This window comes from Salmo salar, chromosome 10, assembly GCF_965601325.2.
Source record: "Salmo salar chromosome 10, fSalSal1, whole genome shotgun sequence".
In the NCBI taxonomy this organism is placed as follows: domain Eukaryota; kingdom Metazoa; phylum Chordata; class Actinopteri; order Salmoniformes; family Salmonidae; genus Salmo; species Salmo salar.
This window is the reverse complement of record NC_138300.1, coordinates 91,423,791-91,495,879: the sequence shown is the minus strand read 5'-3', so window position 1 is coordinate 91,495,879 and position 72,089 is coordinate 91,423,791. Positions and strand designations below refer to the sequence as shown.

General features: G+C 39.6%; 1 protein-coding gene and 1 long non-coding RNA gene across 4 annotated transcripts; one reads left to right on the top strand and one right to left on the bottom strand.

Moving 5' to 3' along the window:
* Positions 1–24,673: 24,673 nt before the first annotated feature.
* On the bottom strand, positions 24,674–36,038 carry LOC106560802 (uncharacterized). The gene is made up of 3 exons (XR_001318674.3): positions 35,541–36,038; positions 30,248–30,344; positions 24,674–28,337 (listed from the first exon to the last, which is right to left on the bottom strand). It is a non-coding gene; the product is annotated as an uncharacterized LOC106560802 (long non-coding RNA).
* Positions 34,990–45,142, top strand: LOC106560801 (COUP transcription factor 2). Of its 3 annotated transcripts, none has more exons than XM_014124108.3 (3): positions 34,990–35,169; positions 39,900–40,427; positions 42,464–45,142. In XM_014124108.3, exons 1-3 carry the CDS (start codon positions 35,133–35,135, stop codon positions 42,736–42,738), a joined length of 840 nt encoding a protein of 279 aa, XP_013979583.1. In that variant the 5' UTR covers positions 34,990–35,132; the 3' UTR covers positions 42,739–45,142. The 3 variants fall into 3 exon arrangements, with proteins under 3 accessions (XP_013979583.1, XP_013979581.1, XP_013979582.1); XM_014124106.3 differs by lacking the exon at positions 34,990–35,169 and adding an exon at positions 37,656–38,893 and having other exon boundaries at positions 39,882–40,427; XM_014124107.3 differs by lacking the exon at positions 34,990–35,169 and adding an exon at positions 37,660–38,893.
* Positions 45,143–72,089: the final 26,947 nt, after the last annotated feature.

Sequence of the window (72,089 nt, the reverse complement as noted above, 5' to 3'; positions counted from 1 at the left end):
GCACAGGATAGACCGGGCTGTGGGGGAGCACTGGAGATCTGGTGCGTAGGCTTGACACCACTCTTCCAGGCTGAATGCCCACTTTCGCCCGGAACGGGCGGAGCGCAGGCACAGGACAAACTGAGCCCTCCCAGCGCCCCGGAGACACAGTACGCAGAGCCGACGCAGGATACCCTGGGCCGAAACGGCGCACTGGAGACCAGACACGCTGAGCTGGCACAATCCTCCCTGGCTGGATGCCCACTCTCGCATGGCACTTGCGGGGGGCTGGCATATAGCGCACCGGGCTATGAGCGCGTACTGGAGACACTGTGCGCTTCACCGCATAACACGGTGCCTGACCAGTACCACGCTGCTTCCGGTAAGCACGGGGAGTTCGCCTGACTCCGCCAATCTCCCCGTGTGCCCCCCCCAAAAAAAAATATTGAGGGGGGCTGCCTCTCGGGCTTCCTTGCCAGCCGTGTTCCCGCATAACGTTCGCTCCCCTCTCCTGCTGCCTCCGCTCTCCTGGCTGCCTCCACCTGTTCCCTTGGGAGGCGATCCCTTCAAGCCAGGATCTCCTCCCATGTGTAGGATCCCTTGCCATCCAGGATATCCTCCCATGTCCAGGAGTCCTTCTTACCATGCTGCTTGGTCCGTCGGTGGTGGGTAGTTCTGTAACGGTCGTCTGTGGAAGAAGGAGTAGACCAAAGCGCAGCGTGGTACGTGTTCATGATGTTTATTATAACTTGAACACTGAAACAAAAAAACAAATTGGAACTAAATGCAACAGCTCTGTCAGGTGAACACACCAAACAGAAAACAACTACCCACACCTACCCTGTGGGAAAAGGCTACCTAAGTATGGTTCCCAATCAGAGACAACGATAGACAGCTGTCCCTGATTGAGAACCATACCCGGCCAAAACAAAGAAATACCAAAACATAGAAAAAGGAACATAGAATGCCCACCCTAGTCACCCTAGTCACACCCTGTCCTAACCAAAATAGAGAATTAAACCCTCTCTATGGCCAGGGCGTGACAATCGGACACAGTTACAGTTGGAGGATGTCTATAGGTGGATCCCTGGAGGCTCCAGTCCAAGTAACAGCCACCCCTAGCAAGGTCACATTCTGTCACCAGGTGCTCAATTAAAAGGGGCATTAAACTTGTTTATACAATATAACAGCAATATGGAATGAGGCAGTACATTTATTGTCGATAAACAGTGGGAGGACACTTACTCCTGGCAGCCTGCCCACAAGTCACATGAACTGGACTGGCACAAACAGCCTCTAAGATAATACAAGAGACACATTTGGGACATGCTAGTGATAGCTGCAGCCAAACAGAGAACAAATGTTTGTGCTGTACCCTACCCTTCCTCTACATGCCTTGCAGAGGACTAAACGCGTTCTTGAGAGGTGTCAGCTACAATGGAAACTGTCTGCACAGCTTTATGACGTGGGACCCATGGACACTGACCAAGTTCACAGCAGTATGAAAAATACAAATAAAACAATGACGCCATTAATGTGGTGGTGCCCCTTTGATTATGATTGTGCCAGGGACTTCAGCCTGCCACTCACTTCCTTCACTTACCACCAGCTCCACCCGCTTACCTGCCAAGAAAGTCTCATAATAAAAGCCCCAGCCAGATGAAATAAAATATTTTACTCTGTCTTTATTTTTACGGTATAGTTTAGTTGGAATTTGACTTGGACAAGCAACTTGCGCTGCCTTTGGAAAGCTCACTGTTTGAAATCGTGAAATTTGGATGGCGTAAACATATAATGTGGAGTGTAGGTTGTTAAAGAATCTCATTTTGAGACTACTGACACATGCACTTTAACTGCTTGGTCAATCCCCCAAATGTCATTACTTTAACCTGCTGAACAAGTAACTTCACCTCAGATGACCTCATACAAAATTAGAAGATTATGCTTAGGTTAGTTTGTATTGAACTTTACAGCCTCTCTCCCTCTCGCTCTTTTGCACTCTCGCTTCCCCTATCTTTCTCTCTCGCTCTCTCTGTCTCTCAAAACGCTACACCACATGTTCGAACACAATAATACTCTATAATGTGTACAAATGTTCGGAATGTCACATATTCCTTCAAGCTTGACATTGGCATTCACATATTTTGAAGGGTTTGAAGTTCATCCTGGTCAATATGCTGTATCTTAACCTGTGACAAGGGTTAAAATATCAACTGTGCAAGGAACAGATCCACAACTTTACACAGAATACATTTGTTCTATTAACATGTCAGCCAATATTAAGTATTCTTATACTGTGTTCACTAAAAGTTAAATATTGTAAATCTGCTATGCAGTTATAGACAATGAGTAGTATTGGTAAAACAAAGTGGTACAGGAGAGCCTGTTTTCTATCTGTCTTTAAAGGCCATTTTCAGCTCCGGCTTTGCAATCCACAATAAACAAGATGCTATTTCACAAACGGAGGCTGTGTTTATCCCCAAAACACACAAGGAATGCATAAAAGCTCTCTCCTTGCATCTATGATTTAAAGTGTATTATAGCCTATTATAAAGAGCTATTATGAATGGTTATAGCATGTTTTAGAATACCTATTACTGGCCTTGTGTACTGTATTATGAAGGCATCTGTAGCTTTTAGGCAATTAAAGACTAAAAGTAGTATTGAGCTGTTATGAATGTGCCTTAAAATGCACTCTGGGGTGGTTATTGGTTCTGTATGTGCAGTCAAAGTGCATAAATATAAGAGTTTATTTCCAAAATGCTATATCCACCCATTTTTCATGTGTTTTTCATCAGAAATGATTGCATATGGGTTCCTTCATGTGTGTGTAAAATATTACTGTTATCAGATTTTTAATTCAGAGATTTTAGATGTGCATGAAAATCTTCTTTTTTTTTGCAAAACGCTATATATCCATTGGTTAGCTGGAATGGAATGTTCGTATCCTGTATATATATGAATGCACTTACTGTAAGTCGCTCTGGATAAGAACATCTTCTAAATTGCTAAAGTGTACATACATACAGATCTCATAAATCTTTAATTTAATATTTTTTAAATATTGATGTCACCAATGTACAGTTCTTTATTAAAAATGTATTTATTTGTTACATTTGACTGTGTAAAACCTAGCAGTACAACTTATTTCTCTGCGTGTAAGGTGGATGTATAGCAGTTTGAAAAAAAAACATGATTATTTGTCTCAGAAATTAAACCATAAACAAATACCTGTCTGTCATTGAACAACCCTATGCCTCGATTATATGGTGAAAAAACACACCAATCTCTTTCATTTCTTTAAACATTAAAAGCTAATTTAACATTTCTGAAAATGGATATATAGCAATTTAGAATGAAATCCTTCATGTACAGTATATGTTACCAAAGTATTCACACACTGTTTTTAATCCATAACTCCATCTGCCAAAAAAGGTTATCCTCTTTGCATGCCCTCTGATCTACAAATAAAATCTAAATGAGTGATACTATTTGTGTGTTTATTCTGAGATGTGTCTTGCTTATGTTCTATTACAGGTGTGTTCCTACATAAGTATTGCAACTGTCACTGTTATTCTTAGAGGAGTGGCATGTAGCTAAACTAAAATCAAAGCCAGTAATTTGTGGTTGATGGCACACTTTGAGATCAGTTCAATCTCAGTGCCTGAGGCGTCTACGCACAGGACTTGATTAGAGCAAATGACATGAGGGAGCTACTTCTGTAACCACAGCTCAGGGTGAATGTCATCGTGGTATTTCTGAATGAGACCATGTGGGAGGATCTTACAATGTACAGTATTCAAACAAAAACCATTGTCAAGAATAGTAGATCTGACTACAAAAGTCTGACATTTTAAAATGTTTTGTTTTTCAAGTATTGTGATGATTTAATCTGTTAAAAAATATACTTTTAAGTTTGCATAGAGGCTTCTAAATTCGTAATCTGAATGAAGGAATTGTCTGGATGCAAACTTGAAACGTCACTAATCAGAAACAACAGATCAACTGTTTTCAAAGCTCTCTGCACTCAACCTGTGGTTTTCTACAAACCCACTCCAAACATTGTGGTGAAGGAACAACTGTTTTGAATCATAAGAACTTCATTGGTTCCTGCTTTATCTGTATAACAAGTGGCTTGTGAGCTTCAGGGTAAGACAACAGATCTTATCAAGGCTATAGGACAGTAAGGGAAAGGGGGCTTAAGGCTTGGACCCAGGCCTTGTGGGACATTGTTTTACAATGTAATCATTGCAAATAATATGCAATAAATGACATACACACTTAGATGCACTCAAGCAGGTAAACATTTACAAACATTTAAATGAAATGTTCATTTTATTCCAAAAATGTTTGTTTACTTCATTATCTTCTACTTTATTGATTTTGAGCCCTTGGGATAGATACTGTGTAATCCCCCTAAACCACACACACTCACACACACCTTTCACATCACATCTCCTCTTGAGGAATTAGAGGAGAGACAAAGGCAGAACATTCTTTAAGCTTCCCTCTGTTCTGAATGGGAGTGTGTATATCATGTCAGAGGAGTGGAGCTTCCTATGGATTCATAAGCCTCTTTGGGTTCCCCCCTCTTCAGTCCCTTGGCCTCTTTTACTTTATGTCAGTTCTCTCTCCTCTATTTTTCTCTCTCTCTGCCCCTCTCTCTCACTCTCTCTCTGCCTTCTCTCCCCCTTTCTTTATTTCTCTCTTTCTCTCTCTTTTTGTTTGCTGTCTTTAAGAGGTTTTTAAGCCCAGCCAGTGTTTGTAATTAGCTCCCTCATTGATTTGTATTGGGTTCCCAGGTGCCTGTGGGTGATAATGAGACGACCAGGCCCTCTTTCTCACAGCAGGCTGAGAGCAGAAACAGAAACCGGGCTTTGTTCCCTGGACAGGAAAAAGACAAAACGCTACTAGAACGTGTGTAGAAGGTCCCCTGGAAAATATGAACAGGCATTCACAGTAAAAAAGAAAGCTCAAATTAAGTGAAACAGAAGGCCGTTATAATGACGGTCACCTCTAAAGTGTGAAGTTGGAAACCCTTTAGCAACCTGATATTTGCAATTTCAGGGCTATTTTGGAAATTATGCAGAACCCATTTCCATGAAATATCCAACTCAATGTAGTGGTGTAGTTTCTCATTATTTTTTATTATCGTGGAATTTGGGTTTTATGAATGTTAGGTGTCAGCATTATGCTATTACAGTACTGTTGATCCCTAAAAACACAACCATTGTGGTTAAGACCAGGCACCACAGACTGAAATTACATTTTTGTATCCACTTATCAATTTTGAGATCTGTTGGTATTTTGGTCCATTAATATTAGTATTTTCAAAAAGTAAACATAAAAATGTAAAAATCTTGATGAAAATGTATATTTTCTTTAGTTTACCATACTACCATCATCAAAACTTTATGAATTTTAACCACTTTAAAATGTACATACAGCCATACATTTCAAAGCTCACTACATTGAATTGCACATAATTTAAAAGCCCATTACATAGAGAATGTAACAAACTGGACATTATGTATTAACTTACTTTGAAGATATGGGGATTGGGTCTAAATAAGTGTTTGGCGTTTAGTAGTCTACATTCAGTGTACTTGCCTTTATTAACTGCCATTTCCGGAAAGTCAGACACTTCCCACACGCCAGAGTCATTTTCCTCAGCTTCAGAAGCATCTACATTCACCAACTTTTGTGTGGTTATCCTTCGATATATTCTCGAGACTTGCTCAGATGGAATTGTTGATTTGTTGTACATTTTGTATTGATAAAAATTTGCCAAAAATGCATTTTACGTATGTCTTTAATATTTGACAGATAGAAAGATGAAAAAAATATTCATCCACCGTCTATTCTGAGTAAGTCCAATCCTGGAGTGTCTTCACAAAATTATATAAAAATATGTAGGCTTTGTGGGATTTGCAAATATGTGCATATTTAAAGCGATATAGCCTCATTTCTATATTTGTATACAATATTTCAGAAAACAATTAATACAAAAAAGTATTATATTTGTATCTACATTCAACTGGAGATATGATTAAGGGAAAACAATCACTATTAGGGTGTGGTGCCTGGCCTTAAATTGTCACGTGTTTTCCTTTACTGGAATCACAAAGTGTAGTACATATTGACAAACAAAAATGTATTGCAATGTGTTGTACACTGATATCTGGAGGGAATAACAAAGATCTAGATTTAAACGCTTTGTCTTCCAGGTCAGAGTTCAAACTCCCTGGGAAAGCTGTGGGCGTTATTCCCAAACCTTTTAAGATCCATCCTTTTTTCACAAGCCCCACATTTAACTGCACTGCTGCCGGAGCAATCCATTATTGTGTCAAAGTTCTTGTTCTGCTCCGGCCTGGAAGCATGGCACAACAGCTTGTTTTCATTTCAGTAGGAGAAAGCCAGGACTATGTTTCAAGTCCCTTGCTCCTCCAGATGTGCCTTGATCAAGGGAAGTTGACTAAGCGCTTTGTGTCCTTTAAGACACTAATGTGATTATGTTGCATATTTTCAGCTGATTCCCATTGCTATTAGTCATTGTGTGGGGTCTCTGACTCAATGGTCTCTATCAGGATGGAAAGCAGGGAGATTTTTCTTTCAGCTGTGTCTGGTTCCTAGCCAACCAGAATAAAACTTTTTGTTGTGTGTGTGTGTGTGTGTGTGTGTGTGTGTGTGTGTGTGTGTGTGTGTGTGTGTGTGTGTGTGTGTGTGTGTGTGTGTGTGTGTGTGTGTGTGTGTGTGTGTGTGTGTGTGTGTGTGTGTGTGTGTGTGTTTGCATGGTGGGGGTAGGGTACCTCAATAGGGAAGCTAAGGGAGTATACAGTACTTGGAGATAGAAGCCTGTCTTTGAAGGTTATATGGTAAACTGGAAACTTTGTTAGCTTGCAAAACAATCCATAAGATCTTTCCATCCTCTTAAGTTATTTCAGTTTGAATCGTTAAGGATACTTTCTTTTGTATTTTTTTATGTGAATGTGCAATCAGGTGTGAATGTTAAGGATACTGATTTTGGTCACACTGGACATGAATAGTTACATGGAGAGAAAATCCTGTTGATTTCCTGGTCCACATCTGAACAAAGGCAGATAAAAATATGTCAGAAAAAGCCTTTGGCACCTGGCAGGATGCATAACTGTATTCTGACCTTTCCACACTCACTTAGCCTTCCACACTGAAATTAAATGGCGGAAAGCAATACTGAGACCAATGCAACGTATTCAGAAAACAAATGCTGACAATATTTTTGTTGTTGTTGTGTTTAATCAACAAAATGTAAAGTTCAATTTAAAATAAAATAATTCACATGCAAATTTTACTTTCTTTTATTATTTTTGTTAATATACCTCAATCAACAATGGGTAAACAGCTTACCAACCAATCACACAGGTATACAGAGACCTCCTTACATCCTTGAATATATCATTCTTCACTATTTGAGAATTTTTGCAAAGCTTACCACAAATTGGATAGAACATTAATGTGTAATTCAATGGTTCTATAATTTTTTCTGAGAAGCGTATTAATAAGTACCATTGAATTTGGCGGTGGCAGAGTGCGGCCTCAAAACGTTCAAGGTTTTTACTAGGTCTGCACTTTCACATTTGTAAGGAAACATTTTGAACGCAACAGAACACTTCAGTCTTTGCAGGTCTGACCTTGATAATTTATATGACAGCAGACTTCCCCAGGTATCCCAAAGCTTAAAAATCTAACTGAATGTTTCTTCACCTACACATTTTCTTATTCTGGCAACTGGAACATTTAGAAATGTGAATCATATTGCTATAAACAAATGCATTGGTGAATTGGTGAATTGGTGAATTGCTCTTGTAAAGAACCACCCCATAAACAGTTGAAGTCGGAAGTTTACATACACCTTAGCCAAATACATTTAAACTCAGTTTTTTACAATTCCTGACATTTAGCCCTAGTAAATATTCCCTTTCTTAGGTCAGTTAGGATCACCAATTTATTTTAAGAATGTGAAATGTCACAATAATAGTAGAAAGAATGATTTACTTCAGCTATTATTTCTTTCATCACATTCCCAGTGGGTCAGAAGTCTACATACACTCAATTAGTATTTGGTAGCATTGCCTTTAAATTGTTTAACTTAGGTCAAATGTTTCTGGAATTCTTCCACCAGCTTCCCACAATAAGTTGAGTTCATTTTGGCCCATTCCTCCTGACAGAGCTGGTGTAACTGAGTCCGGTTTTTAGGCCTCCTTGCTCGCACATGCTTTTTCGGTTCTGCCCACAAATTGTATATAGAATTGAGGTCAGGGCTTTGTGATGGCCACTCGAATACCTTGACTTTGTTGTCCTTAATCCATTTTGCCACCACTTTGGAAGTATGCTTGGGGTCATTGTCCATTTGGAAGACCCATTTGCGACCAAGCTTTAACTTCCTGAATGTTGTCTTGAGATGTTGCTTCAATATATGCACATAATTGTCCGTCCTCATGATGCCATCTATTTTGTGAAGTGCACCTGCAGCAAAGCACCCCCACAACATGATGCTGCCACCCCTGTGCTTCACGGTTGGGATGGTGTTCTTCGGCTTGCAAGCCTCCCCTTTTTTCCTCCAAACATAATGATGGTCATTATGGCCAAACAGTTCTATTTTTGTTTCATTAGACCAGAGGACATTTCTCCAAAAAGTACGATCTTTGTCCCCATGTGCAGTTGCAAACCACAGTCAGGCTTTTTTATGGCAGTTTTGGAGCAGTGGCTTCTTCCTTGCTGAGCGGCCTTTCAGGTTATGTTGATATAGGACTCGTTTTACTGTGGATATAGATACTTTTGCACCTGTTTCCTCCTGCATCTTCACAAGGTCCTTTGCTGTTGTTCTGGGATTGATTTGCACTTTTCGCACCAGTTGTTCTGGGATTGATTTGCACTTTTCGCACCAAAGTACGTTCATCTCTAGGAGACACAACACGTCTCCTTCCTGAGAGGTATGACGGCTGCGCGGTCCCATGGTGTTTATGCTTGCATACTATTGTTTGTACAGATGAACGTGGTACCTTCAGGCATTTGAAAATTTCTCCCAAGGATGAACCAGACTTGTGGAGGTCTACAATTTGTTTTCTGAGGTCTTGGCTGATTTCTTTTGATTTTCCCATGATGTCAAGCAAAGAGGCACTGAGTTTGAAGGTAGGCTTTGAAATACATCCACAGGTACACCTCCAATTGACTCAAATGATGTCAATTAGCCTATCAGAAGCTTTTAAAGCCATGACATTTTCTGGAATTTTTCAAACTATTTAAAGGCACAGTCAACTTAGTGTATATAAACTTCTGACTCACTGGAATTGTGATACTGTGAATTATAAGTGAAATAATCTGTCTGTAAACAATTGTTGGAAAAATTACTTGTGTCATGCACAAAGTAGATGTCCTAACCGACTTGCCAAAACTATAGTTTGTTAACAAGAAATTTGTTGAGTGGTTGAAAAACGAGTTCTAATGACTCCAACCTAAGTGTATGTTAACTTCCGACTTCAACTGAAAATCTTACATTTTATACAATCTTGTAGCAATGTTAAGAAATGTGTGCTGCCACCCATGAAGGTAGTCTCTAAAAATGTTTACACTGTCACAAGCCAAGAATTGCCTCAGCTAATTTGAAGCATGCTATCTGACCAGTCAGCTTCCCATCTTGATGCTAGCCGTTAACTCGAAGGGTTAGGGTTAGGGATTGGGATTAGGGTTAGGCATGCTAGCAACTGGTTGAGGTTTGGGTTAAGGTTTTTAAGGCTAAGGGTAGCAAACATTAGCAAACAAAAACATGACACTAACATAATATAACTCCTTACTTGAGTCTAATTCCCTGCCTCCCCCTCCAAACAAACATGCACTTTTTTTACCACAGATCTTTAATCGTTCTGTCCAACACAAAATATTCCACTCAACAGGGCTCAGATGCAAGATGCAAGGTGCCTAGTTCCAATCATGATCTTTAGCTTGTACCACAACCATCCCATCAGATTGGTCTAGTCCAAGTATGGGGTTTTCAGTCAGTTGTCTCTGTGCAGGTAGAGAGTTAAAGTTATTTAGCATCTCTACCCAAGGTCAGGGAAGGACCCTGATGAGTGGATAAACACAATTTTTCTGCATAGAACCACGTGTGTCATCGAGAGTCAGGGATTACTCTGTGATTTCTGAACTTTGCATTACGACAAACGGGATAATCCTGCTGTAGACAGTTTGTTAAATGCAAGAGCCACTTTCTGGGTTACTCACTGTTTGGAGCAGATTAGTGGAGGAGGGTAGTGGATCTCATATGGCCCGGTCAGGGGCCATCACTGCAGGGCTTAATGGATTAATGCTCCCCTCTCTCTCTCTCTCTCTCTCTCTCTCTCTCTCTCTCTCTCTCTCTCTCTCTCTCTCTCGCTCTCGCTCTCTTTCTCTCTCTCTCTCTCAGAATCGGTGCACTCTGGTATTCTTGTTTGACACTTACAGTACTCTCACCAGTCTAGCTAGCTGAAGTGATTGACTTGTGATGCAATGGACTTCCATGACAAGAGCCATTTTCCTATAGAGTTGGGGAGGTGGGCTCGGAGGCTAAATCTCTGTTTAAAGACATCACAAGCCTGCTCCATCAACAGACAGGCCATTACAGCGTATGTTGGATAAGATGTAATTTCCCATCTGCTTTATGGCCATTTCTGATCCTTGGGCTCTTGTCAGTGAACTCCTTGGGAGAGATATCATCAGTAATATAAGGAAGACTCTGGCAATACTCAGGGCCTTAAAAGGCACTTCAATTCCCCTGGCCGTGTGGATGGCTTAAGGAATGTGAGAGCACAGGTCACAAGTAAACGGTTTGCAAACACTGTATCAAATTGCACACATTTAAGTGGCTTAAAACAGCTTGGATGGTCAATTTGAAATATGTGACTTCCGTTTAGAGTAGCCTCAGATATTCCCTAAACCTTAATTACTTCCTGAAACATGGGCTGTCATCATCTAATCATGTGGTGTAACCACACATAGAGGGAGCACACTGCTAAATTAACTTGTGGGTAATGTTGTTGGACAAATGATCCACCAAATACTTTGTTTGACAAGATTACCCCACCAAAGTTCTTGGTGTATGCTTCTTTCAACAACAAACAATTTGTTTGCGATAGTTTATTCAAGAATGGACCGAAAATACCAATTCATTCTTTGTTAAATATCTTAATGTGTTTTAATGATGACTTTGGACAACATGTGAATACACATCTTGGAATACAGAGAGGCCATAAATGGTAGTTGGAGTAACGGCTCATTAGATGGATTATATTGGGTAAAGAACTCTGAGTAGCAGAAACAGTAGAGTTCAACACTGCAAAAGTAGTATGGCCCTTGTATGATGGTGGGGGATTTTTCTCCCTCATTATCGGCAAACAGAAACTTGGCATGTGTAATGACTTATGAATACGCTGTTGAGGAGAATACAAAACAGCATGAGCCCTGGTCAGGCCAGGAGTGCTGGAGTTATAATATGAACAACTTGGCTCCACCGCAGCATCCCTACACATGTTATTGTTTGTTGCCAAACGGCTCTTTAATTAAGAACAACAGTAAATCTGAGGTAAAATAATTGTTCGACTAGTTGAGAACATGTGCCCATATCCCACATTTTCGCTACTTCCTGTTCCAACCTAATATCAGGGAGACATTCATTTCAACGGAACCAATTTCTTCACAATAAATTGTGCAAAAATGAGAACAAAGTAGGGGAGACTATAACTGAAGGATAATTTATGAATCGTTTTCTGACTTTATCCATGATTTCAAAGACGTCCTTGAAATGTTCTCCATCCCATTCAGTCCATCTCATCTCAAAAATGCATCCTTCTTCGTGTCTCTCAAATTACATTTATGTAACTCTTTTTCATTATTAGTCATTCATAATGTGTGGTGTCTGATCCAGCCCTTGTCTACTCTCTCTCTCTCAGGATTTGCAACCCAGAGACTGTCTTCCCACTAGGTTCTGTCCTCCCAGCCCACTATAGCTACAGTACAAAGAGTAGCTCTCTCATCTCCCAACCGCAACCACCCTTGCGGCTTGATAAACCCAGCTGTTTCCCCTTGTCTCTCTTGCACACACACCCTCTCATTCTCTCTCTCTTTTTCCCTCTCATTCTCTTTCTCTTTCTTCCTTTCATTCTCTCTCCCCCTCTCCCTCTCCCTCTCTCTCTCTTTCTCTCTCTCTCACACACACACACACACACACACACACACACACACACACACACACACACACACACACACACACACACACACACACACACACACACACACACACACACACACACACACCACACACACTTTATGTAGTACATCTCACAAACTCCCCCAAATGAGCTAAGGGAAAACAGGTCATTTATACAGGGGGATTACATTTAAGACAATGACATGTTTTAGCTGGATCCGTCATTGCGTGGGATGCATATCCAGCTGTGTCTCTTCAACCATGATACATTTCACTTGTAAAACATGCTCATTAGTTACTCAACACTTCTTGGGCTGCCAGACAAGGAATTCCTGTTGACAGTTTTCCCCACCCTGTTCCCTCCCACAGTCTCAGAACCTCCCACCATGAGGGCTCCGGGACTCTCCCTTGCTCTGCTCGTGAGAAAGCTAATCTCCCATAAGTTAAGGGTGAAGTGTTCATCCAGGAAGAGAAGAGCTTATAGATCTAGTAAATCATTTATCATAATGAGGTACACGGGGCTGGTGTGTAGTTCAAGAAAAGACATCTTGGGTCTCTTTGACAGTATCATTTGTAAGTAAACACTACAAATGTCATGTTCAGATATTTTTAGGTAAGATCTCATTTTGGTTCCATATTGTTTTGTCACATGTTCATCTGTATTTGCTGTGTGTTTCTTAGCCTTCCTTCTCTTCTGCTTTCCATTCTGTGACATGGACATCGGCCTATGACAGGGAATGCTCAGTTCCCAGAAGGAGAGCCTGTCCTGCCATATGGCATTGAACCAGCCCAGGACATTTACTCCATACATCCCACAGACTGCCTAAAATAAGCCATGTGCATTTTTTTCTGACCAAATGTTGAATAGTTTGAGACCTACTGTATCAGGCACAGGGATTCAGGTTTTTTATGTAACAAGGCAAGTCAGTTAAGAACAAATTCTTATTTTCAATGACAGCCTAAGAATAGTGGGTTAACTGCCTTGTTCAGGGGTAAAACAACAGATTTGTACCTTGTCAGCTCAGGGATTCGAGCTTGCAACCTTTCAGTTACTAGTCCAACACTCTAACCACTAGGCTACCCGCCGCCGACACAGATCCTTTAGACCTTTTTATGTTTTTATTAGCAAGTACAGAAAATTGTAACCAGAATTTGACACTTTATTTGACATGTTTGCTAAGTCCATTTTATGAAGATAACTTGTGACTGTATGATCAACAATCAATCAATAGGGGGCGGTAGCACTGCTTCGGAATGTTAGGTTGAGCTCTCTTCTGTTTACAGAGGTATGGTTTACCACACTAACACATGAGGAAGGTTAGCGGACGCCATGGTTAGCGGACTCCATGGTTAGCGGACTCCATGATGACGGAAGTTTCTGATGAACTTCACCAACGGTGTGGAGCCGAGACAAGGCTTTGTGGAGTCTAGCTCCGACTACATTGATTTGCCCAAGGTCAATACTTAAAAATATATATAATTATGAAATGCCCACCTTGTACCCATGTTTCTCATCTGTAGTTGCGTGCCTTTCTTTGTTTGCTGACATCCATACTTTTTCAATGAACGTTAATAAAATACAACATCCATTTGCTTTGCGTTGCCATCTTAGAGCAACAACAATGAACAAACAGCCGGTGGATTTATTTGATTAACGTTAAATTGAAAAAGTATGGATTTCAGCAAACAAAGAAAGGCACGCAACTGCAGAGGATAAACATAGGTACAAGGTGGTTTTTTCCTTGGGGAAATCGATGTAGTTGGAGCTAGATTCCACAAAGCCTGGTCTTAGCTCCATTAGTTCATTAGGAACTTCCTTCACCATGGAGTGGAGTTTAGTCTGCTAGAGGAAGGTCAGCCTTGAGCTTGTCCCTAGAATTGAATTAAGACAACCTCCTTTGATTCTACAGCATAGTTTACATTTGGCTGGAATTCTTTCCTTTGAGGTGTCAGAGCTGACTGTACAGCAGTGTTCCTCCTTGGAGCTTCATTTCAGGAATGCAAATGCCTTGGGCCCAGACAGGCAGTGATTTATCTTCTCATCTATCCTTGCACACAACTGCTTGTGCCCTTGTGTCTGCCTGTTGCTCATTCCTTCCTCCTCTCAGCCAGCGCGTCTACCATGAGCTCTGGGACTCCCCCGCGTGCCCGTCTGCCCTACCTCCCCCCACACACACTCACCCTGGCCCTGGTGCCTCCCCTAACCCTGCCACAGCAGACAGTGACTCTGGGGGGGCACAGTCAACCCTGATAGGGTCAGTCTGGTCAAAACCATGTGGGGAAGGTCCCTACACTTAGAGTATCAATAATATGAGTACTCACTTTGCTGAACTGAGAGGCACTGCAGAGTGCATTACTACTTACTGTAGTGTGTGCTGTGTAAGAGTGACCTGATATCCACACTTGCTTTCTGCCAACAGAGATTACTCTCAGAGGAGCACAGTGGGAGCTCCTGGCAGCCCAACCTGCTGCTCCCTGACTCATGTGGACGAACAGAGCATGTGCGGGAAGGGATGCAGGTTTATTTTTCCTGTCAGAACAGGGTATGAACAGCAGCAGGGCCAGCGCCTGTGGAAAAGTCTCATATTTCTAAAACACTGTGGCCCACCCTTCAGTAGAGCAATGGTACAAACGATGGCTAGACATGTCTGCCTGTATCCTTGTATTTCATCTTCAGATGTCCCCTGTCCTTTTGCACTATGACCCTCACCTTTCTCCTACAGCTCCTCCTGCTTCATCTTGAGTTGTAATTTCCTCGTCCATGCTTGTTGTAGGGTGCTGCTGAGAAACTACCGCCTGGTGTGAGGTCAGGTGTTATTTATCACAGCCGTCTCACTGGGAGTTGACATTCTTAAAGGTGTTCTAATTGAGTCTCCTTGTCTTTTCTAGGACATCAACAGATATATCTATGTCAGGACACCTCACAGCTATATACTACCCGCCTCACAGAGAAAGACAAGAGATGACTTATCATTCTTCATGAGCTTAATACAGAGCGGGGGACACATCTGTCTCAAAACATGAGGTTTTGCACATTTTCCGGGTATTTGCATAAATGCTTTATAAATATGCATATCACTATTTTCAGAGGTCACACAGTGTTAGTAAGCATTTTCATTTTAGTAAGTTATATTAGGTAACCTGCCAGGTATGCCTACAAGCAGAATGAAGCACATCCTTGATCATTCAAAAAAGGTGTTTGCGTCACACTTTATTTGAGTTGTCCGTCTGTAGATGCTCTACAGATAATCATACTATCAACAAACTATCTGTTGATAAGCAACTGCTTGCTAAGGTTACAGTTATGGTTAGGTTTAGAATAAGGGTTAGGATAAGGATTAAGGTTGGGGTAAGGGTTAAGTTTAGGGTAAGGATAAGGCTTAGGGTTAAGGTTAAGGGTTAAGGTTAGTAGATAGTTAGTTGAAATATTACTGATGGACTATTCAAATAAAGTGTTACCAGGTGTGTTTGCTAAAATTCTTCTATTTGATAGTTCATTGCAAATGATGGGGGATGTTTCACCCTGTTTCCGTATGATTGTAAAACCAACAGGGCAACAGGTTCTCTAACTTTATCAAAGTTAGCTGACGCCTGAATAGTTCAAGACCACATCTGTGTTGCAAAGAACAAAAAAAATCAGGCCAACCCCTCTGACAGTGTTGACATTTATGGGGCAAAGGCTCCATGCACATTTGCGGAGGTCATCGGAAAGTAAACACCTGTTAATGGTTACCTGCATGACGAGCAGATAAACAGGTCAAGGTAATGATTAAGCCAAGGTTGGTTAGGTTATAGGCCATGTGTGCACAAAAGCATGTTGGGCGAAAGCAGGTTCATGCCGGTGCTAAGGAGCGAATGTAATTGTTTTAGGACAGGGATCTTTGACTTGTGATGTGTGAAAGCAATAGATCTAGAGGGTACCTCTGGAGCACTTTAGAAAATTGGGGAGCCACACAGACACTTGATCGCAGGGACAGCAGTAAAATATGCCTGTTGAAAGCCATCAGAACTCTTATGCAGGTATTGTATAGTGGGTGGGTTGTTGGCTGTTCGTGGTAAAAATGAAGACAAAAAGCACTCTCAAGTTCACAAGGTCACTTCCACCCCAAGGATAAAGTAAACTGAGCGAAACTGCACAAGCTGCAACTTATCAAGCCGCCTGCATGCCAGAGTTTTTTTCTTGTTTTCTCATTTTTGTGAGTGTGAATGTTTTTGAAAACAAAACAGTGAGCTGACTGTCCTCAGCACAAGTATTCAACATCAGCAAGATAACAATTCACACTTTTCTGCATTGTAAATGAATACAGTACAAGAGTTGTATTAATTTATTGTGAAAGGACATGATACACATACTTGATAAAAACATTTAAATTGGGTTTTGAACCCCAACATTTAAAGTCCTTGAGAAAAACACATTTTTGTGGACCATGAAATAAAAGGAAGTGTCCCCTTTTGTTTGTCCATGGTCATTTTTTTAATTTAATATAAAAATGTGGTTACCTTGTTCAATGAAATGTCAAGCTAGTGAAAGAGGAGAATTGAAGGCTACTTCAAGGCTAGTGATTCAGTGACGAGGCTGTAAGTACTGTCCTTTCACAGTGTACACTCGTCAGTCCTTGGGGGTCCAGGAGAAACATGAGGGTAATCATAGGCATCAATGGAATTCACCATCTTTTTGCCCTCATGAAAATCTGTTGATGATTTTGTGGAAATGTGAAGCGTTTCCTCATTGTTTGCAACCATGCTTCTGACACTTGAGTAATGTGTCAGGGCATGGAGAGCTTACTTCTTCTGTATGAACCATTTCAACAGTTGATCATACATAAACACCATAGGAATATATGCATAAAACCTGCATATTTGTGTACATGTTTTTTCCTTTTTCATTACCCTAAAATTAGGAAATAAACTGTGAAATGTTTTCGAGTGCTTTACATTTCATGCACTTCAACTCTCCATCAGACGGGATTGGAGATACAGCTAATGTTGAAAGTGTGAAGGTTTGCCAGTTCTCTGTCTGTTCAATGTCAGGCCAGGTTGATGCCAGGCCAGGTTGGTGCTTGTAAAGTGTTTCTATATGGGTGGTGTAATTTGTCCAAAATTAAGGGCGTGAAGCTAATCTATAAAATCTTTTTATAGAGTATTTCAAAAAAGAAATCAAGAACACCAAGTAAGTAACAATTATTACCTGTTATACTACTGGTTGAAATGGTGTTGATTTATTTCAGATAACTGCACTTTTGCAAATGCTGGCTAGATGGCTTTTATGTAGTTTCAACAAAATATACCTTATTACAGTACCATATCAAAACATCGGATCCAACTTTCCTTAAACCAGTGCAGTACTCCTGTATAGTCTCTCGGACATCAAACTACATTTATGTGGAATATGACTTTACCTAATGTCACATTCCTGTGTGACCACTGCATATCTTTCCAATTTGGTAAACCTGGGTCAAGATGAGAGAGGATGACACACAAATCATTTTGTGGTATTCTAAAAGATCATAATCTTAGTAACTCAAGTCTGTGTTAATCAAAAAATGTGATGTTTTCATTGTTATTAAGCCCCCTCAAGACCTAGATTGGTATCATAAACCCGACAATAGGCAAAAAGTGGAGGAAACCTTATTTTGTAGGAGTGAGGGAATAAAACCCTGGCATAAATTACACGAGTGGGAGGGTTGTTCAAGTATATATCACCCCAGCAAATAGTGTAACATTAAAAAAGGAGAAAAAAGCAAGGGTCATCTGGTTTCCACTAAGAAGATAAAATGGTTCACTGGGAGTATTTTACCAGCCTCTTTGTTACTGGGAGGTGTCCATGCTGCTCTCTCTATCATCATCCAGTTGACACAACATTAAAGGCTTCAAACAGACGTGCTGGGTCCCTTAATCAAAAACTAATTGTAATAGATATTGGGGGAGTGCTAACACTCTGACTGCTCAGGCTGGTATCAGTCATCCAAAGCTGGAGATATCATTCAATTCAACACAGTGATAGCTGAGACAGGGCAAAATAAGTGTGAAGTGCTACATTTACTCTAATACCATACTCCATGAGATAAATTCACAGTGAGCTTATCAAGCTGTGTTAAAAAGGAATTGAAAAACAAAACAGGAAAGTGATCTCTTCAAGGTGTTTTGATATGAGCTTTTTTAGAGAGTATCTTTATTTTGGCCAAGGCTCATTCCTTAACACTACAACGTGTAGTCTACTGAATGGCTGTTTAGCTTCAATCCCCAAAAGTTAGCATGTCACCTAGTTAGAAAGTAGTGATGACAATATTTTAGAAATATTTTAATATCAAAAATAAGAAATTGCAAGTTTCTTTGTTGTAATAGTTTTAAATACAGTCACAGAATACAGTAGCATAACGGTCAAGATGTCGTGAAAGAAAAAACGATTGGATTTAAACAGGTGCATGTGCGTTCTTGCGTGTGAAGTGGGTGTGTGTGTGCATTATGCTATGATAGGGATTACTAGCTGGTCATTCCACTTAAAAAAAATTGAGCAACACAAGGTTTAATTACACTAATTGATTCCTTTTGCATTTGTATTAGTTAGAGTCATTATAATAGCAATTCTTCTCATTGGCATGACATGTTGGAACTTTAAGGATGTTTTTCTTATATTAACCTTCTTGACAATCCCCAGTTTAGCATATTGGAATCCCTGCCAAACTCCATGAGCAAGGATGTAGCAGGCTGTCTTGTCAGAATGCAATTCCCATCTCCTGAGATGATTGGGTTAGGAATTAGGAGTACAGATACACTTGTCTTCCTCACCATGTCGGTGGCTTTGGCAGGGTCCGTTCTTTTGTAGTTAGTTATGCAGCCTCTAACCATCTTAATCTCTGCCATGTGGGTGTTAACGACTTGACTATAAGTGTATATTAGATAAAAGCTCGGTTTGTATAGTCAATTAAAAGGTTGATGGTGGAATTAACGTTAGTATTAATGTAGGCTTTTATAGAGAGTACTTTATGCCTCCACAGTGGATGGAGGGAGACATAACCCAATCCTTTCCCCCATGATTTTGAATGCACTGCTAACTGATACAATCAATTTCCACTAGCATTGCTATATTCTCCAAAAAAGATAGACAGATTATTTTGGATGTTCCTAAATAACCAAACAAATGCTAAAATGGTTTGGCGTAAACAACAACAACCTAGGAAGTTGAAAATTAGCTAAAATTTGAAAGAAAAGTGAACTGTCCCTTTAAGCACCCATTGAACCCCTACCTAAACTGGACAACGGAATTGGATTTCTTCCTCTTTCTCAACATTGACACATATCATCAGGCAACTGGCAAAAGTTTGAATGAGCTTTGGTGTGCAGTCCCAACTTTCTATGTTTCATCAGTCCTATTCACGTCTATGTTTATGTATAAAGATAATGATATGCCCATTGATATCTTGGATACAAAACCCACATGTCTAGGATTTTCTACTTAGATATGGGGGGCATATTTACCACAATATCCAGTTGTATGATGCTAAGGAGTTAAACTGTGTGCCCTATCTGGACACTGGCTTGGGAAAGTCCGTTTTCTACTACCAAAAATGTATGCCTGAGCAATGTAATTGGGAAAATGCATGCAGTACCCACCCAGCACCACCACTCATTCTGCTCTTCCTTGTGGATAACAAATGGGCCTTTTCTCTGGGAATTGAGGCTAAACGATGGTTTCACTTAGAGAGCAAAGTGACTGTCCATCTTCATAACAGTTTCTCCATCAAAGAGCAATGAATCTCATCCCATCCCACTGGCTCTGATTAAACACAGGCAATGGATATCCCCTCTGTGTAGGCCTGCAAAGCCAGCCCCTGTGTCAGCCTCACACCTGCAACGATCAGTTTCTTCTACTCTTGTAAAAAATAAAAATAAATACATACATCTGCCCAGGGGAGCACACGTCCATTTGACACCTCCATTTGATTCAAATTACCAAAGGCATTTCTTCTGGGTGAGGTCACATGGAAAATGCACAGGTCACAGAGTTCACTGGCTGAGGGAATTTCACTCTTTGTTTACCTTTAAACATGTTTGGGCTTTCTCTAATTGTGAAGTGAGAACATTATGCTAAAGGAGTGTTGCACTTTTCAAAGTTTGAGCCTCTTATAATTGTAATTACTTCTAAATATATCTGACAACAAACAATATTAGATTGAATGTTACAATGAAATATTTACCTATAGCATTTTACCCTGCTTTATGCAGATTGTCGCCTATTTATAGTATATAGGTATAACATTTGCAACTATGTTGATATACAGCTATGTACATATACAGCAATTATGATATACAACTATGTTGATATACAGCTATGTTGAGCTACAGCAATTATGATATACAGCTATGTTGATATACAGCTATGTTGATATACAACGATGTTGATATACAGCTATATTGATATACAGCAATTATGATATACAGCTATGTTGATATACAGCTATGTTGATTTACAGCTATGTTGATTTACAACTATTATGATATACAGCTATGTTGATATACAGCTATGTTGATATACAACTATTATGATATACAGCTATGTTGATATACAGCTATGTTAATTTAAAACTATTATGATATACAGCTATGTTGATATACAGCTTTGTTGATATACAACTATTATGATATACAGCTATGTTGATATACAGCTATGTTGATATACAGCTATGCTGATATACAGCCATGTTGATATACAGCAATTTGACAAACTAGGGTGATGGTAAGGGCTAGTAGATAGTTAGCTGAATACAACAAAATAAGAAGAAACACACTGATTGGCATGGCATTGGGCTCATGGTCAGCCAAATCTAATGAATCCTAGCATGGGTTTGTATTAGGTTACTATCAATTTTAAGGGGGTAACATTTTACACCACTCTTGGCTTGAGTGTGGCACGCTGGTGGCACATACACTGACGATAATTTCACATAGTCAAAGATATTACCCTGTAAGACAACCAGCTAAGTCAACTGAGTTACCCTGATGCCACACAACAAACCGTGAACGCTTAAACACACCAATGCCTGTTACACTGACACTTTTAAAACAGCAGACATTGTCCCACATTATGTACTCTGAGAAAGGGGTTCCTTAGTACATGTTGCACAATCATTTGGCATTATTGTTTTGCCTTGTTGTTTTGCCTTGTCAGGTAATGGGCTTTTTTCTGAGCAGAAAGACACTGAATCACTACCACACAGATCCAGGATGAAAAGGGAGCTCTCTTTAGATCACAGTGTATTGATGAATGTTAACAGTTTAAAACTTCATCAGATACTGAAGTAGACTTAAGCATGCTGAAGGTGCACCTATAAAGTGACATCTTGTGTCCGTCACCATGTCACACATAGTGCACACAGAGGTTGTGTAGTGTTCAGACATTAGCTAATGTCATTTTCTCGTCAGTGAGGTCAAAGGGCCTAATCTCATGTTATAGGATTTACTGAAGCCTATTATCTCATGGGGTAAACGGCTGGCCCTGTGACAAGGTGTTAGATAACAGTCTGAATATCCTAACTATTTCTAGTGCTACAAAATACACCAACATCATTTTTTAGTTTAATTTAACTAAGCTAAGAACAAATTCTTATTTACAATGACGGCCTACCCCGGCCAAACCCTAACCCGGAAGATGCTGAGCCAGTTGTGCGCCGCCCTATGGGACTCCCAATCACTACCGGTTGTGATACAGCCTTGAATCGAACCAGGGTCTGTAATGACGCCTCTAGCACTGAGCTGCAGTGCCGTAGACCACTGCGCCACTCAGGAGCCCATAGGCAATGGCCAAGAGGAAGTCTATGACATGGAATATCCAAGGCAGTTTTTTTTTATTTGGTCCTTTTGTTGTTATGTATTCACAATGTTTTCCTTATGACAAATGCAACAATTAGGCCTATCCCCTCTCACTAGGATTACGATGTGTCAATCTTGGCAACATCTTGATGGCACCAGCTCTTGTGGATCAGTCCCTCGGGCTTCATTGAATATATTTCTCCCTTAATACTCATTCCCTATTTGTGTTAACATGCTGGGTCACCTGTCTCACAGCTGTCCATGGTGACTGGATCTGCCTTTTTGTCATCAACAGGTACCTGCAGTGGTGACCCTACAATAAAGAGCCATTATCTATACGTCCACAGTCTTGTGTACCCTGCACAAAGCCACTGGAGAAATCCTGGCCTTGTCTTTTATAATTCATTTCTGGTGGGTATAAATGTCAGTGTCCTTTTGTCAGGATTACAGACATTCCCACATTAGGGCTGGGCTGATCGTTCCATGAGGAATCGTGGGAGTAGAATAGAGCATTTGATTTCAGATAATGTTGAACGAGACAAATGCCACTGGACTGGCAGGGGCCCTTTGTCTGAGCCTGGCTGGAGTTGGAGACCTGAATTTGAGACAGTCTATGTCAGCGAGTGCTCGAAGAGAAGAAAACGGCAGTGCGGTGTGGATTTCACTGACTGTTATAATACAATTTGTCAGGTTTTATGATGTCTGTGACAGCTGAAATTCATCCCTTTAACCTTTTAAATTCCATCTCATTACGCCATGAAAAGCCGTCTAAGATCCTAATTTGTCATTTTGTACACCATCATTCACCAGGACCCATCTAAGGACAACTCTGTAGTTTCCCCTGTGGTTGCGCAACAAACACAATCACTACTGATTCAAAACCCGAACATAAACGTTGCTTGATAATATGCCAATCTTTTCACCTGTTAAACTTATTTGAATTTGCACCTGCCAAGATACTCCCTCGGTCCTCCAAAAAGAGGCTCCCTCAGTCCTCCAAAACAAAAACAAACAACTGTTAGGGCCAGAGAGGAAATATAAACTACAGAGTGAGCTCTGCAATGTCCTTATGTAGAGAAAATCATGCTTTTCCAGATGATTTTCAAACAGCAGTCTGTATAGCAATATCTGTGGCCAACCAGCAAATTAAACAGAGTTTGGTTACTCATTGTTCGGATCCTGGAAAGATCATGTGGATCAGGTCAAATAGAGCATATCTGCATTATGTACATGAGTACAAAACACTTGTAGCACAAACGATGGCTTGAAGAGATCCTCCATAAGTTCAGTAATCGGTATATTGATTGTTAATGTCATCATGTGTTAGTATAGAAGCAGTCATGTGGCAGGCAGAACAATTCAAGGGCCTCATTGTTCATTCATCAGCACCCCTGATTGGGCCCATGTCTTGCTTAGCTGCAGGCTAGCTAGATAAAGATCACTAGATGATTGGGCACACACATTCTTAACATGGCTGACCCGTGACATCTCAGAGGCAGGCGGAGAGCCTGTCATTACGTGTACAATGCTCTGCTTTCTTCTCTCTTATCTTTACCGATGACATTGAGAGTTTTGCATTAACTCATTAACGACAAGACTCATCATTAAAGGCATCAAGGGGACCATAGGCGTTGTGCAGGGGCGGTGACAATGCAGTGAGGAATGTGACCGAGGCCCTCCTGCACCCTGATGGAGACTTTAATAATCCCTTGGGGCAGTTACAGGTCTTGTTGGTCTACGTTGTCAACTCAGCCATTTTCATGTCATCAGACACTGGTCTGCACACCAGAATAGTAAAGCTTCTCCAAAATCCCAATCGCATATTTGTATTTTTTTTGCGGTACCACATTACTTAATATTGACCGTGCAAAAGAGAACATTCTCTCTCCCTTAGAGATCCTTAGATGAGTGATTGCTGCTCTTGGATTCCAAAGGCCAAAGTTCCTGTCCTTTTAAAGTTTAAAGTTGGTCATATAGAGGTCTGGACACCTTGATCTTTATTATTGATAGGGTATCTGGTTCCACTCTACAATGCAAGCACTGTACATAATAAACAAGGAATACCATCCTTTCCACAGATCTGTGGAAGCAGCCTTTTCACAGTGTTGTTTGTTGTTACTGTATGTCACCACAATTACACCAAGGAGGAAAAAAATAACTAAAGTGTCTGTGAAAGATTGATAGCTTTGGTCTTTGGTTCAATTATACATTAGAATGCAAGTCCCTCTGGGATACAAAGGCTCTATTTGTGATTAAGAAACAGGCTCCATAATAGACTGATGGTGGAAAAGTTTGCTCCCTCTTACAAACAGGCAATTAGCTTGATGAAATGGCCCCTACTTTTTAGTGTCCTGGATATGTAAACCGATATTATAATGAAGTGTCTGATAGTTTATGCTACTATTTTACCTTGAGCCGTACAGGAAGTGGTGTTATAGTTTATGGGGGCTTTGTCCTGCATTAGCTGGCACAAGCTCATGACCAGCACAGTTAATGCACAATGCAAACTTGAAGAAACAGAAAGAAAGAAAGTAGATCCTATGATGATGGTGGTGCTGCTGCTGGCAAATACTGTGTAGGTGCAGTGTGCCAAAGTGACAAAGACCTTTTTAACAGCCTTGTGTAAGTAATGCTGAGGTCTGGAATAATTTTTTGTTACAGGACTCACAAACAAAACATAACAGTTTTATTATAAGAGCTGTCCTGTTCCTAGGTGCTGAGTGGTTTCTACAAATATGTGGAAAATATTGTCAAACAACAATTGACGATGTTGGTAGGTGTTGTATTGTACAACAACCGATGAAGTTGATAGATCTTGTACAACAATGAACAAAGTCGGTAGGTGTTGTACTAAGGTTGTTACACTACGCCTTTCCTTCAGAAAGTGCTTTCCTGTGCTTAATTTGCACAAGTTTCTTGCTCCCGTACCAATGGGTCTCCCAGCAGTGCCAACCCACTTCTGACAACAATATAGCTAATTCAGTGGTAGCCCTACTGGGACTTGAACCTGGGTCTCTGAGATTGTCAATCCAACACCTTAGCCATTACAACAAAAAGGAATGACTCAGTGAGACCAGAAATAAGATTATCCCCTCCAGATATAGACCTAACAAGATCTCATAGTTTCCCTTTGAAATTCAACGTAATATGTATGAACATCTATTTTTGACACATTAATTCTGCGTGGTTACAGGGTTGAAACAGAAACAACTCAAAGGGTTAAGTTTAGGTATTAATACCGAGTGGTTAAGGTCAGGGCTATGGTTTGGGGAAGGCTTATAACCAAATAATTTAAAACGACGCGCTATTACCATCAGGTATAATCCGTATTCTCGGTATTCCCGTGGCTTGCTAGAGCTTTGTGAACTGCCGTAGCGCAGTGGTTTAAGCAACATGCTCCTACTCCGAGCATCACAAATTCGCTTCTAATGCTGGGCAATCATTTTTAATTTCTTGGGTGAGTGCAGAGGAAGGCATATAACAATGTTCTCTGAACTTTTTTTTAAACTTCCGGAAATCGCCATGTGTGTTTTGTAGTTATCTGTGTGAACTGCAATTGAGCAGCTCTGAGCATCAAGAGTTCATTCCTGGTGCTGGGCAATCATTTTTAATTTTTTTGGTGAGCACAGAGGAAGGCATATATAATTGTTCTCGGGATCTTTTCAAAATCTGAAATCGCTGTCTATTTCTGGTGATCAGTCTGCAACTCTTATTGTATATATGGAAAACACCTGATATTTGTTCATATCCAGAATGTGTCTGAGTTCTGCTGTGGGTAAGCAAATAGTAAGGGTAACAACACTGTACCCTGAGGTACCTCTTGTCAGCAGGTGGAATTGGATAGAGTGATTGGAAACAAATCATAACACAAGTATTCCTTTGGAAGGGATGTGCTTGCAAGAAGGGGTGAGTGGGGTCTAATATGGAAACAATTACATGAGAGAAGGTGACTCATTGCACAGGAATTCTGTACAAAGTTTTTTCATAATTCTTTGTTCGTCTACAGGTCAACATAATTTACGCAATTGCAAAATACAACTGCTATGTCCGAATGGGTATTGTAGCCTACACATGGTGCTTGACAAAGTTCAGCCTTTCTCTTTGTTTAAAGACATTTTTCAAGTGTGACCTGATTTGTACATTTTGAACAAGTAAGCTGAAGCGCTACAGATTCTGCAATAGAACTGTAAAGGTAATTTCTGATTGATGCAGTGTTTACCGTGAATGCAGTCTCCACTGAGGCGGGAACATTGCCTTTAAATTTAATTCACGCTGTAAAGCTGAACTTCTGCGATGCGGATTGAATAGAGCCCTAAGTCTATGAGCAGTGTGACCCAAATCCTGTAATGAATCCTATTTGTGTACTGTTGATATTCCTATTCATGCCCTTAGTTTATATTAGTCATTGACACTAAGTTCATTAAAAAAGGAAGCTGACAAAGTCAAAATGTATAATAAGGTCATTGGATGTTTACCTATGGTGAGAATGCTGACTTCCACTGTGTTCATTATGTAGAGTGAGATTTCATTAGAGAAACCAACCTGACTTGTACTTTCAGTCAGGGATTAAATACATTGAGACATTTCTCACATCAGTTTGTGTTTGATTTTGCATGATCTGCAAATTGACAGAGGGATAAATGGGGAGCAAGAGGTCCATGGTCTGGTAGTGCTGAGACCTAGACATGAGGGTATCAACAGCATTACCTTTCTGTCAGGAGCTGTGCCCTTCTCCCAGGGATATAGCCACAGCCACACCCTTCTCAGCAGTGAGCTCTGCTAATGTTTCATCCGTGAAGGAAAGTCTAGACCATAGAGGGCCAAGTGGTCGTATTAGTTAACACTCTTGAACAGTCTACTGATCTGATGAAAATAAGTTTTAAAAAGCCTCCTTTTTAAATTGAAACTGAATAAAGCATTATTTCTTGCAAAACCCGGAAATGGCTTGGACAAAAGCTATGCAATCTGCTGCTACTCATGTGCTCAGCGGTGCTAACGTTAACGAACGTTACAACAAGAAAAGCATATGACCTGAAGCATTAGCCAGTACATGACCTGATATGATGAGTTGTATAGACAATAAGGTGACTTCCTGATCATTCACTGCTTTGGTTTAGCCTGAAGGGTCTCTATGAATAATAACAAGCCTGATAGGTCATGGTGTAACAGATTCATTCAGATGATTATCTTGATAGAGCTGCCATTTAGAACAAGATGTGTGGGAGTTTCAAGGGTGGCTAGACAGTTTCAAATATTGTTATTTTGTAGCTTTACCTTTACATACCTTTAGTTACTTGCAATATATTACCTTTCCAATGCCTGGTACAGTAAATTATTTAGATATTCAGCTTCATCCTAGTTTTGTCCACATTTCTGCTACTTCAACTGTTATAGGTGATATTTATGACGTGTTAAACCCACATTTTTGCCAACAACTGTGTTGCGGAAAGTTCTCCGGCATGCATAGCTGATACCGTCACAATAATGTTTTGTCCCGGATACAAAATTATACTCATTCATGTCCAATGTATTTAGTATATCACATCACACCCGTAAAGGTTGGATGTCTCAAACTACCCTTAATGTTAGTACAAATAGCTAGCAATGAGAAACTTACAGTGGTTACTTCTAAAATAGCAATGAAACATAATAGCCAAAGCTGCTAGCATGGTAGCTAGTGATTACCCTAGTCAACAACAAGCCATGTCAAATTGTTCATCTGAAGTTCAAGACGTTTGGCCACAATGTAAGTACAATTGTTGAAATGTTTCACAGTGTAGGCATGATAAATTGTGAGAACTGATGTAAGATAAACAAACTACTGGCCTCTCAAATAGATGAAAGACGTAAGCACATGGGGCATGGTCATGTTGCTGGTCTGGTTACTGCAGCTGCTCTGGTTTGGAGGGATCATATAAACATTACACTACCTGTCTATGTAATTGTTCCCAAATCTTGTTTGACACTGTTTTTTCATTGCAGACACTTCACATGCTTCCTGAACATAGCTGAGCCTTTTTGGCAGTGTTGTAAATACCACAACTCAGCACTCATTAAATCTAGTGCCGAGTATGGGATGTTTCCAGTCTTTGGTAATGTCTCTGATCACTCTCTAAATGCAATCGCCACACATGCAGTATGATGATTCATGGCTCAGCCACACAAATGTGGGGTTTCCCTTGTTTCAATGGAAAGTGCCTTACTTTTAAATGGATAATTTTCCATTTTGGCTTTATTGAAATGAACATATTAATTGAATTGATGAGCTGAAGGCCAAAGTGGGACCTCTGTGATGAGGTGGATCCTGAGTCAGCAGGATGGTCTTCTTCTGTAAGGAAAGTGTCAAAAGGTGAAAGGGAGCATTTTATAGTGTCATGACTGAAATGTTAGGTTTATTTACATGCAAGACCAGTTACCTCAAAAGCCCATTGATACAATAATGTATTGTTATAATATTTTCAGATTCTGGAAAGAAGTCTACAGTTTAAAACTTAGACCCTGCAGGACGGTTGAGCTAATGTAGGCTAATGCGATTAGCATGAGGTTGTAAGTAACAAGAACATTTCCCAGGACATAGACATATCTGACATTGGCAGAAAGCTTAAATTATTGTTAATCTAACTGCACTGTCCAATTTACAGTAGCTATTACAGTGAAAGAAAACCATGATATTGTTTGAGGAGAGTGCACAGTTTTGAACATGAAAAGTTATTAATAAACAAATTAGGCACATTTGGGCAGTCCTGACACAACATTTTGAACAGAAATACAATGGTTCATTGGATCAGACTAAAACTTTGCACATACACTGCTGCCATCTATTGGCCAATATCTAAATTTAACCTGGGCTGGAATAATACATTATGACCTTTCTCTTGCATTTCAAAGATTATGGTACAAAAAAATACAAAAACGTTTGGTTTTTTCTTTGTATTATCTTTTACCAGATCTAATGTGTTATATTCTCCTGCATTCCTTTCACATTTCCACAACCTTCAAAGTGTTTCCTTTCAAATGGTACCAAGAAAATGCATAGCCTTGCTTCAGGGCCTGAGCTACAGACAGTTAGATTTGGGTATGTAATTTTAGGTGAAAATTGGGGGAAAAAGGGGCCGATCCTTAAGAGGATCATGAAAGGTCAAATCTATCAAACTAGGTATAACTCACTAGAGTGGAATTTTGGTAGGAAAAAGGTAAAAGGCATCCAGGTATATACAATTACCACCTGCTGAAAGACTGTCCAGGACGAATCAAACCTCAGTCCATGTCTCCAAGCGGTCCTCAATAGAAAACAACCTGCTTCCAATTAGAGTACAATCCACAAGCCAAATCAATCTCTCTCCTTCCCTCACTCTTTGATTACGTCAGAAAATATTTATATTTCCTAATAACTTGAGTTTAGTCCAATGGCCCATGATTAAGTCCAGACTCAGACGGTGAAGGCAGCGAGAGAGGGGTAATGCTTGGAAAACATTGTATTTTTTGTATGTGCTCACATTTGCTTTCAAATAGAACCTTGCAATGTGTGCTATAAAAATGTCTGTTTCAGCTGTGTAATAAATATATATTGAAAGCTTGTACAAACCATTTTTTAAATAATTTTATACTATCGTTTCATGTTAAAGATAAACATAAATTGTGCAAGTCATGACAAAAGAAGCCATTTTTCATTGTTTCTTAATAATGCCGCCAATTTCATCTGGCCTTCACGACAGACATGAGAATGAGAATAATTGTGAATCAATTCAACATTACGAGACAAATACAGCTGAAGTAAGTTGCTTTGTAGATTTTATTAATGTCTTAAATTTGTGATCTACAATTTAAAGATAGTATTTTTCATTAGTATTGGTGTAAATCTATACATTCTGTTAAAACATGGAAACATAAGATCTGCAATAAAGCAATTTATAATGCTTTTACAAATCTTTACATCATAATCTATTATCTGTGATATAGTTTTGCAAAAGGTCATCACGTGTACGCTATTTACACCAGGTCATGTAGAATCATTCAGTGACGTTCATCAATTAACATGATTTTCAGAATTTAGTTTAGTTTAGTCAAAAGTTTAGTCAATAGTTTAGTCAATGACCACATTGGGCCTTCAAATAAAAAAATTACTGTAATCAATCTCTTTTGGCATAAAGTGAATGTACACCAAAGCACACTTTTCCCAACACTGACAAATCCTTTTAATCTTCACCATCACATTTCAATAGGTGGCCACATCCCTACCATGTCTCAGCAGTCTGACACTCAGGAAAGCCAGGAGCAGATCTGTCAACTGGAGGTCACCACTGAATGGTGCAGCAGTGCTGGAAGCCTTTAACGCCTGGGGGGGGGGGGGGGGGGGGGGGGTTCATTGGGTGAAGAAAAAAAATGTGATGCTTACATTTGGTCAGAGAAAGAAACATTCAGATATTATTATTACACAGTAATAGCAGCATGGTCGTAGCATGGACAAAAAGCATAGCTGGTTGTTGGCTTCCAAAGACCATAACAACACTTAAACAGGTTAACTCTTTTACAGGCGATATACATCATAATCATCATGATTTCAACTATACCCAACATTTATAGGAAATGTAGTGGATGTTAGAGAAAGCACACTGGCAATCCGCCTAAAGAGAGATCATTGAAACAAATGAATCCATTGCTGTTTAAATTGACACGGTAATCCATCATTGGTAAATCGAACTCTGTGAGCTATCTTGAAACTGCTGCCTTCTTAGATTGGCCCGCAGGGCAAACAGACATAGAGAGCAAAGTGAGTAGTCTACACTGCTGAATGAACTCCATAAACACCCAGAACGCCCCCCCACCCCCCCACCCCCCCATACACATATACTGTACTCTACACATACAGCTTATTGAGCAGGCCTTTAAACACTATCATTTATTACTTCAGAGTCAATCATTAGGGATATACAGTACTTGTTCATTGAATAAGAATGTGTTTTACAAAACATCACATACGAAGAGGAAACTATGTGTGTGTGCTGCTGATGGTTAACACACCAAGTGGTTGACATTTTGCCCATTCATTATAATATATACTGCACCTGTATTTTTATTTTCAATTACACTCCCTTACCCCAAATGAGATTTAACCATTCCTCAAATGTAATGTTAAGCCACTATGTGTTCTGATTTCTTACAACGTCGATGAATGTTGTCTTTCAGGGGCACATGTAGCCATGTTATTTACCATTCATTTTGCCCAGTTCTTTGCCATTTTGGCATGTGTTTTACCCACAATCTCCTCTTTCACCTAAAAGCAACAGAAGATTCTACTTTAATCTGATTTGTTTTATTAAAGATGGACAAATAATCTGATGACTATTAAACAATGAATATTCAAGAACAAACTATTTATGAACTGCAGTAAACACTGCTTTAATGCTAAATTCATGAGATCAGTCATGTTTAAGATGTTGGTGTAGATATGACATTGCTATACACACAAGATGCCTTAACAAAGTACACATATTCAAAATCAATGTAATCAAAATGATAATTTGTAATCATGCTTAATGTAGAAAAACATTTACAAATGGTAGAAACCCGGACAAATAAAATGACACTGCAAGTAGATTGTGTATCTCAAATATGCATAATAAATAAGTGCAACATTTCAATGAATAATTGAAGTTGCATAGCATTATGAGACACTGCAACCTTATTTGTATAGATTATAATAGTTGATACAATTGACTAAGTTTACCTTAAAGTACTACAATAGCATCAAGTTATACAGTATATATGTAAAAGACACACTAAGAATCCCTGAAAGTAATTCCTCTAATCTTTGTAACTATTCAATAGCCTATAATACAGTTACAACCAAATTAAATAAAATCATGTTTTTATCCGCAAAGAAGTCTGGCTTGATGCCCAAATATGTTGTAATTTGTTCAACAACATTACCTTCAGCATTAAGACAACTCTGCTGCTTTGGGAATTATGGAGATGGAGGCAGAGCCGTTCCTCACAGAACAATGTGCTCTCATGCTGCACTCCACGTATAGCAAAAGCGTCAGGACTTCATGTTTCATGTTTTTATGTACTAAATTATCTACAAAGTTAATATTCTGAAAATGAGAAGCATGAATTTGACCATAACGTCCCCACTTGAATGGTCCATTATAAACGTTATCATAGTGGGATTAGAATCATATGTGAGACTGCATGACTATGTTTTTAAGAGAAAGTTGAGAAACGTACATGTTTGTTTTTAAGGACAGTTGACATGTCACTCAAGAAGAAAGACCAATAAAGGGCAGGGCCACTAGAGCTCCTATCCTGTCACAGATTATTAGAGCTCATTTGTGAGGGCTGTCTGTCCACCTGTCAAACTGCTTCACTGAAGAGAGCCATTGAATCAATGTCAATTCTGTTGGAGGGAAATGAGGGCCGAGGGAAAAATACAAGTTATATCCCAGGACAAATTACATTACAACACAGGGCTCCCGAGTGGTGCAGCGGTCTAAGGCACTGCATCTCAGTGCTAGAGGCATCACCACAGATACCCTGGTTCAAATCCAGGCTGTATCACAACTGGCTGTGATTGGGTGTCCCATAGGGCGGTGTACAATTGGGATGGTATAGGTAGTACATTGTAAATATGAATGTGTTCATAACTGACTTGCCTAGTTAAATAAAAAAGTACGCTAGTATGCTCAGAAATTAGGTGAAGAGAACATAAGGAACTCCACTATCTACAAAAAAGTATAATTTGTTTCTCTAATACAGAGCTATGACTATGCATAGATTTTAATTAATAACTTCCAAGTAAATACTTCACCACTAGCATAATTGTTGTGGAGATTCAACTGGACATTTGTTTATTCAACTTTATGGATTGCTGATAGGCCAATAGGTTATAGAATAAGATTCACACAGACTAAAGTGTTGCCAGTGGTTGGCCTCTGACTTTTTTGGGGAAGGACAGTTGTTTCCCCCTTGACTCCTTGTCATCTAATTCAATCAGCCTCTTCAACTTGATTAGCCTGGTTAACCTTTGCACCCAGTCGGGTCTGGAGGGGTTAATCAGGCTGGGATCTCAGAGACCTTCAGGTCAGTATCCCTCTGAAGGACTTGCTGAAGGCAAAGATAAGATTAAAGTGAACTTTCATCCTTGTCTTGCCGCCTCTCCCCAATGCACGGAGGCTAACCTGCCCCTGCCTGATCCCACTATTCCAGTATTGCCGACTCCTTAAAGCCTACATTATTATTCAGAATATATTCCCCTTTTCTATAAAAATATAGTTAAGTTAGGAGGTAATGCATATACTTTTGTGTTTGAGTGCAGCTCCGTCAACAAGTAGGGCTGTAGGCGACACATTATTCAAAATGTCCGTCAATTCATTGACTACACATGATTTTAGTGAACAAAAGGTGTACTGTCGTTTCATTTGTTAGTTTAACCTGTAACACGAGTGAAAGCTTTTTCAAAGGACGACCATGAATCTCAACCAGTGACTCGGCCATTCACTCTCTATCGAACTGCGCTCATCTGTGCGCGCATTGTTTTACAAACAATAATAAAGTGATTTACCGCTTTTCCGTGCTATGAGCATGACAAATCGTTAAAGATCCTGCAATTTGTGTGTGATCAGTAACTATTTAGTGTGGCGAGTCAGCGTCATCCTCGAGTCTCGTCCTAATCCATGTAGGTGCGCTATTGCGTATAGTGGCTTCCTGTGCCCCTCTGCTTGAGATTATGTCTTGAGGAGAGCATTTTACACAAGAAGTGCACCAGCACAGAGAAAGAAAATGCTTTTTGTAACTCTATCATTGATTCTTCATAGACAGAGGGCCTACTTTTATCCAGAGAATGTGAAAAAGTGTATGACAAAGATTTTAGTAGCCTACTTTTCAACTCACAAAACATCACATAGAATGTTGGCCCACTAGTTGTATTTCTTTACAACTTTCGATGTCCAGACATGAGCCATTAGGCCTATACCGGCTGATCTACAAAAGTAACGGTTTATATATGAATGCGTGAAGGGCAAATAAGGCCATATGAAAACGTAAACTTCAGTTTTAGGATCAAAAACTGCATATCTACAACCATCTAGTCTCTCTCTCTCTCTCTCTCTCTTTCTCTCTCTCTCTCTCTGTAGAGGTCATGTCACATCACACTCTTTCCCCCTTTTCTCCCCCTCCCCCTCCCTGTCTTTCTCTCTGTGTGTTAATGGAAGTACATTTGTAGACATATGAGGATGAGAACCTATTATCAGAGAAGCTATATCTGTCAATTGAAATGCGCCTATTTGAAAGCAATCCTCTTCTTACCCTGTTCAATAACAACAGTTAGTGTTTTGTCAACCTCAACAAAAATAATAATAGTCATAATATTAAAACAGCAATAATTGGCCTACCAATAATTGCAATTGTTACCGGTATCATTGCTGTAATAATAATTATAGCCTAATAATAACAATAATAGTTTTTGTGTCACCGCATCTGCCATCTAAAACTGATATTAATTTATGTTTCATTTAATTAATTAATTTAGCTTTCAACATATGTGTTTAATTGCCATTTTGCTATATCACATTTTACACGTTTTGGTTATCCTCTTCTGTCAGCTCATCGATTCATAATATATTGTTGTCAAATTGATTTACATTCATGATTCTAACATAAATGAAGCGATAATGTATAAAAGCATCCCTAGTTTCAATACAAACAGACAGGTGTCTGACTATATGTAGTCTGACTTCACCCCTCCCATCCAGCCCACAAAAAGCAGCGGCATACAGGCGCGTTTTAACCCATAGCCTAGCCTACAGTAGGACAGAAAAACACGCACAGGAGCATTTTCTTGCTGTTTTACTTTTGTCATTTTTAAAGACAGCCGTAACAACCGCTACTTATGTTATGAAGACAAGACAATTTACATTACAAGGTTTAAGTTCAGCACATAAGTTTAAAAATGTAGTGACTGTGATTAATCCTTTGTCAGTCTTACGTTTTTTTGCTTATTGTTCTTCAAATAAACTCAAGTATTTTTGTGATTCATTCCATCTGGTTGAAAGGACATCTTTCCCGTCTATTCTCGACATTATATCGAAAAGAAAGAGAAGACTAGTATATTCTGATAAGACAGAAGATGCATCACGCTGCGGACGAATCGACCTATGCATTTGGTACGTTTGTGAGAATAGCCTATACATTATTGTCTACAATAATCTCACAATATTTATTTTTTTAACACATATAGGTGGGTTTAGGTGTATACATAATGTGTTTCTGGTCAACATGTATTCCAATTAACATTTAATTAGACAATAATTAGCATGTTATGCGTTATTGTATCGTTATGCCTGCGCCTGGTAAGGTTCATGAGGTTTTTGTGATGTTTTATGTTAAAAATGTGTTTTATGACTAAACAGTTTTTTGATATATCAATTTTGATAGTCGTTTTATTTACGACCGAGACAATTGCCTAATGCCAAGCATGTTTTCACATTCAAACATTTCCTTAATGAAACAAACATGCCAAAATGTTCATACTCACCAATGGAGTGGTCAAGTAGAATCCACAATAAAACAATACAATAAATTGCAGACGATGATATTATTTAGGCCATGCAGTTTGCTTTAGAATCAAAGTGTTACGCTCGAGACCAATTATCAGCCGATATCAATCAATGATTAAAAGCAAAATACAAAAAATCCCTGTGCCTACAGAGGTCAGGCTATGTTTATGAAAAGACGAAACAGTGACCAACACGCATACCTCGATGACGTCCAAGTCAATAAGAAGACATTTTCTTAAACATTAATCAGTTAGAAATGGGCGCACGCTACTTTGGTCACTGTGAGAGACGAGAGACCCAGGCAGTTTTCATGTCGGAAGGCTCCTCCGAATTGAATCTTGATTTGAGGCAGAAACTATACATACGCTAGGGGGCACTCAGATACTGTAATAGATCCTGTCTGCTGTATTGACAGCATATGCTCCATTTAGCTGTGTACATTTTTCACAGGACCCAACTTTGACAGACCCAGGTGATTTTGAAAGTACCAGCTAAAAATGCTCAGACTAGAAACTTCTAGGAGCACATAGGGGCCACTTTAGGCCATAAACTTCATAGATATGCTTTGTCTTCAAATGAAACACCATTCACTCAGGCATTTGTGATATTATGTCAAATTGAAGATTAGGATATACCTATAATTAAAGAGCCTTGAGTTTTTATTTTTGGGGCAGAAACATTTAATTAAGATCTATACTATCATGATATAATTTAATAATTTTCAATACAGTCCATGAATGTTGTTATAGCCTAGAATCATGAACCAATAAATAAAACAATAGCTCATCATAGCTCCGGATTTTCTAAATTAAGAGAGAGGTCTCAACTCTCATATAGGATAGCCTATGTTATATTTTATAGACTAATGATTAAAATCCCTCGTGCTTGGGTTTCCTTTACTGTAACTCTATGAAAAGCAATGTTATCATATACCTGCAAATGTGAAGCCTACACGTATTCATAATCATCATAACCAGAAGTATCAAAAACTGTATTTTCAGTCAGAAGTAGTCTACTAATAGGCATTTGCCTAAGTTGACTGAAAGAAACCGTGATGTAGCCTGTTCGGAAATAAGATTATACTGTAAGAAAATTGACCATCCCAACACTGTGATTGAACATACATTTACATTACATTTACGTCATTTAGCAGACGCTCTTATCCAGAGCGACTTACAAGTTGGCTAAGTTTTCTGATAATATGCCTGAATCAGCCTAATACAATAATTATAATAGTCCTAACTTTATTTGTATAGCACCTTTCATACAGCTCACGATAGATGAGTCTCCGGACATATGATTTAGAAAGCCTATGTAGCATATAGACAAATGTGTTGCAACGAGAGGACTTACAATTTTCAATATGGTTTAACAATCATTTTCACTTACAGATTCATATCCTGCATTCAATTGTATGCCGTAATTGTTCATCATTTCTTTTGTACGAAGCCATAACCTATAATAATGGTTAATTTCAACTTCTGATAGGCTACTTCTATTGCATTCGGCTATTTCTAATGTAATGGTAGGCTAGATGCAGAAGTTTGAGTTAAATGCAGGAGCACTATATGCTACTGCATCTTATGAAAGCCTTTATCAGACGCAATATATAGGCTACACCTGAGAGAGGTCAGGATGGTATTTTGGTGTCTGATATATATCAGACATAGGCTATATCAGAGGCAATATCAGACATATATCAGACGCAAAAATACCATTCTCACATCTCTCAGACTATTACATTTCAGGCAAACATTTATTAGGCAACCCACTCACTTAGGCTACTCAGTAACTTGCAAACACATACCAAGAAACAGTACGTGGTCAGAGAATGTAATCATTGAACATTTAGAACTTTATATGTGTATTTCATGAAAATCGGTGAATTGGAAGCATGGTCCTCTCCTTTAACACGTCTCCTTTTAGGACCAAGCATCTTCTCGACACCTATCCTTGCTTTGGCAAGGCACCAAGTAGCACAAGTGCCGACTAGCCAATGGGGTTCAGGGGGAGGTCCGTGAGCTCTGACCAGTCAAACACAGTCACTTTCCTTATATGGCAGCTCATCTCCATGGTAACGTGTGCTAAGTTGCAGCAGTCGTGTCAAAGTTCACTATATAGAGAGCTCAGTGAGCTGATCAGAGAGAAAGCATTCTGCTAGCCCAGCTCCTACAATTCGCAATCACTTCCTAACCTCACCCTTTTTAACATATTTGATCACTTTGATTCTCTGTTCTTTTTCAAATTATTTTTCCGTGCATGAAGGAGGTTCTATAAGTTGTGATCTTTTTGTTTTATTATCACTTGCTTGTCGGAGAGTTGACTTCATAGCATTGGCTTCAGCTGCGCGCTGCTGCTCGCACCACCTCACAAGAAAAGGGAGAAGCAGCAATATTTTTTTTACCAGTTGATGATTTTCTTCATGACTTGAGCTGGAACTTGATAGCGCTCTGCTGCTAGTGTGTAGCCTACATCAATTGTGTGTTTTATGCTGCTGTCACGTCGCCTATACGTTCAACTTACTGCTTCGTTTCTTGAATAGGCTACCTCATTTCATTATTGCAATCATTTGCTCTTTTTTTCTCCATTTCGAGTCTCCTGAATGGCTGACTGCAAGCGCCCCTGGACTTGGCCTCTAAGCGCAATGCTGCGAATCAGCTCGCCATCACATCAGTTTTAAAACGTGTGCTTAGCATCGTCTATAACAGCAATACAATTTAACATTTTCGCCAGATTCAACGGACAATCGACATCCGTAGGCTTTTGTCATTTATTTATTTATTTGACTATTCATTTTGATTACAGCGTGCTGCATTCTTTTGAGAGAACAAGCACGGCGAAACCAAAAACGGCAGACAAAAAGTTTCCTTACGTTGACTGATAGATATGGCAATGGTAGTGTGGAGAGGCTCCCAGGACGATGTGGCTGAGACCCAAGGTACCCTTTCTTCGCAATCTCAAGGAGGACTATCCCTTCCGACCCCTCAGTTGAATCTGTCAGGCTCTCAGGTCGCCCCTCCGACCCCTCAGACACCAGTCCAAGGACCCCCGAACAACACTGTACAGTCTACGCCGACAAACCAGACGACGCAGTCGGAGAAACAGCAGCCACAGCACATAGAATGCGTGGTTTGCGGGGATAAATCTAGTGGTAAACACTATGGCCAGTTTACTTGCGAGGGGTGCAAAAGCTTCTTCAAACGGAGCGTACGAAGGAACCTCAGTTACACATGCCGTGCCAACAGGAATTGTCCCATTGACCAGCACCATCGCAATCAGTGTCAGTACTGCCGCCTCAAAAAATGCCTGAAAGTTGGCATGAGACGGGAAGGTATTGGAATTTTTATTTTCTTATTGATGTATTTGTCCTGTATGTCGTGCGATTAATTTATTATCTTAATTAATAATTGTATGTGTGGCCGTCTCCCTTATTCTCTCCCCGACTCTTCTTCCCAAGGCTGTGCGGCCGAAGCACGCAATGGAGCCGCCTGCTTTTAGTGCTCTAGACCGAGCATAACAAACCTCCCCTTTCGCGTTCGATTAAAGAGTTATATTTTTTAAGCTCCCTAGTAATAATGTGGCCTTCAGAAACAATAGTCATACGAGTTTGGATGTAGATTATTAGAGCTGAACCGTCCTCTTGGAAGAGACAAAATGGATATGCGTCTGTATTTGAATACAAGCACATAGCGGCTACAGCGCTATTATGGCGAGTGTGGAGTGAAGAGACAGCGTTTTTAGATCCCACACTTTGTGTCGTGTTAATCTCGACCAAAAAACTGAGCTGTACATAGAAAAGGGCATATGTGTATCTTTAGAATTGTTATATTCAATGATCAGTCGAAAATTGTAGTCAATATAAAATTAGCCGACTAGATTGCTAAGTAGGTTAAGGGTTACAACATGCAATAACTGCCTTGCCTTTGTGCTTCTATTCAGTTAGCTCATGTTGTTGTAGTCCAACAACAAAATTAGAATGTTAAATACAGATTTGTTCTTCTAAAATGTTCCATAGAGCATCATGACTTTTTCGGGCATTATGCTTGTATCGATCTCTACAGTAATTAAAGTAATTGTTTGCATAGCCTACATCTTGTTAGGCTATAATTGTTGTAACCTATGTAGGCTTATTGTTTTTGTTTATAATGTTGGATCCATAGATTTCATCATAGCAATTGAATAGCAAAAGCAATGTCTAAACTCGTATTCAGCAAGTGTATTCCTCGAACTGCTTATAGTGTAACAATATTTGCCATAGCGTCCTATCAGAAGGGTTACATGTCTCTTGATGTGTAGAATTCAGGCATCAATATCTGCAGTTTCTCTTTTTACTGCAGCGGTGCAACGGGGACGGATGCCACCCACACAGCCACACCATGGCCAGTTCGCCTTGACAAATGGGGACCCACTCCACTGCCATTCCTACTTATCCGGATATATCTCTCTACTGCTGAGAGCGGAGCCCTACCCAACGTCCCGGTATGGCAGTCAATGCATGCAACCCAACAACATCATGGGCATCGAGAACATATGTGAACTGGCGGCCAGGATGCTGTTCAGCGCCGTGGAGTGGGCCAGGAATATCCCCTTCTTTCCAGACCTTCAGATTACTGACCAGGTGGCTCTTCTGCGGTTGACCTGGAGTGAGTTATTTGTGCTCAACGCCGCACAGTGCTCCATGCCTCTCCATGTGGCTCCACTTCTGGCGGCGGCTGGCCTACATGCCTCCCCCATGTCTGCGGACAGAGTGGTCGCATTTATGGACCACATTAGGATCTTCCAAGAACAAGTGGAAAAGCTGAAAGCTTTGCACGTTGACTCTGCTGAATACAGCTGCTTAAAGGCAATTGTGCTCTTCACATCAGGTAAACTCAAAATTGCATCAGAATATTACATTTCCAGTTATGCAGTATGAGAATGTGTTTAGGTCACGTGTGCTTGAACTTTCCCCGTTTGAAAACAATCTTGGCTAGGCATGCAATGAAATATATAAACAGAGCAAAGTTTGCAAACGCCTGGCCTGTCCTAAAATCCCATAGAGGAAAAAAAGCATATAAGCTATCAACTAACCGCCTGTAGGCCTATATCAATGCACTGTTGGGCATTAGTCATAAAATGGCCCATCATTTGCCTTTACTGATTGGTCAGGCATAGCCACACACTTGATTCAATTTACATTCTGAGTACACGCTGTCAACAAAATAGGCTGCTCTGAAAGATAACTTTGACCCACATCATAAAAGTCACTAAACTAGTATTTCAGTAAAGACATGCCATCACAAACAAACTGTCGATATTTTATTGAAAATTAGATTTTGAGAATAATTTACTTACCTTTAAGAATATTGTATATAGCCTATGTGGAATCACTTGTTTGTATTTATAATACATTGACAGATATTAATGATGTCACGCTCTAAGGGGGAGGGGTATAGCAAAGGAAAGACGGGCCTAATGCTCCATTTGTTAAACCACGGCATACAGCACACAACGTAACCTATTCAAGCCAGGGAGGGACAGAAATTGTACGGAATAGTTTATCTTATTGACGGTTTGATTAATATAATAACAACGATTTTCCGTTCTACCACATTTAGCCTGATCACATGACGGACATTTAAGTTATTGTGGGAAAATACTTTTCAATTCCCCTCTGTTCTGTTAGGGAGATCTAGGGATCCAATGCATTTTTTTGGACTTGTTCCAGAACTGGGTCATGACCTAGACTTCCCTGCTATATGATTACATTACATAGGTCTGTGAAAATGCAGACCTATGATGAATTAGGCAATGACTAATCTAATTGATAAGTTGTTTTTACAATAGGCCTACAACATTGTATTATTTTATATAGCCAACATTTTACAAACTAGGCTATTGGCTTATGCCTCGCCTATTCTACAAAAATATCTGGGCGGTTTAAACAATATATGTTAATTATATTGCGTGTAGTAAATGTATTCAATGTATTCAATGAATATGTAGAGTTTGCACTGCTACATATCATTGACCGCCATTTTTCTTGGTTATTAAGGTGACTTGGTTAGTACTATCCATGTTAGGGGTAGTTTCGGTTTCTAGCCCTTCTTCAAGCCAAATCAAAACGCAATACAGAGGTCACCATGTCACAACTCTCTTTCCCTCTCTGCGTGCGTTGTGTGTGTGTGTGTGTGTGTGTGTGTGTGTGTGTGTGTGTGTGTGTGTGTGTGTGTGTGTGTGTGTGTGTGTGTGTGTGTGTGTGTGTGTGTGTGTGTGTGTGTGTGTGTGTGGGTTAACCCAAACTCCTATTTAAATGTAAGCATTTGTAAGTTACTCCTATTTAAATGTAAGCATTAAGTTCAGTGCCTGTCCAGTTTCTTTTAAACAATACCCTACAATTTCCAAATATAAGGCAACAAATAATGACTTTGCCTGTTCTTATACACCGCGCTACAGTGACATTAATAATCACATGATATAGGCTATTGATTATGAGACAGTTTCTCAAGAAAACGTATGCAATGTAAATTCAACAAAATATAGCCTATGTTCGCAAACAGATGGGTGTCTTCTTTAACAATAAAACAATGTAGGCCAACTGAGTATGATAATGATGACAATATTAAAGGCCAATACTTGCTGTTTGATTATGGTAATCACATGCAGTTTGATTGGTTTTTATTGTTTAATCAACATAAAATAGGTTATGTTATAGGCTACTAACACACCTCAGCGACCAAATTTAACACCGAAAAAGGGGGATGTTTTCTTGAAATTTACAAACAGCCTAAATTACTTAACATTTTTAAGCGCACCTGTCACGTAATATACCGTATAGCCAAAGAGAGGTGTATTGAGCATTTCTATTAGTGTTCTGTCATAAATGTGTGATGAATTTTTAGTTAATTTGCTTTTTTTTCAGATGCTTGTGGCCTCTCAGATGTGGCCCATGTGGAAAGTTTGCAAGAGAAGTCACAGTGCGCCCTGGAGGAATATGTTCGGAGCCAGTATCCCAACCAGCCTACACGATTTGGGAAGTTGTTACTTCGCTTGCCTTCGCTGCGCACAGTCTCTTCATCGGTCATAGAGCAATTGTTTTTCGTCCGATTGGTAGGTAAAACCCCAATTGAAACCCTCATCAGGGATATGTTGCTTTCGGGGAGCAGTTTTAACTGGCCCTACATGTCAATTCAGTAAGCAGAAGGAATGAACAAAGGGGGTAAGACTACAATGGTTAGCGCTTCTTTTGTTGAAGGAAAACGGCTGTTACAAGAGCTTGCTTTCACAAAGAAAGACATTGTTGTAAATGACTGTGAATTTTAAAATTGAGACATTCAGCGAACTTTCAAAATGCAGATACAAGCTCCCAGTGTCATTCGGAACAACTTGCTTCTTATCCATTTTTAAGAAAAAAGAAAACGAAAAAAAATAAGGAAAAGGATTTTGGTAATCCTCAAAAGGAAAATGGAAACTATAAAGTGCATTTAAAATGAACATTTGGAAAAACTTAGGAGAAAATAAAAAAGTACGTTTTCTTTTTCCAAATTACTTGTCCTGTGTCCATGTATCTAGCTGTTTTTTGTACTTTTCTTTTGTTCCTCCTTTCTGGTTCCAAACCGGCCTATGTGATTCTGTAGTACAGTGGTGTTCTTTTCTAAAACCATGACTTCTTTTGAAACAGTTAAGTAATATAAAATGTTCTTCAAGAATTAAAACTAAATCCACAGCAATATAGGAAAATGCTTATAACTACATGCTTAATGCTGCAAACGCACTTACTCTTAAAATGACACACAATAAACTGGACAAGGGTGTTTTTTCGGAGTTCAGGTTCAACTTTCTGACCCAGCTAAATCATTGCTCTTTCCAATTGAGTATAGACGTTATGTTCCAGGGTTGCCCTGTTTTGTCACTGCTTAGTTGAGCCAGTCGAACCACATCTGCTCTTAACGTTTCATAGAAGATTCAAGGCAAAACAGCTATTGCTGAACAGTGTGTGATATCGGTTACCAGTATGTAGGCTATGCTTTATGAACCCATTTCAACTTTGTGCATCCCCATATGCACCCAGTTCGAAATGTTTTGCATCAACGTAAAGACAGTTCAAAAAATGTATGAAGCCTAGCTATTGAAGGGTGATTGTGGCTTGTAAATGTAGATGCAAATGTATTATTATGTTAATTTAGGCAGGTAACGCATATAACATTGTGTCTTGCAATGTAGGCCTAAACATCAATGAAAACATCTAGCCATACAATACCTTGTTTTGAAATTGGAAAGGTCAAGGGTCATATACCTTTAAGTACAGCTGGAATAGTGTTTAATAGCAGTATTATTATGACATCCCTGAAATGTCACCCTCTATACACTGCAAGCATTAAGTGCCTGAAAAGCGCGAAGTAATTTCTAATCAAAACGTTGTTTCAGTATACAACTTTGGGAACACTATTAGATTTGAAACTTCAGTCTTATGCTTGTGTATTTCACTTGAAAAACGTTAATTAGAGGCAGTATTGTTGTAAATATAGGTCAATTCATTTCAATGAATTTTCCTTTATACAAAGTATGTGATTAAGAAAAACTGTGTTTGCTATTTTTTCGGTAATACAACGTCTTCAATTCAGTGGCAGACTTAGCTAGTATCACTGAAAGTTATGTTTGTAATGTATATACATATTAAGACAAAAATGTTTTCTTTTTCATGTATTTAGACTGTGAATGCATGGCCACAGGTCGCTAACCTATTTTACCTTTGATATATATAAATGTAAATGTTTTTGACTGTATAGATATAATCTGTGCATTCAGTACACTAGCCCTTGTATTTAAAAAAGAAACAAAATGTTCAACAATAGGCTAAGACTAAACAGGGTGAGCTGGTCTGGAAAGCTATTTTGACTTAGTGTTCTGCTCCTTTGGTCTGTGACAAATGCCTTGTGTGTGTGTGTGTGTGTGTGTGTGTGTGTGTGTGTGTGTGTGTGTGTGTGTGTGTGTGTGTGTGTGTGTGTGTGTGTGTGTGTGTGTGTGTGTGTGTGTGTGTGTGTGTGTGTGTGTGTGTGTGTGTGTGTGTGTGTGTGTGTGTGTGCGCGTGTGAGAGACAGAGAGAGAGAGAGAGAGAGTAGGTGAGTGAGAGAGAGAGAGAGAGAGAGAGTAGGTGAGTGAGAGAGAGTGTGTAAGAGTGTGTGTGAAAAAAATGTGTCCTTGTTTTTGGGGCTTTTCTTCAACACACGAGACACCATGTTGTGGTTGGATAAAAAGGGATCATATTGTGTAGGTGATTGAACAGTGCTCTTTGGCTGTTTCCATGCCACATATGGACCAGAGAATGATACATGATTGTAATTATGAACAGTTTAAACTGACCCACGTTTTTATATAAATATATAAAAATATATGACTGCAGGGTATTGATAACGTATAGATACTTTTTTTTAATGATTATGATTATTATGATTATTAATTGCAAGTGATATATGTGAGTGTGTGTGGAAGTTTATAGTTGAACACAATTCTTGTTTGTTTGTGTTAGCTTATTGTAAACAAGCATTCTGCTGTAAATTTGTTCTTGGTATTAAATTATAATTTATGAATTTGAAAAAAATACGTATTTCCATGTTTTCTTATTACTAATCAGTCAAAATCGTGTGTGCGTGAGAGAGAGAGAAAGAGCGCGCGCGAGAGAGAGAGAGAGAGAGCGCGAGAGAGAGAGACTATTGGGTATGGACAATTTTTGGCCTCACGAATTGAAGTGAACTTGGCCTATGTGTACCACTGCAGAGGAGAGGACTGTTCGTATGTAGGTTTCATTTATATTTGTACGTAGCCTTGGTGTTTTAGCACATTATATACAATTCCTTCAGTGAACTTATAACACCTCGACGAATAAGGCAACCTTGCAGGTACTGGCAGTCACATATCTGACTTGAGTTCATAAATAAAATGCTACAGTGGACGTAAAAAATATGTCCGAAATACTATATTTATAGGCTACCCTATGTTTTCACCGGAAGCAGCAGACAATACATAGGCTATCGTTTGCTTGATTTTACTACACTAAGTACCACCTCTACCTCTCTAGTTGCGTATTAGCTGACATTTGTGTTTCGTGTAAAGCGAGATCAAGCGTGCGATCACCCAGCCTTAAAGCGCACTTTAACTCGATGTCCTATTAGTTGAGTCAATATGGCGTCTTGCAATCCAACGCATGCTACGGCTCCCCGGAGCAAAGCAGTGTTCCATAATAGAAACCACATTGCTTAAGAAATAGACCCCCTTCATCGAGACCCAGAGCCTCAATAAAACTATTGGAGGTATTCAACTATATCTTCCATGATTAGTAGGCTTAACCAGCACTGAGTATCTTGCAAAATCGTGAATTATGAATTTTTGTCTTCATAGTAGAATTTGACAAAAGCCTGATGATTATTTCATTACTTTGATAATGCGCAGCACCTTCAAATATATACGTTTTAAGTTCAATAGGCCTATTCTGTGTACAATTTCTGTAAGAAAAAATACTAAACAATAGGCTATTTCATATTATCCAAGAAAAATGGCCTATAGGTAAATAATATTTTATTCTTTATTGTATTAATACTACATTTGAGATTATTAGTAGTACTACTACCACTAGACCTACTACTACCACTACTACTACTACTACTACTACTAGCCTACAGATTACTACTACAATAAATATGCAGCACTAGGTAAAGGATATAAAAGTGTAGCCTAAACCATACTGTGCAACACAGTGTCAGGATTTATTTGTGTAAATTAATCTCATTTTAGACGACTTTACTATTTCTCAGATTGCCAAGGCATCCCACCATGCTTCTGTCTAATTAATGGAGAAAGTGAACTAAATCTAATTATGCTGTAATTCCATGCAGTTTGCGTTTGCCCCTGCTAGTGTTACTAAATTGTGACTACAATGAAAGGGTTGTTTATCATTGGCCTTATACGAAATGTTTTAAATGTTTTTGATGCAGACATTCCACCTGTCAATGTATCTTTGCAACCTTTTGAGATCTGGGACCATAGGCCAAGATACAGTACAGGGAATATACTGTATATACTTGCACGTTTTATGTCACTAAATATCTTAGGCCTACATGTAATAGTACTAAAGTCACTAGGCCTACACCTCAGAAATCTTATGAAAAGGGCAATATTAATTGTCTTATTTTCTTTGGATTTTTAATGAATTGCTTTACGATGATAGCCCAGTAGGAATACATTTTAAGTAATTCGGATCATGGCTTCACCAGACTGATTTTAGTTGACAGAGTGTGTGTTGAGGCTGAACTCTATAATTTGCACTTCTGTTCATTTATTAGCGTTGGACAACGAACTAATGAGGTCTCCCTCAGTACAATGTCACTTTTATTTATTTTCTCATGAAATAAAAAATCATTTTGGATTTAATAATAATATATTTATTTCATATAGCGCTTTCATTATACATGTAATCTCAAAGACGCTTTAAAACAAAAACAAAAAACAAAGTATATATAGTTATTGGGCTGAACAAAGGTCTTGAACAGAGGCTGGCGTCAGGTCAACATCCAACTCCGGTGGGCTCCACGTAGGCCAAGCCTACAACAGTCTCCTGAAAGTCAGTCAATATGCCTGTGATATGCCTGTGTCCTGCACGAGCACCGCAAACACTGCATGAGCTCTGTAAACGAACAACCAACACTGCTTTGTAATCTCATTGATTGTGAGATTCATAACGTTTTTTTCTTCTTCAGTATATGTATGTCTGTAGTCTATGTATGTAGCATATGTGTATGTTTGTATGTTATATGTTTCTCTGTTTGCATAGGCTGTGTCTAGGCCTAGTTATGTATTTGCATGTGTGCGTGCTGTGCGTACTTGTGTGCTTGCGTGCGAGCAAGGCGTGTGCATGTGTATCGTTTATATGTAAAAATGTCATGTTTGTGATGAAAAACGTGGGAACATTAGGCCAACGTCAAGGCAAAGTACCCAATGATGACCGCGCTTAAAGTCAAATTACAGCATGATTTATAGACTTAACTGCGTTGCGTACTATTATTATCGCTATCACGGTGTTATCAAGGTGCTGCTCATAAACCTTAGTCCAAATCTCCAAAGCAACGGTCCAGTTCCAAAACGCTCCTGGACAAAACGTGAAAGAGCGAGACAATAGTTAGCTGATGATTTCATAATCATGGCCGTCCCACTCTTTTACCGTGTTGTTCGCTTTGACTTTTCTTTAGACTGCAGGTAATTTGAGAATGTTGCCTATACATAATGTGATGACCTGCAACCGACTTTTTGACCCCCAGAGAGAGAGCGTGTAACCTAGCCTATATCTGCCACTGACTTGATTATGAAACAGGCTCAGAGATTGGCCTTGATGACAAATCGGTCCATCTAAAATGTTTGTTACATTTCTGTAAGTACTGTGTCATTTACTATACTGCTTCTCTGGCCATTTGAGGGGCTATTGTCCATCCAGAATTTGAGCCTAGGACTGATCCCCAGTCATTCAGAGCCTGTGCGGCCCAAAGAAATTTGAAATCGTCTCCATTCAAGCGGTGAACATACAAACCTCGGTAAACCTGCCACCATCCTGTTGATAGTAGGCTTATGCTAATATAATAAATGTCAAATAAACTTTAATACAGTTAGACATGGAAAGTATTAGGCTATTATTATTATTATTGATATTATTATTATTATTATAGTCTTATCTTCAGACCTGTGCCTATTGAGATTACAATTGCGTATATGCCTATGCTCTTTTCTAAATAATATTTGGTCCAAAACAACTCCGCTTTAAGCATGCGCTAAGTTTTGTCGTAAACAGCCATAATTAGGCTTATTCTCTAAAATCTTGCATAGAGAGTTGTGTATTACGACTGCCTCTCAGCTATCTTTGTTATTTTCAATAAAGTGCTTTTAAATCGACTTGGTGCTCCCGGCTTCCTGCGTTCTCGCTCTAAATGTTAGAAAATTGTGCCATCTACCCGCTATTCACAGAACTGTCACTTCCAGGCCCTCCAGAGACCTCGAGACAACTTTAACACAAAGGGAGAGACCAACGAGGCTGATGAGAGGATTCGCTTTATACCATCCCCTCGATTGCAATGAACAACTTTAAATAACATTGAACATCTAGTGCGTTTATTGATCTAACGCTATCAGACTTGATGTGTAAGATCTCTCTCACACTCTCTCTTTCTCACAATGTTGACACCCAACACGTTTAACGAATGGGTTAATTTCTTCGCATTTATTTTACACGTCCGTCGAGCTCTGTGCAGCACCTTATATGTCTACCTGACAATCACTGCCATATTCTCCCGTTTTAACTGCCAATGTAAGCTGTGTAGTGACACATGCCTAACTTACACTTGATAGCTGAATGACGATGTAGCTTGTCCTTCAACGACGTTGATACAGTACTAACATTAGGATACATTACATAGTTGCAGGCTATGTTGCAAATCAGTCCCGTTAGTAATATTGTAAACGTGCTTCTCTGAACTTTTTATACACTCACTTCTGCACGAAATCCTCTTCCCCGCACTAAAAGTGAGTTCTCAGAGCAAATGCAAAAAGGGGGCCAGTCGACACCAAAATGGCAAAGTTCATCTCGAAAAAACTGACTTACAAAGGGGCACAAGGCTTTGTGATTATAGAATTGAGGGAAAAGAACGACAACTGCAGTTGAGGTAGGAGTGTGAGAGTGTGTTTTTTGTATCGCCTATATTTGAGTGTTTAAAAGATTTTATTTGCGGCGCTTGTGCTGACAACGCACAAGCTCTTGGTCATGGTCTGGGAAACTTTGCTATTGTACATGGAACACTGAACACAAGAACATTATTTGCCGTTATACTGATATAATAGAGGACTAACAAACAAATGTAGGAACAAGAGCGGGTGCGGGAAACCGGAAAACAACTGGACAAGTAAGCACAGAATGTTGTTATTTCAAGAAGACGGAAAACGCACTTCCTTAATGTTTTATGGAGAGAGAGAAGCATGTACCATTCCTAAAGTATTTGAGTATGAAGTATAATTAGCGCGGAGCCAATGGGGAGTGATGGGACTTGGAGCCTCACTGATTACACTGAGGAATGGCATGTGGTAAGATGAAGTTAACAGACCGAGACGATTTTATCAACATACAAAAAGAGAATACAAAGGTCACATCTATGGTGTTCGAAATGTAGCATATAGGCTACAGCATCCTCAAACTAGCTCACCTTTTTTTTATTATTGTCTTACAATAAAAGTGTATGGATATTTTATAGATTATTTATTGATAATGTATTGATATGTATTAGTTTATAAAAACGTTTGATATAGGTAACATACTTAATTAAACTAATAATCACTATGTATCACATTCGAAGCTATAGCTTAAATGTTGTAGGCTAATGCACTGAATTACAACACGTGACATGTGTAATTAACCATAGCAACAAGAATGTCTGGATGTGTAGCCTATTACTTCGTGTTGCGCGCATATAGACTCCCGAAACATTTGGAAAATAATAAATAACCATCAACTCTTATAAGGTCCAGTCTATTTGATTAGATTTTTTTATTTGTCTTGTGTGTGTTTTTGTTGTTGTTATTATTCGTGATTATTGTTCAGTGTACTGGACTTTTTATTAAGCCGTTAAAATTGAAGTCATTAAAGTAATGCAAGGTTGGACTACCAGCTGACTGTGTGTGTGTGTGTGTGTGTGTGTGTGTGGATGTGTGTGCGTGTGTGTGTGTGCGTGTGTGTGTGTGTGTGTGTGTGTGTGTGTGTGTGTGTGTGTGTGTGTGTGTGTGTGTGTGTGTGTGTGTGCGCGAGAGAGAGAGAGAGAGAGAGAGAGAGGGGAGAGAGAGAAATGTGGGAGAGAATAAGTTTGAGAAAAAAATATATTAGGCTACATCAAGCTAACATGTAATATCACGATTTTATTATGCTTTGGACTTCATGTCTCTATCTACAACTACCCTTTTTATATAGGCCTTGAAGTAAGGCGAATTCGCTATTTTCTAAAGACGTGCTGAGCACTGTTGATTTGTTGTAATGGCTAGAAATTGCAAATGACCTTGAACTGTGTCTGGGTCTGTTGGATTTTGGGGGAAAAGGCACATGAAGTTCTCTTGCTAAGAGGCAAGTTAAAATACACACAGCATGAAATTCAATACATTTCATTGCGACATGATTTAAGAAACCTGACGAGCTAACAATGATGGTAAGGATAATAATAGGCTAATGATAATGTAACTAACAAGTGGCATAAGCTAATGATCGTGATATACCTCACAAAATTAGCTAATTTAGCTCAATGCTGCTCATTAGTCCATATAAACAGTTATCAACTAGGCCTAATTCAACACTTGTCGCTTATTCAATAGCCTATTTTCAGAAAGACCGGATGGAATGCCATGTAGGCCTATACCGGATCAGCTCAACGTCGTGTATTCTTATGGAGACGTCACCCATACACAGCTTTGTCCCCAACTGCTTGTGATCGAACTGTTGTTTTTCCATCTCTCTCTCAAAGCCGATTTAGGCCCCTCCTTGAGATACGCACCACAACACGGAGGTTGAAGAACACCTTTCGCGCGACTATGAGATGTCAAACGCGCACTTCGCAATGCTCCTTCATATCCACTGCACACTAGTCAGGCATGGTGAAAATAATAGTATTTAGGTTATATTAGGTATGTTATATTGGTATTTTATTTTTAGGTAAGGCATGTCATGACATGTCATTGATAGTAGCTATATTATTGATGGAAAGACAAGTTAATTAATTAATACATTATTATTTTGAAAATATGGTGGTGAAGGTGCTTGAAGGGTTATAGGTCTACACGTTATATCACTACATGTTTTATTAGTTATTTTATTGGGCTATCATAACTTAAAATAGAGTAGCCTATGTGTTTAATTCTGTAAGAAGGCAATTAAAAACGCTATAATCAACTTAATGCCCGGCATCTCTTAGACAAAAAAAAGATATCACAAATTAATGTAGGCCTATTCGTTTTTGCTGTAGAACATTTAAATACGTACTTGGAGGACAGTTTCACAACTTTGGAACAAAATATAATGGGTTAAACTCAAGCAAAACCTAGAGAAGTGTGAGCATCCTGACTGTACGTACCTTTATCGTAGCCTCCTCCTCCTACTACTACTGCTACTAGCAATAATAATAATGACGTAGCTGTTATTGGTGGTGGTGGTGTTGGTATAGTAGTCAAGTTGTAGTGGTAAAAAAAAAACGAGTATTCCCTGAAGGACTTGTATCCCCTTTTGTGATAACAAAGAGGAAGCTCCGTGAGTGCAGAGACATGTCGACAGCAACACCTAATACCCCCAGTGTACCTGAACATCAGAGAGTCGTACAGTTTGATGGCCTACTTTGAAGGAGTAAGCAGACAGCAATGGCATTTGCTTTAATGATAGCGAGGAATGCAAAAACTGGTCGAATCAACGTTGTTTCCAGGTCATTTCAACCCAAAATTCAATGTGATGATGTTGAATCAACGTGTAAAACGAATTGGATTTGCAAAAAGACATCAACATAAGGGCATTTTGTATTTTTTCACCCAAATGTTCACCTAAATCAAATGAAATTGTGCAACGTTTTATTAATTTCACGTTAAATTCAAGTTAGTTGACCACTCAACCAAATGTAAAATAAAACTAGATGTTGAATTCAAGTCTGTGCCCAGTTGGTTCCTCCTTTCTTATCCTGCAATCATTAGCAGGCCCCTCGAGCAACATGTTCAGCATCTTTACATGGTTGTTCGCTCTGATGCCCCCCTACTCTCCCCCCAAACCTCCCTGCCATAGGCCTACATGTTGAGGTGGTTATGCTGATGATTATGGTAAGCTCCTTCGCTAGCCACCGCCCAATCTCATCAAGTGCTGCGGAAAAGTTACACACCGACATCTGTGAAGTCGAAAGCAACTGCTTGTAAACTAATGGCTAGATGTTTAATTATATGTCCTCTGAATGTAGTAAAGAAGGTATATTGCCCTACAGTACATTGGACATTGAATATTTAATGACCAGGGGAATACAGCAAATAAAGTGAGAGAAAAAAATCAGAATTACAGCTTTAGGATATATGACACATAAAATTGGTAAACTTATACAGATGAAAAGAACACGACTTGAGCTGCATTTGTTGAAAACATTATTTATTCGAATTATCGTAGGTCCTTGATATAAACGACCATTCTTTCAAATACACACATATTTCAACCAAACTATGTATCAACAAATTTGTAATACATACGATCACTGAGGTAGGTTATTGTCCAACCTTAGATGGAGTATATATTAAAACCATACGGGGTGGGTTTTCAGTGAAGGACTGAGCACAAAACTGTAGTGAATTTCTCACTTCAAAAGCGAGATGGCGCTATTTTGTACACTAACCACCACAATGCATGTAGATGGGGACCTCATATCCCAATCCAGTTCTTTGTTTCTAAGATGATCAAAGTCATTATGTGTTTATATTTAAATGTATACTAATTAAATATCTAAGTAAAGGTTAATATGACATAAAATATAACTTATTAAATGTTGTTGACATAATACACTGTAGCCTACTTTCAAAATACTGTCTGCTCATTCCTCCTGAGAGAAATTATAAGGACTGTCGAACGCTTTTCGTGTCGAAGGCAACACATTTTCGACCTTGGAGCAGAAGAGTCCAGGACAGCATTTTGAATAATGTCTTATAATACTACCCTACTACTACTAACAGAAGGCTAAGAATTGTATGTTTTATTCAATTCAAATATTCTACGTAGGCTACAATGTAGGTATGGTGGTCCAACATTAGCCTACAAAAATCAATGTTATGTAGTATTTTATTTGGTGATTAAAATGAAAGACAATTCAGCTCAAATTGTGGCATAGGCCTAAGTCGTTTTTAAGTTTCATTCTAACCAGTTTCTAGGTAATACTTTATTGTTTCCATAGCCATATTGGTATATGAAATAAAAAGTAAATGCCAATAAGTAAATCAAACACGATTTCCCTGGCGGTGCCACATACACGCACACACAGACACACATCTTACCATATACTGTACCTCCAAGTTCCACGTTTTAGGCAACAGCATCGTTGATTCAAAGCAGCCCGTTTCTCTTCTTATTGCCATAGAATGGTTTGCATGATCTCTTCAGGGTTCATGTAGTTTGAAGAGCATCACACAAAAATTCCCACGAACTTTTGTAATTTTGTCTTTCTTATTATCTTCGTATTCTTAGATTGGGACTCTCTTTTTATTTAAATAATAATAATAATAGTATACTGGCCTATATATATTTATATGTATTTATGCCCCATTGTCTAACTGTGACAGTGAATTACATTTTATAGCATCTAAAATCCGAAAACAATAGGTTTTCTTCACATGCTTGTTTTTCTGTATGTAGACTATAAAGTATTTCTTTCAATCGAACGAATATAATTTTTTGGAGGAGACTGGTAACTATAGAACTTTGGTTTAAATATAGGTGCATACAATCTAGCAAATAAACTTCACTGCAGTTTAATTTCTTAGCCAGAGGTCCATTTGCTGAGAGGGAAATGTGATGAGCATTGTTTTCATACAAAAACCTGTTCTACCCTGTGTGCACAAGTCGATAAGAACTTTCTTTGACCAAACGTACACCAATTTAAAGCTGTCAAAAATAATTAAAGGAAACGGTCACCTACATCTCTATAACATTGCGGCAATTTTGAATATTTGAATATTGAACTCGCCTTGAGACAAATTATTGTTAATTCAATAAGGAAAGTGACGACAGTATGGGGATACAGAAGTTGCAGTTGAAATGATAAACGACTTATGCTTAGTTAATGTGCATAAACAACGATACCTATTTCAAACTTTGTAAATGTAATTTAATATTTTAATTAGAACTCATGGATGAAAACATTTATTTCCAAAATATATGGCAATTTCTATACATAGTGAGAAAATGTGTTTTTATAATAATAATAATGTTAATAATGCCAGATTATTGATATTACAATGCTTTCAATGCAATACATAGGAGATTTGGACATGATTATGCTTTACAAATTGTCTAGAGGTACCATAAATATAATGTGTATCATCACATGCAGTAAAAATATAATATGATTCAGTTACCAGACAAGCCCTCTATCCATTCTAGAATATCTTAATTACCTAGACACAAAGGTAGAGACTGGACCCTGGTCTGACAAAGAGGACTTAAATCTAGCCTTTTATATGCTTCCTTTATTATGTGCAGGACTGAGTGTGCAGCCATTAATCGTGTCCCCTGAAGTCTCAGCTAGTCCTCTGAACTCTACAACTATATGTAAACAAGTTGTCAGTTTGGAAATAATCTTCTTTGCTTTTTATTGGAATGAAAATTCAATCTCCCAAACGTAGATTTTTTTTTTTTATTCCTTGTCATTGGTGGGGCTGGACTTTGGTGGACAATAATGTGGCAATTGTTGATGCTTTGTGACCCATAAAATTTGAGGGTGGCTATTCTGGCTTTGGTATGTAATTATGCAAAACACTTTGTATAAAGACTTGCCATCCGATCTAATGATAGAGCCTGCAGTCTCATTTCAAGAGCTGGAGGGACTAACAGCACGTACACTACTAGAATGAGGGAGGGAAAAGTGACATTCAAATAAAATCAAGGCAAACTGCAAATTAACAAGTATCTCATTGTTAATGAGTTGTGTGTTAGTGTTTATGTGTTTGTGTCTTTCTCAGTATTTTCTGAGTGTAAGTGTGAGCATGTACTTTCATGTACATTTCAATTGGCCTAAAACCAAAATAATTTCCTGTGTGCATTTTTGTGAGTCAAAGGAATAATGACAGTTTCATAAAAAAAAAATTCTAACTGGTGGAGGAACAGTGATGCTTTGTAGATTTTCAGATCTTTGACAAATTAACAATGTGATTTTCAATAAAAGACACCACGAGGAAATGCTGAGTTTTTTTCTTTATTTCCCAGGAGTTCACGTGAGAAATATGGGTGTAAAATGCAAAACAATGCTTACATCTTTTCTCCTTCATGGTTCACTAAAAAGTGAGAGGCCAGATTTCCTTGCCCTTTCTGGCTTGCCGGCATCAGAGGTCTACTTAAAGGTGTCTGAACAGAATAGTAAGTATGAGTCTCCATGCAGTTTCTTTGACACACACAGAATACCCGTACAGTCAGTTTATATGGAAATATTGGTGAATTCATTTGAAAAAGACAGGACAGTAACAGAAAAGAGAGCATCCAAGGAGATGGTGGGTAGTACAGTTGAATCGTGAAACAGCATAGTATAGATATGATTTAAAGATTGCATGCTGCATGTTTTTTTTTGTTGTTTTGTGGTGTGCACTATGGGGTATTCTGTGTGTATGCACATAATAAACACTTGTGCTGTCTGCCAGAGGTGTGAATCTGAGAGCTTTTCTACCAAATGAAGTGCCGGCAGAGAGAGAAATAAAGAGATCTACAGCAGTCAGGGGTCAGCCAGGCTGAGATTGCTTCCAGAAATCTTTTGAAAAAATCACACGTTTGAAGGCTTAGTGCTTTGCTGCCTTCGCATTTCAAGCTCAGATGAGTGGAATCACAAAAAAGAACAGGGGTTGGAAAATTGTGATGTTGGGATGGCCATGGGACTAGTGATTTGGGAAGACAGGAGACAAGCCTTTACCTGATCCCTCAGAGGAAGGCATGGAACAGAAGATACCATTGTTACTTTTTAAACATGGATCACACAATTAAAGCAACACTGCCTCTAATGATGTCTCTTTGTGTCTGTATGAGTGTTTAATGTGTGAAAAAGTGTTTATAGAAAATCAGCACTACATACCTCCTAAGAGGTATGTACCTAAGGATGAAATAATGATTCACACCGAAACCAATACTTTATTAACTGAATTATTGTGGATAAATGTTTCAAAAGCATAGATTTGCAGTAAGATAATCAAGCAAGAACTAAGACCACAAGAGGCTCAGTAATTAACAGGCTACTGTATAGGCCTACGACTTGAATGGCACATTACACATCAGTTAGCAGCACTCTTGTACACAAAAGATGTTCTGCATTCCAGTTAATATCAACCAATTGAATAACCCATTTCCAACCAATTCTTAGTTCTATCTTTGTGTACATATTCAGCATTTTTAACTAATAAATAGTTATATATGTAAGGAAATATATTGTATAGGTTCATGTTCCAAAAATGTTTTAATGGAACCAAAAGCCGTAAGCCATATCAGTGAAATTTCAGAACCCTGTAATTTAGTTTAGCATCAGTTAGAATTGAGTGAGATTAGGAGACGCGAGTGGTACTAGTACACCTCTTTCTTTGATTTATGACCAGCTTCTGGCGTTGCCATTAGTCTTTCATCACTTTTATTAATATTATCTGGAAAACAATTCGAAGAACCAAAACGAAGTAAATGTATTATATTATCCGCATTGGAGTTATTTTTTTCCCCTCTAAGACCAGGACATGCCTGTAATAGTTAACTCAAATTAAGTTAAATATCAAAAGATTGTAATAATGCGACAATAACAGTATAATCACGTCTACAAGATAAATTAACAATATGCAGTTCTATAACCACCTCTAGTGAACTTTTGGGAGATACAGCCATGAAGCAATCTCAAAACTCACATTTTTTCCGATTGTAATTGTTTTGAGTACCTATTCATTTCCCGGGGCGGCAGGGTAGCCTAGTGGTTAGAGCGTTGGACTAGTAACCGAAGGGTTGGAAGTTCGAATCCCCGAGCTTACAAGGTACAAATCTCTCCTTCTGCCCCTGAACAGGCCGTCATTGAAAATAAGAATTTGTTTTTAACTGACTTGCCTAGTTAAATGAAGGTAACAACAAAGGGATTCATAAACGATGTTTCCCAAACGGGTAGACCTAAAGTTAATTTCAACATATTGATAACAGAGGAAAATCAGCCGCCTCTTTACTTAAAATTAATTACCAATTCTAAATTGCGTTTTCATATGATAACGGGACAAACTATTGCGTTGTCACAGAAATAAATACATATTTGGAAAAACGATTAGTCAAATGTTACTTGAATTAGCAGTGAAATGATTAGACAGTTACAGGTCCAATATCTAAACATTCCCAATACAATGCTCTCGACATGACACTGTTATAAGCATTTAAAGTTTTATGAATGTTGTGGTCTACATGATTACACATCGTTAAGAGTTGAATAAATATAATATTATTACAATTCAAATAACAGTTCGAAAAGGGAACTGCCATGCTCCTTTTTTCATTCTCCAAATAGTTTACAGGCCTACATGATACTGGCTCTAATACGCCCTCGACACACCAAATATGCCCCAACAAGAGGAAATGGCATTGGTTGACAGGTCTATTAGAAAATGACAGTCCCGGAGGCCCATTGCACTAGTAGGAGTCTCTTGGCAGGACCTATCATGCCAGATGTAAAGATGGAGACATGGACCCTGACCCTTGTCATAGCATGTGACTTAATATTGATATTTTGATCAGAATTCTTTTGTAATGCTGCCTGGGTGACATTATAGCATCCTCAGATTTTTCTCTTTCAATCTGCTGAACATTTGTCATTATTTTCATCGATCAACTCAACAGTAATATTCACACATGGAAATTGGAACACAATGCTTCAACCCCACGAGCTGAAAGACAAAGACAAGAATACTCACAATGTTATTGCAGAAAAAGAAATATTTATCTCATTTATCCCCTTCTCTCAAAATCGTTCAATAAATCTTCTTTTAAATCTCTGACTGGCACAATTTTTTCATATATGTAGTTCATGTTTTCTCTCTCCCGCTTCCTTGTGGGGGAGGCAAAATATGCTAATCCCATCAGATTTATAACCATCAGTGCCTTTCAATGTTCATGTGTTTCTGCACTGCTGTATGATTATATTCAAGGGTTCTCAGCAGGAAGTTAGAGCCGGGACTAGAACTTACTCTCAAACCTGACAAAAACACTTTATTTTTCCTCTGTTTCAAAGACTGGACAAAGTGGCAGTAATGACCTTATTTATTACCATTCAAATAGATGACGGAGAAATGCTTGATTTTGACAATGTTTGGAGCAAAGCAGAAAACAAAATAAACAGAAAATGACAGGGAAAAATATTTATGAGCAGAAACAGAAGTTGAGAAATTCTTTCATGTGACAGCATCATGTGCTCATTAAATCACCCATGGAAAAGGCGGAATAAGATATGAACAATTCCATTCAAATAATTATATGGTATATCGTGAGATTTCATTCAGCTATAACTTCAAGCATGTTACCTTTGTGGGATAAGGGAATAATCAGGAGAAATGTGACTCTCCATTCTCATACTCTCAGGCTAAAACTTTTATTTTGTTCTTGATGTTGACAGTAGGAAGAGTAATTGGGGAAAAGTTTTCAGTGTGTTTCTGAAATATTATTTGAATTCCTTATCTTTCAGTTAGACTGACAGCTCTGAATCCTTTATTGTACATGTATTGTGTATATTTCCGGCTCCTAGCATCTCCTGGAGGATTCAGGAGGCAGTCTACCTGTTTCTAGATCAAAATGACCAGATGAAAATGAATATACAAAAACAGGATGTAACTCATTTCTTCATTTGGACTCTTGGTGGTTCCAAAATACAAAATGATGAAACACCTTTTGGAGATACTTGCTGCTATATAGCTCTGATCTGTGCCATGACTTGGTAGCTTACTCTAACAATATTAGTCTGTTGGACATTGGTCCAACTGTCACTTTCAATTTACACATGACCCCATGGCCAAACATGGGGGAGAAGTGGCAGAATGTAGGACTGAAAGCTACTGTTATTGGTCTGACAGCTTCACTCATCTGGAATTAATGCAATATGCAATTCATATTTATACTCTGTGACCTTGTGCACAAAGAGGGGATCTATTGTATCTACATGCTGGTAATCAAGGCAAAGGGCTATGGAGAGGATAATACCGCAGAAGGAATTTGTCAAAAATGTATGTCTCTTACCAGTCTAATTGTTCAACAGATGTGAACTGGAAAGGTAAGAAGAGTACAGTAGCGTTGGTGGAAAAGCCCAAAACGCTCCTAAATATGAGGCTGACACTTTCTTCACAGCGGTAACAAACGAGTTTGACTAAGTGCAGCATGAGGTCAAAGACACCAGGGACTCATTTGTGATAAAGAGAAATATGTTGGATGGCATTGAACAGTGGGGTTAATGTATCAGGAAGCTGGAAGAGGAAGGAGATTTGTCTTTTAGGGATCTTTTTCATTCATTTGTGTGTGGGCTATATGTAAAAACCGAGACACCAGAATGCAAAATTAATGAATGGTCCCTCTGTTTTGGACATCTGGGAGTAGTCTATTGTTTAGTGTCTGGTAGGTACTAAGGAATTGAAAATTCACTGTAGGACACCTCCCATATGAATCACTTTACAGGGCACCATAGACAGAGTAACACACATGGTCACTTCTATCCCATCAGTAAGATATACACCGAGTGTACAAAGCATTAAGAACACCTCCTTATTATTGAGATGCTGGCCCATGTTGACTCCAATGCTTCCCACAGTTGTGTCAAGTTGGCTGGATGTCCTTTGGGTGGTGCACCATTCTTGATACACACAGGAAATTGATGAAAAAACCCAGCAGCGTTGCAGTTCTTGACACAAACTGGTGCACCTGGCATCTACAACCATACACCGTTCAAAGGCACTTACATCTTTTGTCTTGCCCATTCACCCTCTGAATGGCACCCATGCACAATCCATGTCTCATTTGTCTCAAGGCTTAAAAATCCTTCATCTTCACTGATTGAAGTGGATTTAACAAATTAAATTAATAAGGGATCATAGCTTTCACCTGGATTCACCTGGTCAGTCTATGTCATGTAAAGAGCAGGTGTTCCTAATATTGTGTAACACTGAGTGTATATCAACAGAATTGATCACAGTAACCTGGTCAATAAATGTCCTAACTTTTGAACCTTCAGAATGGAGTAAACATGACTTATTGAACATTTTGTGCAAGTGTAACATGATGGGATGTTGTCAGCGTGTGTGCAGGTGTGACATATTACTGTTTAAGTCAGATGGCAATGCCTTAAATATACACAAGCAAAAGCTACACTTATATAAATACATTTATATAAATGTTGCTTTCACGTTGCAGCAGGAAATCAATCCATCGAGCTGTTAATGTGGGCCAGGTTAGCCCTATGCATATGTTACGGACTGCACAGAGAGTGACAATTGCATTTCTGATCGCTTTAGGTGATTGGATTGGACTAATTCCTTCTAGGGTAATGCAGAGATGTACTACTATTGGCGGAGGAAGTAGTACCATTCCTGAATCACTGCTTGGTTTTAAATGGGCATTTAATTATGTTTTGGTCAGACATAATGTGAAATGTATTAGTTGTAATGTAAGTTTTTTGGATAAGATTGAGGAAGGGAAACTAGTTGATTTACATGCAAATAAGTCCCCAGACCATATTCAAGCTGCATAGTTTTTGTCTTCCCAAAAATCTTTTTGAGAATGATATGCATATATATATATATATATATATATATATATATATAGATTGCATTAATAAAAAAATATATATATATATTGTGCGTAACTCGTGCATTTCCATGCAGCCATAACAAACTCATCTGAAACTAAAGAGTTTTCCACTGTTTCTAATCCACAGTACTTGTCCCCTGCCTGCCCTTCTAATCCCCTGGCATGTGTTAGTGACATCACATGGCCGCTGACTCCAAGTTCTCGTCCCACTGCAACTGTCATTAACTCTGTGAACAAATGAAAAATGACTGGGAGACTCACTGACTCCCACCACTGACCTTGGGTATTATTAGAGTGAACTCTCTTTAGCTTGACCAAAAAACCTTTTTGATATCATTGCTGGAAGTACACACTAGGAGTGATGGCCTGTCTGCCAGTGGGGGAAACAGAACATTACACATGGGGACTGAGGCAGGCTGAGAAACCAATGTAATGTAAACGTATACCTTGCTTCCATTGCTGCTTCATGAATACTTGATTAGGGGATATAACCTGAACTACTGTGCTCACAAGTTTCTTGACCCTCTTTACCAACAATGGACAATATTTGGGTTTAACATTGCGACAGATTCAGATGAAATGTTATACTGTAAAGCATTGTCATTTGGGAATTGTGTCACTGCTGGCGGTTTCATATCATCTCTGCTGCTAAAGAAGAAGAAAAAACAGTCAGGCATGGTCATGAGAGGCTTCTCCACATGAAGCATTATGCCCCCGATTTGACCAGAGGAAGAGATGCACTAAGTTTGTTAAAAGGGCAGTACATGATGAACAAGGCAGAAAAGCATCAGGGCATTGTTGTGTGAGATACAGAATCTGGCTCAGTGGTTGACTGTCTAGGAGGAATCACGGGGGTCACAGGGTATGGGTGGGAACCCTCCTCACAGAGCGGATGTTTTCAGCACTGTGTGGGGGGGGGGGGGGGGGGGGGGGGGTGCACAACATTAGTGCCAGCTTTTAGACACCTCCCTCCTCACTGGACCATTGTTTATGTTCAGTGAGCTTCCTACATTTTAAAACAAAACAACAACTATCACAATAATTTCAAGCTGAAATAAAGGTATATTCATTATGACTCAATCAGAGCGAAGGGGGTCTTATAATTTTTTTCCCCCTCAAAATATGAAGTATATCAAAGACAGACGATTGTTAGCACTGGCTGATGACACCATCTCCACGGATTTTCAGGGGGGAGTCTCCCGCGCTTGCACTCCACATCTCTGCGGGATGGGGCCATAGCATGTCAAGAGGAGAGCCATGAACCAGAAACACACTGGCACACACAGACACACATTCAACACACATTATAGGCTAAGCCTACTCTGATTCCATTAATATAATGGCATCAAAATGTTGATGTCAAAAGATAGAATAATAAATTTGCATAGTATCAGGTCGTAAACAGCTCTCAGGCATTAAAAAAAACATATAAATCCTATAAAGACGATAAAAGTAAAGATGGAAAGACAAATGAGTGGCCTGGGGAAGAAAGGGTCAACGGAGACGGGGGCAGACTAAAGGTTGTCCCGCGTTCTCATCTTCTGACAGTTTGAAATAGATCTGATGCCCTTTGGACTTTCAACTCTTTGCAGAAAAAAAAGCAATTTTTTACAGGTTATGGCAGGCTGAGGAGGGACACAGGGTGCACGGGGATATTACAAGTGGAATAGAAATGCCCTAGATATTTAGGAAGCAGACCGAAGAGGATTGGAGATTTCATGACAGGTAGAGACGGGATTCTCTGATGTAATCAGCGCTTTAAGACAGTGGGTTTTCCATCATTACTATCTAGTGGGGTAGATTGGTATAAACGTCGCAAGTTGCGCATTGACAAACTCAACCCGAGCCAACCCGCCATCTACTTGCTTGCTCCTGATATCGATCCATATCGAGATATCCCGACAGAATGTTTTAGAATTGAGGCCTATTCGTTGAGTGGTCATGATGATGCCTGTAGGCCTAACTGGTGGAGAGAAATGGTAGATCCTCTCTCACATCTATCTGCACCTCGCCCGCTCACATGCACATGCGATTATGACGCAGAAATCGATAGGATATACAAAAGGTCTCTAACCCAAGGCAGTTGTGTTGGTTTAATTCGAGTGGGACCAAGGATCATGTGAGGGTCAATTAATCCGCTATTACCGAGCACCAATTAGCCGTTTTGTTTGGCCCCTTCTACCCTTTAGATGCCCTTCGATAAGGGAAACACGTCTGTCAAATATGAAGGTTAATGCTGCATCGATTTTATTCCGTTATTTTCATTATCATTAGCACAGTAACAAACATAGTGATATTGTCCTGCACATTCCTGTATGTATTTACTGTAAAGGTTGATGGATGCATTAATGCATTTTTCATCACAGATGTAGTGAGAATTTCTCAGTCTATCTCGACGTAACAGCCAATTAGACAGGTCATCTGCTTCCTGTTTCTTGAGGCAGGTGGATCTCGCCTGACAACTCCATTCTCTCCAAACGGGTGGTGTCAATGGGACAGGACACGTATTACACAAACAATGAGGCCATTGGGGACAAATCCCAAACGGTGCACATTCACTAAGATCGCTATGGGTATAGTTTACTAGTCCACTTCGGGAAAATGTGTGACCATTTCGTGTTAAATACCATAGGCTATAGCTCATCTCTATTTAGAATAATTCCACATTGCGTTTGGGCTTTTTGCCTTGACATGCAGGGTTATTTGCCTAGGCCTACTTAACTACTAGAATTAAGCTAAGCCTCTGTTGATGAGAATACAATTATAAATACATTTACATTATTATTTAAATATAACAGTCCAACGCAGTTATTTATTTCATTTTTTTAAATGTTGTTGCCCAATTTCACTATTTTGGGGTTCATGAAGACATTGGTCTTTGTTTAAAGGGCAAACCGATCAGAGTGACTCAGTCGATGTTTTCCAACCTCTTTAACTCCCTCTCTCCTTTCCTTCATGATTCTCAATTTGTCCTTTATTGAACCTTTGTCTCCGGTGCATCTGCTTGCAGTTAATTAAAATTTGAAGGGGTCACTGTTCTGACTTCAGGCTGCTTGCCGCCAAGTGAAGAGTGCTTCCTCTCCTGCAGTCTCCACATTAGAAAACTTCACAGGTGTAATACTGTGTGTAACAGATGTTCGGGGACCCTTTAACCACCTTTAAGTACAAGGGACGGAGAGTGGAACACCTTCGCTTTCTTTTTACTCTCAACTGCGCAGCCTTTCATATAAACCCGCAACAATGTTAATAAACACACAGTTCATGCTTATAACCCTGCGTAGTTCACACATTTTCTAATATTATGTTGGTTATACTATTCAGAACATAACCATTGTTTGAAACAGATTCACATTGGGTTATAACAAACACATATTAATGAATACATTATTAAATAATAACAACAAAAATAATAATTCATTTGAATAATAACAATAATAACAACAATAATAATTACAATAATAATATAGTAATATCTACCTTATATAGTGCAAACTTTATTTGCGATACAAAGGTATAGTGTATGACAGAAGATTAGTCAAATGAGCTATTTCACTGAATAGCATGTAGATCCCCTGAGATTAAAACTGAGGTGTCGTCGGAATTTGTAGGATGAAAGGAAATTCTAGCCTAGTTATCGTTGGTCATCATGCCCGAGTGCCGCGTGACAATTTTCGGAGAAAAATCGAACAGACAGAGCAACTGGAGAAAATTATAGAATGGGTACTAACACATAGTCAAAGTCATTCAATGCTATGCTTGTTAAAGGCATGCTTTTTAGATACCTGCAGCTGTACAACGATGGCAAGCTATCTAGCGATGACAAGATATCTAGAAATGATCAATAATGTCAAATATAGAGCACAGGAAGATAGCAAACGCTTTAGATTCATTTCTAACCACTTTTGTTAATTTGTCTTTCCAGTAGGCCTATATACTATACGTTTTCTATTCATGTTTGTTGTGAAATGGGGATGCATTTTCTTTTGGCTAGTTTTGTGTAATACCCCTGTTATAAAGACATATAGACAGAAACGTGTATGATATAGCCCACTGACAATGCCTTCTGTTGTTATTCTTTCGTTTTTGAAGCAGGCAGGGCGCTACGTATTATTTTGATATTTCCATCATTGTGCTTGTTTCGATGCTTGTAGTTTTTCTTACTTTGTGATTGATTAATCTACATATTACTGTAAAATGAATTTCAATTGACTGAAAATGAAAGCATGTGGTGACCAATAGCCTACAAGAACGATACATCATATTATGGAGATTTTTCCTATAAACTGAATCACTGTAATAAAAAAACAAACAATAACTGCAATAAAATAACTCAATTACATTTTATAATGTATTATTAGAGTGAGAATAAAGCTTGTATGTCATGCATTTCAAACGATTGTTTTGATAACGTCATGTTTTAATTCCTATAAATAGGTAGTCATCATGGGAGTAGCCTATCATGGTCTTGTATCTACATCCAGAGCGTGAGTGCGTCTCTGTTTTGTAAAACATAAACCTCAGAGGCCTCTGTAATGGTACTTTGCCTGTGTAATTAATGATTCTGTGATCCTGTAAAAACTCCACATGAATATACTCTGGCTGACACTACCGTACTACACTATATACAGTATGATGATGATGTTTTCAACAAGCATCATGATCTTACCTATTTCATTATGTTAAGATATATTAACAGACTGATATCAGATTACCTTTCTAGAAAAGTAATCAATGTATCCAATTTAAAAGAGGATGGCTACTAAGGTGGTCAAGGTGATGATAACTCTTGATCACCAGTAGAATAGTAATTATTGTGTATGACTGCCTTGCCAAAAAGAGAGTAATTGAATCATCTCTACAATTTTGCTGGATAGAGCAGGGAGAGATGGCTTGGATGACAGAGGGAGCTCTGAAAGCAGTGATGGATACTATTGTGGCAAATTTGACCCTCTATTAACACCGCTTTCCAGCATCTGGATCCTGTCACCAATTCCAGACATGGAGGCAGACAGGGCAACTCATTTTCTGAACATACCAAATCCCTCTCCTTTTTAAGTGTATCCCCAGCGCCACTAAATGGATGGAGAGGGCGACCCAGGCCCCCATTCTCTTCCTTCATCTCTTTCCACATTATCAGCCCTCCACTGGACCTATTGTTTAGCAGGGGCCTCCAATTTGCTTCTTATCTTGCCAACATTTGTGCAGCTTCATTTTCCTTACGTTAAATGCTAATGTTCGTGGACTACCTCCAGAAAATGTGTCACGTTTTCTAAATTAAAACTAAAGTAAACACAAACAGATAAGGCACTCATTTACTACTTAGAGTATAGATCATAGAATAATAGAATATTGGCGTATTGGGAAAAGAGAGGGGTGTGGCTTTGTGTGATAGACGCAGGTCGGAGGTGGTATTTTATTGTAAGCTTCTTGGTGAAAAGGAAGAAAGCAATGGACCAGTCAATTTAACACAGAGACCAAGAGAGCAAGAGTGTTGCTAAGAGACAGGGATGCTGCAAAACTTCCATCAGGAGCTAGGCTCTGACCTTATGCAAATCGGGTTCTGATTAATCTTTTGTGGAAAGAGCGAAAATACCACTCACTCACTTTTACTAATACCTGCATTGAGAGACTTTGTACAGGCCATTCTTAACTTAAAATAAATAGAAGGGGTATATGCAGTATAACAATTTAGTAATCATGTATTTTACGTTATTTTACAGCCATTACATGATAGTGCTATATACTGAAAATATCAAATAACAAATTATAGTATTTTGGGGTGCAGCTTGACTATCCTTATCATATTTAGTAATATTCCACATTACTTTCACCATTAAGCGAAACAAGCTTTGAAAACAGGAAAAATGAAGATAATATACTCATGCAGTGTGATAAAGGCAAGGTGATATGATGGTGTCACACAGTGTAGATATGGCAGGCCGCAGGCCATCAGGGCCTTCTCTGGTCTCCAGTGGGCTTTGTTACATCAGTCCACACAACCAGCAACACTGTTTGAGCTCTGCAGCTGAGGCTCAGGGGTTATTTGTATCTAAAGTCCCAACACTACACAAACAAGACACTGCTAACCCTATCTAGTCAGACTCCTTTCTGTCCAACAAGCCCCCAGAGAGACCTGTAGGTGACTACACAGGTTAGAGCTGTGGAGCAGCTCACAAACATCAAAGGTAAGAAGTTGCTGCCTGATCTGCATTTCATTTACACTTAAATAAGACAGGAATGACAATGACAGAGAGAGTAGGGAGGGAGAAGGAGAGAGAGAGAGAGAGGGAGAGAGATGTTAAATAATGATGGCCAGAGGGGGCATGGAGGTTACAACCTCCTGAAAAGGTTGTATTGGGTTGTATCAGGTTATCTGAAGTGGTCACTGATAATAGCCCTTCACACATGCCATGTTTGAACCCTTTCAGTGGATAAGAAAGTGAGGTAATCAATAACGTGAGTGGCTCAGTGATATGAGGTTACTGTATGGCCAGCTTGGAAGTTGCCAAGCATGATCAGTAAACTGGCTAATTGAGATTTGTCTTTTCCCTGGGTCATCCATTTATCAATATGTAAGTGTCAGAGCACAATCTATGTCATTCTTGAAATCCAAATAACTGATCACAAAGTCCTGTCAGTTAAAAGCTAATCTTCTGTGGTGACATTTTGTAAGAATATCTGTAAATCTCAATTAAATACAATAATTCCTATAGCAAATTATCAAAGTGAAAACAATAGGTCTACAGTGGGAATATTTGTCTTTCCCAGATTATATTTTAGGTACCTAAAGTTCAATCAATAAACCTACATTTATCATTCTGAAGTATATAAACCCTGATCCATGTATACTTTGATATGAAAATGGTCATATTCTACTGTATGCCTACTAAAGCTGTTTCTCCATTATTGGTTCTCGGTTTTTATACTCACTTCTTCAGTATGGTTCCCACATTGCCCACATATCACATTAGAGAGAGAGAGAGAGAAAGAGAGCAAGAGAGAGACAGTCAGGGACTAATACACCATCATCATGTTCAAAGCCAACCTTGTCAATAGTGCTCACAGTAGGCAAGGGAGTGTAATAGCACTTTCCTGATTCTGCATTGATATCATATAATCCAGTGTGCCCTGTTTCAGTATCATATTTATCTAACCTGCTGGGGGACAGAGCAGGGGGGACAGTGTCCCTGCTGCTAGGAGCAGACACATTACACACTGCCCTGTGTATTCTTATTGATTACTCCCACCTCACGGCCCATGGACCATAATTTAACTCAGCAGGCTCTACAGTAATACTGGAATTCAAACATTCCATCTACACTTCAAGAGGGAAAAAACAATTGACACATCACAAAAAGTGCAGCGCCTTTCTTAAAGGGAGGGATTTCCTCTTCCTGCACTATGGCTCCTCCACTTCTCTACATCCTATTAGTGCAGTTCACCATGTATGTTTATTCCACCAAATATGCTAGCAAAAGCACTTAAAAAGCAGAGTGCATTACACACTGATAAATTCACTCATGGAATATGCATCAAACTGAGTTTCTTTGATGGGTATGATAGCAGAAAGATGTCTTTGAGCAATATGCTTTTTCTTTTTGCAATGACCAGGTACCAAGTGCAGGAGTGAGGAAAATTGCTGATGAGGGGCACACCTGTGTAGGCCTATATCTATTTCATAGGAATAAACATAAAAGCACCAGAAGAGAAAGAGAGTATGTGGCGGACATTGTAAGACATGCAATCAATAAAACCTATGTGTCATTCACAGGGGAAATAACACTGATATTGTTGCATGGATTTGAGATTTTGTTTGATGCAGAATACATTTGTTTTATTTGGGATACATTTTGCCAGAGCAAGCCCCGACTGACATCAACAATTGCACAATCCAGGCCTCAAAGGCATTGGTATATTCATGAATATCTCTCAGTACCAACTGGTCAATAGTAATCTATCAAAATATGACTAGTTAGTTAGTAAAACACCGTTTCCATCACCTTGCTACATAATGCTACATCAGGTGCTATGGCAGTTATGGGAGGATATAGAGGATGTGGGCTGACTTCTTGTTTTTTAGTCAGGATCCTAACAGTATCAAATCAAAATCAAATCAAATTGTATTGGTCACATACACATATTTAGCAGATGTTATTGCAGGTGTAGCGAAATGCTTGTGTTCCTAGCTCCAACAGTGCAGTAATATCTGACAATTTACAACAATACACACAAATCTAAAAGTAAAATAATGGAATTAAGAAATATATAAATATTAGAATGAGCAATGTCGGAATGGCATTGTGTCACGTCCTGACCAGTAAAAGGGGTTATTTGTTATTGTAGTTTGGTCAGGACGTGGCAGGGGGTGTTTGTTTTATGTGTTTCGGGGTTTGTGGTTAATGTTCTATGTTAGTACATTTCTATGTTCGTTCTAGTCTTTCTATTTCTATGTGTAGTTTATTGGGTTGACCTTCAATTGGAAACAGCTGTTCCTCGTTGCCTCTAATTGAAGGTCCTATTTGGTAGGGGTGTTTTTTCATGGGTTTTTGTGGGTAGTTGTTTCCTGTTTAGTGTTTGTTGCACCTGACAAGACTGTTTTCATCGTTTCATCGCAGCAGCAGAGTTATAAGGAGTTTTGGACTTGGGAGCAGATACTAGCGGGAGAAGGACCATGGAGGAAGGCTGGAGAGGACAGAGAATGCTATGCTGGGACACGCCTGGCAAGGAAGACTGAGAGGCACCCCCAATTATTTTTTTGGGGGGGGCACACGGGTAGTTTGGCTGGGCCAAGGGTGAGCTTTAACCCAACTCCCCGTGTTTATTATGGGGAGCGTGTGGAGTGGAGAGCGCCGGTGTATGAGCGCTGATCTCGCCCATGCGCACGCACAGTCCGGTGCGAGCGATCCCAGCCCCTCGCAAGTGCCGTGCTAGAGTGGGCATCCAGCCTGGAAGGAGGATGCCTGCGCAGCACATCTAGCCATCAGTGCGCATCCTAGGCCCAGGCTACCCTACGCCTGCTCTACGCATGGCAGCCATCAGGCCTCTGCACAGCCCAGTTCGCCCTGTGCCAGCACTCCGCTCGTGCAGGGCTACTATTACCATCCAGCCAGGATGGGTTGTGCAGGAGGTGCGCTCCAGACCTCCAGTGCCTACTCATGGCCCGGTGTATCCAGTTCCTGCTCCTCGCACTAGTCCTCTAGTCTGGCGCCTCCAAAGCCAGAACCACGCACCAGGCCTCCAGTGCGTCAGCCCAGTCTAGTACGTCCTGTTCCCGCTCCTCGCACTAGCCTTGGGGTGCGTGTCTCCAGTCTGGTACCTCCAGTACCAGCCCCACGCACCAGGCCTCCAGTGCGTCAGCCCAGTCCAGCTCGTCCTGCTCCTGCTCCTCGCACTAGCCCTGTGGTGCGTGTCCCTAGTCTGGCGCCTCCTAAGCCAGCCCCACGCATCAGGCCTTCAGTGCGCAGTCCCCGTCTAGAGCTTCGGGCAACAGTGCCCTGTCCAGAGTGTCCGGCAACAGTGCCCCGTCCAGAGTGTCCGGCAACAGTGCCCCGTCCAGAGTGTCCGGCAACAGAGCCCCATCTAGAGCTTCCGGCGATAGTGCCCCGTCTAGAGATGGCCCACAGTTTGGAGCCTGCAGAGACGGCCCACAGTCCGGAGCCAGCAGAGATGGCCCACAGTCCGGAGCCAGCAGAGACGGCCCACAGTCCGGAGCCAGCAGAGACGGCCCACAGTCCGGAACCAGCAGAGACGGCCCACAGTCCGGAGCCAGCAGAGATGGCCCACAGTCCGGAGCCAGCAGAGACGGCCCACAGTCCGGAGCCAGCAGAGACGGCCCACAGTCCGAGACAGCCTACAGGGAGAAGGTGAGGGTCCTGGTGGAGTGGTGCCAGGAAAATAACTTCTCCCTCAACGTCAACAAAACGAAGGAGCTGATCGTGGACTTCAGGAAAAAGCAGAGGGAGCACGCCCCTATCTACATTGACGGGACCGCAGGGGAGAAGGTGGAAAGCTTCAAGTTCCTCGCGGTACACATCACTGACGATCTGAAATTGTCCACCCACACAGACAGTGTGGTGAAGAAGGCGCAGCAGTGCATCTTCAACCACAGTAGGCTGAAGAAATTTGGCTTGGCCCCTAAGACCCTCACAAACTTTTACAGATGCACAATTGAGAGCATCCTGTCGGGCTGTATCACCACCTGGTAAGGCAAACTGCACTGCCCGCAACCGCAGGGCTCTCCAGAGGGTGGTGCGGTTTGCCCAACACATCACCGGGGGCACATTGCCTGCCCTCCAGGACATCTACAGCACCCGATGTCACAGAAAGGCCAAAAAGATCATCAAGGACATCAACCACCCGAGCCACAGCCTGTTCATCCCGCTATCATCCAGAAGGCGAGGTCAGCACAGGTGCATCAAAGCTGGGACCGAGAGACTGAAAAACAGCTTCTATCTCAAGACCATCAGACTGTTAAATAGCCATCACTAGCAGGCCACCACCCGGTTACTCAACCCTGCACCTTAGAGGCTGCTGCCCTATATACATAGACATGGAATCACTGGTCACTTTAACAATGGAACACTAGTCCCTTTAATAATTTTTACATAATGCTTTACTCATTTCATATATACTGTATTCTATTCTACTGTATTTTAGTCAATGTGTCATGGGCGTCGTATGAATTGGACCAACATGCAGAGGGTACATGAATGCTCATTATCTTCTTTTATTAAGAGACTAGAACGAACATAGAAATATACTAACATAGAACATTAACCACAAACCCCGAAACACATAAAACAAACACCCCCGACACGTCCTGACCAAACTACAATAACAAATAACCCCTTTTACTGGTCAGGACGTGACAACCTAACCTGTCCACCCCCGCTAGTGGTGTGGGGGCTGTGCTTTGGCAAAGTGGGTGGGGTTATATCCTGCCTGTTTGGCCCTGTCCGGG

What these genes read in the sequence shown, in the direction of transcription:
- LOC106560801 (XM_014124106.3), top strand. Translation starts at nt 38,449, where the DNA reads ATGGCAATGGTAGTGTGGAGAGGCTCCCAGGACGATGTGGCTGAGACC. An exon ending in AGTTGGCATGAGACGGGAAG is followed by an intron (nt 38,894 to 39,881) that starts GTATTGGAATTT and finishes CAATATCTGCAG; the next exon opens with TTTCTCTTTTTACTGCAGCG. An exon ending in AATTGTGCTCTTCACATCAG is followed by an intron (nt 40,428 to 42,463) that starts GTAAACTCAAAA and finishes CTTTTTTTTCAG; the next exon opens with ATGCTTGTGGCCTCTCAGAT.